General features: G+C 44.3%; 1 protein-coding gene across 2 annotated transcripts; it reads right to left on the bottom strand.

Moving 5' to 3' along the window:
• Window positions 1-22,599: 22,599 nt before the first annotated feature.
• prpf18 (PRP18 pre-mRNA processing factor 18 homolog (yeast)) lies at window positions 22,600-67,878 on the bottom strand. 2 transcript variants are annotated; one of them, XM_060923611.1, is made up of 10 exons: window positions 67,715-67,878; window positions 49,993-50,070; window positions 42,166-42,279; window positions 41,972-42,085; window positions 41,742-41,888; window positions 29,690-29,758; window positions 29,043-29,183; window positions 28,891-28,962; window positions 22,886-23,041; window positions 22,600-22,774 (listed from the first exon to the last, which is right to left on the bottom strand). In XM_060923611.1, the coding sequence occupies exons 1-10, from the start codon at window positions 67,778-67,780 to the stop codon at window positions 22,694-22,696; spliced, it is 1,038 nt and encodes a 345-aa protein (XP_060779594.1). In that variant the 5' UTR covers window positions 67,781-67,878; the 3' UTR covers window positions 22,600-22,693. The 2 variants fall into 2 exon arrangements, with proteins under 2 accessions (XP_060779594.1, XP_060779595.1); XM_060923612.1 differs by having other exon boundaries at window positions 42,166-42,276.
• Between the last annotated feature and the right edge of the window lie 4,211 nt (window positions 67,879-72,089).

Below are 72,089 nucleotides of genomic sequence, written 5' to 3'. Positions count from 1 at the left end.
TCTTTATACAGTAAATAGCTGAATGGGCAAAAAGAAAGGGATAAAATGCTACCACCATCAGCTATCTCACACATGCAGCACACAAACACACACTATACTCTGACGCCCACGGCTGTAACAAAGAAAAGTACTTGTGTAGCGTGAATGAATGATCTGGATAAGTAATAGTTTTTAAGCACCAAATACAATAAACTGACGCTTATCTATGAGTTTGGATTCTGCAAACAGAAAAAAAAAGATCTCGGATTTTTAAGGACGCATGCATATTTTGCTGAGTTAATTATGCATACTCATTATGCATGCTGACATTTTTAGTATGCTTACTTACTGATGTATACATTTTTGAAATAATTAATCCTTATTTTGTGACTTATTTTGCTCTTTTTGGCTTCAGCAATAATCCTGCACTTGCTTCCAAACTACAGTCCGTGCCTCAGCACTCAGCAGAGTCCTGAAACACATCAGTAAGACTCGAAATAAATACTGCAGTCAACGTCAGAGAAACTAATCCACAAAACATGAGACAAATTAGATTCTTACAACATAATAAATAACTCAGAAACAAGCCAGGATCAGGAGGTGTACCGGTAGGACAGCACAAGGATGAAGCGGTTCCTGAAAGTGAGTGTCTGTGTGATAAATTCTTGATTGTGTATCCATAATAAAGTATAACTGTGGCAGTGGGGGCGTGGTCAAGCGCCGGTCTGTGACAGGAGGGCGGAGTCTGGTAAGGTAAGTGGCAGAATCACTACACCTGAGGTCAATTAACCTGCGTTTGTGTGTGTCTTCCCAGTGACCACGCCCTACTTAAGGAGGGAGAGCGAGAGCAGAGAGCTGATCCCCGAACCAGATGCCGGGTGTGTGTGTGTGTGTCTGTGTTAGTCACTGATGTTTCACTGAAAAGTGTGGCAATAAAAGCTTTGTTTACGAACCTGATCTCTGTCCTGCCGTCCTCTGTGCTCCACCCTTCGTTAGAACTGTTACAGTGGTGCTGAAACCCAGGACCTGGAGCGCAGCAGCCGATCAGCCCCATGGAGTCCTCCCTGTTCGCCGAACTGGTCCACGCCCTCGCCACGGCCCAGCAAAGCCAGCACCAGGCACTAGTCACCCTCCGAAAGGAACAGGAACAGCGCTTCGAGGCCCTGGTGCTGGCCCAGCAAGAAGATGGTGAGGTGTTTCGGCACCTCCTCGCGTCGGCGGGGTCCACCAGCGCTCCCACCGCGGGCCCGTCCCCCCTCACCCTAACCAAGATGGGCCCACAGGACGACCCTGAGGCATTTATCACGCTCTTCGAGCAAGTCGAGGAGACCTCGGGGTGGCCGATGGAGCAGCGTGCGGCGCGCCTCCTCCCCCTGCTAACGGGAGAGGCGCAGCTGGCCGCGCTACAGCTCCCCGCCGACCGCTGGCTGGCCTACGCGGACCTCCGCCAGGCCGTCCTCCAGCATGTGGGGCGCACCCCTGAGCAGGAGCGTCAGCGCTTCCGCGCTTTGCGCTTGGAGGAAGTCGGCTGGCCGTTCGCGTTTGGCCAGCAACTCCGGGACGCCTGCTGGCGGTGGTTGAGGGCCGACAACCGCGACGCCGAGGGGATCATCGACCAGGTGGTACTGGAGCAATTCGTCGCTCACTTGCCAGCAGGAACCGCGGAGTGGGTCCAGTGCCACCGCCCGGTGTCGCTGGATCAGGCAATCGAGCTGGCAGAGGACCATATGGCGGCTGTCCCGGTGGCAGGACAGCAGACAGCCTCTTCTCTCCTCTCCTCTTCTCTCTCTCCCTCTCCTCCTGTGTCTCGTTCTCGCCCCATTCCCCCGCCATGGAGGCGGGGGCCAGCGCCACCTGTGCCGGCCCACCACACCCGCGGTGCCGGCCCGCCACACCCGCGGTGCCCTCCCGTTTCTCCCTTCTGTGTCTGTCTCTCCCCCCCCTCAGGTGAGTGAGCCCCAGAACACAGGTGCAGAGAGGAAGACCGGGCCAGTTTGCTGGCGCTGCGGGGAGCCGGGCCACCTCCAACAACAGTGCACGGTAATGGAGGTGGGCGCGGTGGTTCAGATCCCCAACGTGCCAGGAGCCGCCCTCGATCGGGCCGGAGCGTATCGCATACCGGTGAGTATTCAAGGGGATACATATCAGGCGTTGGTGGATTCTGGTTGTAATCAGACCTCAATTCACCAAAGCCTGGTGCAAAATGAGGCATTGGGGGGAGCACAGGGGGTGAAGGTGTTGTGTGTGCACGGGGACGTTCACAGCTACCCTTTGGTGTCGGTCCACATTTTTTTCCGAGGGGAAAAATTTATAGTGAAGGCGGCGGTTAATCCTTGCCTTGCCCGCTCTATAATTTTGAGGACTGATTGGCTGGGATTTCGGGATTTAATGACACACTTAGTGAAGAGTGGGTCCTGCCATTTAACAGGGGGAGGTCCCGGTGTCGCTTTGGTGGGAGCAGCTGTCGCAGAGCCGTCTACATCATCTCCGCGTCAGAATGAGGAGCCGCTGGCCCCTCCTCTCTCTGTTGGGGAATCCCTCACGGATTTCCCATTAAAGCAGTCGCGAGACGAGACTCTGCGGCATGCGTTTGACCAAGTGAGAGTAATCGATGGTCAAATGCTCCAGCCGAGTGCCACCCCGTCCTTCCCCTACTTCGCGATTATGAAGGATAGATTATACCGAGTGACGCAGGACACTCAAACTAAAGAGCAAGTCACGCAGCTTTTAATTCTGAAGAGCCGCCGGGAATTGGTATTCCAGGCGGCTCACTTTAATCCCATGGCTGGACACTTAGGGCAGGATAAGACACTAGCCCGAATAACGGCCCGATTCTATTGGCCGGGGATTCACGGCGATGTCCGTAAGTGGTGTACGGCGTGCTGCGAATGCCAGTTAGTAAATCCAGCGGCCATTCCAAAAGCGCCTTTGCGCCCTCTACCGTTAATCGAGACCCCGTTCGAAAGAATTGGGATGGATCTCGTCGGGCTATTAGATCGGTCAACATGAGGGTACCGCTTTACAGTATATTAGTTCTGGTGGACTATGCAACGCGATACCCGGAAGCCGTGCCTCTTCGCAATATCTCAGCACGCAGTATTGCGGAGGCACTCTTCCACGTCATCTCCCGAGTTGGAATCCCGAAAGAGATTCTGACTGATCAAGGCACCTCGTTTATGTCACGAACACTGAACGAACTGTATGGGTTGTTGGGTATTAAGCCGATCCGCACCAGCGTGTATCACCCACAAACGGACGGTTTAGTTGAACGGTTTAATCGTACACTCAAGAACATAATTAAAAAATTCGTAAGTGAGGACGCACGTAACTGGGATAAATGGCTCGAACCCTTGTTATTTGCAGTGCGAGAGGTCCCCCAAGCCTCCACGGGGTTCTCCCCGTTTGAATTATTATATGGGCGTAAGCCGCGCGGCATTTTAGATGTGCTGCGGGAAAATTGGGATGAGGGACCTTCACCAAGTAAAAACGAAATTCAATACGTTATTGACCTGCGTGCAAAACTCCACACACTCATGCACCAAACCCAGGAGAATTTGCGGCAGGCCCAAGAACGGCAAACCCGCCTGTATGACAAGGGTGCGCGCCTTAGAGAGTTCGCACCGGGAGATAAAGTACTCGTACTGTTGCCCACATCGAGCTCTAAATTAGTCGCCAAGTGGCAAGGACCCTTTGAGGTCACACGGCGAGTCAGGGACGTCGACTATGAGGTGAGGCGAACGGACAGGGGTGGGGCACTACAGGTTTACCACCTCAACCTACTCAAACTCTGGAACGAGGAGGTCCCCGTGGCGTTGGTGTCGGTGGTTCCGGAGAAGGCGGAGCTGGGGCCGGAGGTTCAAAAGGGAACATTGGCATCACGTACCTCTCCAGTCCCCTGTGGAGACCACCTCTCCCCGACCCAACTCGCGGAGGTTGCCCAGTTGCAGACTGAGTTTTCGGACGTGTTCTCGCCCCTGCCCAGCCGCACCAACCTCATAGAGCATCACATAGAGACGCCCCCAGGGGTGGTAGTGCGTAGCCGCCCTTACAAGCTACCTGAACACAAGAAAAAAGTGGTTCGGGAAGAACTCGAGGCCATGCTCGAAATGGGCATCGTCGAGGAGTCCCACAGTGACTGGAGCAGCCCGGTGGTCTTGGTACCCAAGGCCGACGGGTCGGTCCGGTTCTGTGTGGACTATAGAAAAGTCAACGCGGTGTCTAAATTCAACACGTACCCAATGCCTCGTATTGATGAGTTGCTCGATCGACGAGGCACTGCTCGTTTTTATTCGACGCTGGATTTAACAAAGGGATATTGGCAGATCCCCTTGACTCCACTATCCCGAGAAAAAATGGCCTTTTCCACACCGTTCGGTTTACACCAATTCGTCACACTTCCGTTCGGGCTGCTTGGGGCGCCTGCTACATTTCAGCGGCTGATGGACAGGGTCCTCCGCCCCCACGCCACCTATGCGGCCGCCTACCTCGATGGCATTATCATCTATAGTAATGACTGGCCAAGGCATCTCGAACATCTGAGGGCCGTCCTTAGGTCGCTGAGGCGAGCGGGTCTCACAGCCAACCCGAAGAAGTGTGCAATTGGGCGGGTGGAAGTACGGTATCTGGGCTTCCACTTGGGCAACGGACAGGTGCGTCCCCAAATTAACAAGACCGCAGCAATTACGGCCTGCCCGAGGCCCAAGACCAAAAAGGGGGTGAGACAGTTCCTGGGGCTGGCTGGCTATTATCGGAGGTTTATACCTAATTATTCGGACGTCACCAGCCCGCTGACTGATCTCACTAAAAAGGGGGCACCAGATCCGGTCCAGTGGATGGAGCAATGCCAGCGGGCTTTTTCTGAGGTAAAGGCCGCACTTTGTGGGGGGCCACTTTTACACTCCCCTGACTTTTCTCTCCCCTTTATATTACAGACGGATGCATTGTACAGAGGGCTGGGGGCTGTTTTGTCCCAGGAGGTGGAGGGGGAGGACCGCCCGGTCCTATACATCAGTAGGAAGCTGTCGGTGTGTGAGGGGCACTACAGCACAATAGAAAAAGAGTGTCTGGCAATCAAGTGGGTGGTCCTTGCCCTCCGTTACTACCTGCTGGGGCACCCTTTCACCCTCTGTTCAGACCATGCGCCCCTCCAGTGGCTCCACTGCATGAAGGATGCCAACGCGCGGATCACCCGTTGGTATCTGGCACTCCAACCCTTTAATTTCAAGGTGGTCCACAGGCCGGGGGCGCAGATGGTCGTGGTGGACTTCCTCTCCTGTCGGGGGGGGGGGGGAGTCGGCTACAGGCCGGACAGCCGCCCGGCCTGAGTCGGGTGGTGGGGGTATGTGGCAGTGGGGGCGTGGTCAAGCGCCGGTCTGTGACAGGAGGGCGGAGTCAGGGAAGGTAAGTGGCAGAATCACTAAACCTGATGTCAATTAACCTGTGTTTGTGTGTGTCTTCCCAGTGACCGCGCCCTACTTAAGGAGGGAGAGTGAGAGCAGAGAGCTGATCCCCGAACCAGACGCCGTGTGTGTGTGTGTGTGTCTGTGTTAGCCACTGATGTTTCACTGAAAAGTGTGGCAATAAAAGCCTTGTTTACGAACCTGATCTCTGTCCTGCCGTCCTCTGTGCTCCACCCTTCGTTAGAACTGTTACAATAACCTTTAAATGAGCAAAATGAACATATTTTGATTTAAGCATGAATTATACAACCCCGATTCCAAAAAAGTTGGGATAAAGTACAAATTGTAAATAAAAACGGAATGCAATGATGTGGAAGTTTCAAAATTCCATATTTTATTCAGAATAGAACATAGATGACATATCAAATGTTTAAACTGAGAAAATGTATCATTTAAAGAGAAAAATTAGGTGATTTTAAATTCCATGACAACAACACATCTCAAAAAAGTTGGGACAAGGCCATGTTTACCACTGTGAGGCATCCCCTTTTCTCTTTACAACAGTCTGTAAACGTCTGGGGACTGAGGAGACAAGTTGCTCAAATTTAGGGATAGGAATGTTAACCCATTCTTGTCTAATGTAGGATTCTAGTTGCTCAACTGTCTTAGGTCTTTTTTGTCGTATCTTCCGTTTTATGATGCGCCAAATGTTTTCTATGGGTGAAAGATCTGGACTGCAGACTGGCCAGTTCAGTACCCGGAACCTTCTTCTATGCAGCCATGATGCTGTAATTGATGCAGTATGTGGTTTGGCATTGTCATGTTGGAAAATGCAAGGTCTTCCCTGAAAGAGACGTCATCTGGATGGGAGCATATGTTGCTCTAGAACCTGGATATACCTTTCAGCATTGATGGTGCCTTTCCAGATGTGTAAGCTGCCCATGCCACATGCGCTAATGCAACCCCATACCATCAGAGATGCAGGCTTCTGAACTGAGCGCTGATAACAACTTGGGTCGTCCTTCTCCTCTTTAGTCCGAATGGCACGGCGTACTTGATTTCCATAAAGAACTTCAAATTTGGATTCGTCTGACCACAGAACAGTTTTCCACTTTGCCACAGTCCATTTTAAATGAGCCTTGGCCCAGAGAAGACGTCTGCGCTTCTGGATCGTGTTTAGATATGGCTTCTTCTTTGAACTATAGAGTTTTAGCTGGCAGCGGCTGATGGCACGGTGAATTGTGTTCACAGATAATGTTCTCTGGAAATATTCCTGAGCCCATTTTGTGATTTCCAATACAGAAGCATGCCTGTATGTGATGCAGTGCCGTCTAAGGGCCCGAAGATCACGGGCACCCAGGATGGTTTTCCGGCCTTGACCCTTACGCACAGAGATTCTTCCAGATTCTCTGAATCTTTTGATGATATTATGCACTGTAGATGATGATATGTTCAAACTCTTTGCAATTTTACACTGTCGAACTCCTTTCTGATATTGCTCCACTATTTGTCGGCACAGAATTAGGGGGATTGGTGATCCTCTTCCCATCTTTACTTCTGAGAGCCGCTGCCACTCCAAGATGCTCTTTTTATACCCGGTCATGTTAATGACCTATTGCCAGTTGACCTAATGAGTTGCAATTTGGTCCTCCAGCTGTTCCTTTTTTGTACCTTTAACTTTTCCAGCCTCTTATTGCCCCGTCCCAACTTTTTTGAGATGTGTTGCTGTCATGAAATTTGTAAATGTCTCACTTTCGACATTTGATATGTTGTCTATGTTCTATTGTGAATACAATATCAGTTTTTGAGATTTGTAAATTACTGCATTCCGTTTTTATTTACAATTTGTACTTTGTCCCAACATTTTTGGAATTGGGGTTGTATATTTATATATTATATGGACATGAGTGTTTTCCTGGGAAATACGCCGCTCGTATTTTTCATACGAGCTCCATCGAGGACATGGAGAACCAAAACCGTGACATAAATCTCTATATGTCACTCGTGAGGAAATCGATAAATTGTTTTGATAAATTTGTGTACTTTTTGTTTGTGAATGTGTCAATATAATAAAAAGAACATCACATGCTGGCTTGAAGATATGAAGTTTATCCTCTCATGTTGAAAAAAAATCATATTTTTCATACGAAATACATTGTGGATCTGAGTGACATATTTAAATAATATTGGCTGGTGTTGAGTGGTCTCTCAGATATATTCCATTCAGCTAGCATGATATTGAATGAGTCAAAGATGAGTAGCTGAATGGAATATATCTGATAGACCATGAAAAAAGCCAGCTAATATTATTATTATTATTATTATTATTATTATTATTATAATACATAGACATTCAATGGAACAATTATAGATTTTACAAAAAGTTAAGAACAAGGGGGTAACGTACCAATATTGAATGCTGATCGAATGTAATTCAATGTTCTGTCAATCCAATGTACTGTACAAAGTCAAAGTTCTAACAATAAAAATGGTACAAGTCCAAAAAGCCTGAACAACAACCCAACTTACATACAAGCGGTATCCAGGTTGACAGTTCAAGTTCAAAGTTACTTTTGGCTGTAGTTCATTGTTACATTGCAGTTGTTCAAAACAAAAGGGCTTTGCTGAGTGAAGTCCTCTTGTAAAAGTCTCCGTCACTTTTCCTCACCTCCAAGTAGAACTTTGACAATATTTCTGCTATTGCTCTCTTTTCCAGTTTTTCGATGTCCGTTGGTATGTTTTTCTCTTGTAAATATGCCTGAAGAATATCCAGTGAAGTTTTGGTAGCCTTTCAGGTGTTCAGCGCGTCTTTCTCTTTAAATCTTCCGCTTTTAATGAAGCAAACCTCACGGCCATGTTTGTGAACAAACTGTCAGTCACTCACTACTGTGGAAGTTTTACATCTCTGACGTGTCTCTTTTCCAGTTTTTCCATGTCCATTGGTATGTTTTTCTCTTGTAAATACAGTGTCTTGCAAAAGTATTCATCCCCCTTAGTGTTTGTCCTGTTTTGTCACATTACAAGCAGGAATTAAAATGGATTGTTGGAGGGTTAGCACCATTTGATTTACACAACATGCCTCCAACTTTATAGGTGCAAATTGTTGTTTTATTGTGACACAAACAATAATTAAGATGAAAAAACAGAAATCTGGAGTGTGCATAGGTATTCACCCCCTTTCATATGAAAGCCCTAAATAAGAGCTGGTCCAACCAATTCACTTCATAAGTCACATAATTAGTTGATTAAGATCCACCTGTGTGCAATCAAAATGTCGCATGATCTGTCACATGATCTCTGTATAAATCAACCTGTTCTGGAACGACTCTGACTCTGCAACACTACGAAGCAAGCGACATGAAAACCAAGGAGCCTCCAAACAGGTTAGAGACAAAGTTGTGGAGAAGTATAGATCAGGGTTGGGTTATAAAAAATATCCCAAACTTTGAATATCCCAGGGAGCACCATTAAATCCATTATAGCACAATGGAAAGACTAGGGCAGCACTACAAACCTGACAAGAGAAGGCCGCCCACCAAAACTCACAGACCGGGCAAGGAAGGCATTAATCAGAGATGCAACAAAGACACCAAAGATAACACTGAAGGAGCTGCACAGATCCACAGCGGAGATGGGAGTATCTGTCCATAGGACCACTTTAAGCCGTACACTCCACAGAGTGGGGCTTTATGGAAGAGTGGCCAGAAAAAAGCCATTGCTTCAGAAAACCTGTTTGGAGTTTGCCCAACAGCATGTGGCAGACTCCCCAAACACATGGAAGAAGATTCTCTGGTCAAATGAGACTAAAATTGACCTTTTTGGCCATCATGGTAAATGCCCTGTGTGGCGCAAACCCAACACCCTGAGAACATCATTCCTACAGTGAAGCGTGGTGGTGGCAGCATCATGCTGTGGGGATGTTTTTCCTCTGCAGGGACAGGAAAGCTGGTCAGGAGTGAAGGAAAGATGGATGGCATTTAATACAGGGTAATTCTGGAGGAAAACCTGTTTGAGTCAGCCAGAGGGTTGAGACTGGGACCAAGGTTCACGTTCCAGCAGGACAATGACCCTAAACATACTGCTAAAGCTACACTGGAGTGGTTTAAAGGGAAACATTTAAATGTCTTGGAATGGCCTAATCAAAGCCCAGACCTCAATCCAATTGAGAATCTGTGGCATAACTTGGAAGATTGCTGTACACCATCGCAACTCATTTAACTTGAAGGAGTTGAAGCAGTTTTGCCTTGAGGAATGGGCAAAAATCCCACTGGCTAGATGTGCTAAGCTAATAGAGACATACCCCAAGAGACTTGCAGCTGTAATTGCAGCAAAAGGTGGCTCAACAACGTATTGACTTTGGGGGGTGAATACCTATGCACACTCCAGATTTCTGTTTTTTTTTCATCTTATTGTTTGTGTCACAATAAAACAATTTTCACCTTTAAAGTGGTAGGCATGTTGTGTAAATCAAATGGTGCTAACCCCCCAAAAATCCATTTTAATTCCAGCTTGTAATGCAACAAAACAGGACAAACACCAAGGGGGATGAATACTTTTGCAAGACACTATATGTGTGAAGAATATATAACGAAGTTTTGGTAGCCTTTCGGATGTTCAGCATGTCTTTAGTTTCAGTTTATTTATTTAGTGCTTAAACCTAGCACTGAATTAACCCCGTCTTCTCTCTCTCCCAGCTGACAAAGAAATGATTGTGTGCATGCGCAACAGAAAAGTTTTGTCATTGGATCTTTGCGTGTGACATCGTGTTGTCTTGACAACGTGCAATATTATAACAATACTGCATGCTCATTCTCCATTGGGGAGAGTGACGTAATACATGGAGGATAAGTGATATGATAATATTGCATGCCATCAATAAACCCACTAGAAGGGAATAGAATACACGCTTTTATTCCATGGAAAAAGTTACTCGTATGTATAATATTTCCTGGTATCTCACTCCGATGACATCACTCCTAGTGTTTTCCTGCTGATTTGATGTGCGTTGCCAAAATGGCAAACCAGTTCAAAGTCTTTTGATTAACTTGCATTTTTTTTTTGTAAATGTGTCCATATAATATAAAGTTTAAAAGGAAGTTTATCTTCTCGTGTTGAAAATATTTTCACTCATTCACGAGTATGTTCACCACTCGAAGATAAACTTAATATCTTTGAGCAAACATGTAATTTCCTCTCTCTATTATATATAGACATATGCCCATATCTATCAGCAGATGCTCTTGTCCAGAGCGACATACAACATACCCAGAGAAGCGAACTGGGGAACAGTTGGGGATTAGATGCCTTGCTCAAAGGTACTTCAGCCATTCCTGCTAGTCCAGGGAATTGAACCAGCGACCTTTTAGTCCCAAAGCTGCTTCTCTACCTTTAGGCCGTGGCTTATTGCATTGCTGAAGGAATACATTACAAAATCTACATGAACCTTTTTCACGTCTAATCTCAGTGATTTACCCAGTTTTACTAGGTTTATTCTGAAGTTTATGTCCATTTTAACAACAGTTATATCACTTGATATTGCTTGGTTGATTGAGGTCAGTGTACTTTACTGGAGGTTTTTAGGACCCTGTGGCCTCGTGATAATAGCTCTAAGTTCTTGGTTCGTCATTTAGATGAGTGTGCGTGTGTGTTTGCACCAGCTGTTGAGACATTGCCAACATCCACAATTTTGTCATCATACACATATCGGCTCATTTAAACCAAATTTTCACCGTTTTATTGGTTTTCAGGTCGATTTACTGTATTTGCCTGCTCATTGTTACCAATTGACCAATCAAGCATCCAATTCATCATCAGGTCATTCTTAAAAAAAAAAAGAAAGAAAAATCTGTCCTCAGTGTAAAAATAAAGCTGCTGAATATTAAAGTTTTTACACACACTCAGCCCGGTTCCCTTTAAAACTTGAGGTTTCCAAACCTTTGGGGTAAACAACCTCAAATGGGCATTATGAAGTTTCAGTGACCCCAAGCCTTGGCCACGCTACATTAAAAAAAAAAAAAAAATGCTAGATTTAATATCGGACTACTATAATACTTAAATGTATTAGATCAGTAGCATACATATGCATAAAAACCAAAGGAATATCCTTCATCCTACATGAAGCAGAAGGAGTCTGGTTTATACTTGGCACATGAACAGAGAAGCGGTGGTGGTGACGGCTTTCCATTATTCACACACTGATTATCTTAGGGGCGGCACGGTGGTGTAGTGGTTAGCGCTGTCGCCTCACAGCAAGAAGGTCCGGGTTCGAGCCCCGTGGCCGGCGAGGGCCTTTCTGTGTGGAGTTTGCATGTTCTCCCCGTGTCCGCGTGGGTTTCCTCCGGGTGCTCCGGTTTCCCCCACAGTCCAAAGACATGCAGGTTAGGTTAACTGGTGACTCTAAATTGACCGTGAGTGTGAATGGTTGTCTGTGTCTATGTGTCAGCCCTGTGATGACCTGGCGACTTGTCCAGGGTGTACCCCGCCTTTCGCCCGTAGTCAGCTGGGATAGGCTCCAGCTTGCCTGCGACCCTGTAGAACAGGATAAAGCGGCTAGAGATAATGAGATGAGATGAGATTAACTAGATGGCATATTAGAGTCAAAAGATCCCTTCTGATCAGATTTCCAAGTCAAACTATAAACTGTTTATTGATTTTATACACAATGATGTTAAAAACACTGACAAGCTCCGTCTGTCTAAAAACTTTCTACTGTCGTCATGATTATTATCATGAGCTGAGGCTCAAATCAAAAACACTGTCCTTACATTCAAAAGAATCTAGTAATCTAGAAAAAACAGAAGGCTGGTACACAAAACAGTGCCGAGTTTCCCAAAAGCATCGTAGTAAAAAGATCATCATTAAATGGTAGAGCGAGCAGCACAATGAACACTCTCTCTCCTAGTTAAGGATGCTCTTAGCGTTAAGAGGCTTTTGGGAAACGCACCACAGATCTTTTGGTAGGAATGAAGGTGACGTGAGAGGATTTTAAAAGACTAAAATAACATGGACCTTATTTCGTCTGAATGTGACTCCCAGTAACATTTTAAAATATTAGCACCCATAATCTGTCTACAATATTTCTCATATTAATTTGTAAAATAAATGAAGCAAAAGAAGGAGATTTTGTGTCAGCACCGTCTGTAAATCACGACCCCTAGTTCGGGAGCCGCCTGATTTAAATCTTTATCAGTTCACTTGGAACGAACTTGAATCTTTTTGCATTCTCAATGGCTCTCTCATTTCCTGAAGTTGCAGTGTCACTATGAGGACAATAGCATTCTGGGTGACTCAGAGGAATTTCACTGTAACCATCACCACTCAGAGGACTCGGCGTGGTCATTGTCTTTCTCTGCTTCTTTCTTCCTGTTTGTGTGATCAGCTTCCAGAAGAATATTTACAATACTCTTTATACAATAGCTGAGGCTTTCCTCTGTCATGAGGTCCATGTGGAAAAGTAAACGCTGCACCTGGGAAATGCTGGTTTGGTCATTGGCTCAATCTGTGCTGTTTGAGTCAACAGTGAAGCTTTCATCATGAGTATTTATCTCATATCGCAATTATCTCTTAAAAACATATTGTCTGCAAATTGGTTTTCACATCTTGGGTTTGTTTTACAGTTTATATGGAATTCTGCATGTTCTCTCCGTGCCCATGTGGGTTTTCTCAAGGTTCTTTGGTTTCCATCCACCTCCCCAAAACATGCAGCTGGGTGGATTGGCGACATTAAAGCAGAACTTGCTTACTTGCTGCCCGTTATGCCTCCAGGCATTTAGGGCAGCAACAAAGGATTTCCATTCCTGGCGAAATGCCTGGTAGTGTTGATTCCTTCTGTTGCTGTTTCCGTAACATATTTGTTTTGCGGGACAGGGTTGTTAGCCCTGTGCCTAACCCCCAACCTGGAGGACCAGTGGATTGCTTTTCATCTCGCCTCTACACTTTGACCTGTCTGGCATGGCGGGCCCTACCAGGAGATAAATCTCCCACTGGCATAGCTCTAGGGGTCACTGAGACACACAAGCTCCTTGACCACGACAAGGTTGCAATCCAGTGGGGAGATTAAAGAAGAAGCCAAGCCTTTATTTGTCACATGTACACTCAAGCACACAGTGAAATTTAACCTCTGCATTTAACCCATCTGAAGCAGTGAACACACACAAGTGAGGAATGAGCACACACACATACCTAGAGCAGTTGGGGGTTAGGTGCCCTTGCTCAAGGGCACTTCAGCCCAACCTCAGGCCATGGCTGCCCCATGTTAACCTAACCACATGTCTTTGGACTGTGGGGGAAACCAGAGGAAACCCACACAGACACAGGGAGAACATGCAAACTCCACACAGAAAGGCCCTCATCGGCCACTGGGCTTGAGCCCAGAGCCTTCTTGCTGTGAGGCAACAGTGCTAACCACTGTGCCACCCGTGTGAATGATTTATGACCTACACTGCAATTAGACTGATGTCCCATCCAGGATATATTCCCATTCCACATCCAGTGTTCTGGGATCTCCTCCAGATCCACTCCAACCCTGACCAGGATAAAGCGTTCACTAAAATAACTAAATGCAAATTATACATTAAAGTTTTCTTTTCTGACTGTGATGGGTGACATATGTTTGAGTAACACCATGGGATCATACTAATACAGCCCTGATTCAAAAAAAAAAAAGTAGGGACACTACAATGTACATAAAAACTGATGTTTTAAGTCTTTTTCAACCTATATTCAATTGAATACAATACAGACAATATATTTAATGCTCAAATGGATAAACTTAACTTTTTTTTTTGTAAATATACACTCATTCTAAATTTGATGCCTGCACAACATTCCAAAAAAGTTGGGACAGGGGCATGTTTACTACTGTGTTACATCACCTTTTCTTTAAACAACACTCAGTGAGCATTTGAGGCCTGAGGACACTAATTGTTGAAGTTTTTAATGTGAAATTCTTTCCCATTCTTGCTTGATAACAGTCTAGGGTTTCTGTTGTCATAGTTAGCATTTCATAATGCACCACACATTTTCAACAGGAGACAGTTCTGAACTGGGGGCGGTGCGGTGGTTAGCACTGTTGCCTCACAGTGAGAAGGTCCTGGGTTCGAGCCCAGTGGCTGGTGAGGGCCTTTCTGTGTGGAGTTTCTCCCCGTGTCTGTGTGGGTTTCCTCCGGGTGCTCCGGTTTCCCCCACAGTCCAAAGACATGCAGGTTAGGTTAACTGGTGGCTCTAAATTGACCGTAGGTGTGAATGTGAGTGTGAATGGTTGTTTGTCTCTGTGTCAGCCCTGCGATGACCTGGTGACTTGTCCAGGGTGTACCCCGCCTCTCGCCCATAGTCAGCTGGGATAGGCTCCAGCTTGCCTGTGACCCTGTAGAACAGGATAAGTGGCTACAGATAATGGATGGATGGATGGATGAACAGTTCTGAACTGCAGGCAAGCCAGTTTAACACCTGTACTCTTTCTAAAGCCACGCTGTTGTAACACATGTAGAATGTGGCTTGGCACTGTCCTGCTGGAATAAGTAGGGACGCCTTGAAAAAGACATCATCTGGACAGCAGTATCCAAAGAATGCTCCAAAATCTGTATATAACTTTCAGCATTAATGGAGCCTTCACATATGTGTAAGTTACCCATGCCATGGGGACTAAGCCCCCCATACCATTACAGGTGCTGGGTTTTGAACTTTGTGCTGGGAACAATTTGGATAGTCCTTTTCCTTTTCAGCCTGGAGGACACAACGTCCAGAATTTCCAAAAACAGTTCGAACTGTGGACTCATCAGACCACAGCACGCTTTTCCACTTTGCATCAGTCCAGCCCAGACGAGCTCCAGATGAAGGGGGCAGGACATAGCCCGTGCAAAGGATTTGTTGTTGACGGTGATGAAGAGGGTGCGCAGTCCTTGTCCACACCACTTCACTCCCTGCCAGGGATCCAGGTGGCAAGCAAGGGAGCAGAACAACCAGGGCCGACGGGGGGCTCATCTCAGATGATGGTTTCCCAGGAGGATAAGGGTCCAGATGATGTGTTTACTGAGAACAGTTTTCTGAAGTGTTCTTGAGTCCATGTTGTAATATCCTTTATAAAATCATGTTGGTTCTTAATACAGTGCCGCCTGAGGGATTAAAGGTCATGGGTGTTCAGTGTTGGTTTTTAGCCTTGCCCCTTACATGCAGAGATTTCTCTGGATTCTCTGAATCCTTTGATGATAGGATGGTGAAATCCCTAAACTCCTTGCATTTGTATATTGAGAAACATTGCTCTTAAACTGTTGGACTATTTGTCCACATAGTTTTTCACAAACTGGTGAACCTCACGCCATCCTTGCTTGTGAATAATTGAGTCTTTCCAATTACCAGTTAACCTGTTGAATGTTCCCAACAGGTGTTTTTTTTTCTTTTAAACATTTCTCAACTTTCCCAGTCTTTTGTTGCCCCATCCCAACTTTTTTTGGAACGAGTTGCAGGCATCAAATTCAGAATGAGTGTATTTTACAAAAAAAAACTATCAGTTTGACCATGAAATATCTTGTTTTTTTATTGTATTCAATTGAATATAGGTTGAAAAGGATTTGGAAATTGTTGCTTTTATTCATGTTTTACGCAGCATCCCAAGTTTTTGGAAGCAGGATTATAAAACGACTACAGTGTATAGCAAGTTAAAAGAAAAAAAAAGAGAACTTGATGCATAAATTTTTTTTTCACATCCTGGCGCTGTGTAAATAAATCAAATTGAATGACTAACATTACTACTTGTTTCATTAAAGGGATTTAGTGCCAGAAACAAAAATTTCCAAGGAGCAGAAAGTCAAGAAAACCAAAGAAGCATGACTCACAGCAAGCTTCCAAAATCCTGCAATTCACAGCAATTGATAACTCGCACACAAACCACACACACGCTAATAAAGTCCAGCTCTTTCTGAACAGCGTTGCCATAGCAACAGTCTAAGCCACTGCAGAATGTTTCCTTTTGGCCGTTCACAGCAGCTGGAAGTTCTTCTCTCATGCAGCGAAAGTGTGTGTATGTATGTTCTCCCACATGCCGTGAGAACGCAGTGCTGGAGTGTAATGAGGCTTTTTCAGGCAGTGTGTGTGTGCGCGCATGTGTTTGTGTGTGTTTTCCCTGTTGCTGTGCGAGTGCTTTGGTGTAGCCTCTAGTAATTGGGAGTCTGGGCTTTCTCTCTGTCTCTGCTACATCTCAGTCAGGAGGAAGGTCAACAAATCTGGCCTTCTGTGAATATTTTACATGCATCCGGCTGGAAGAGTGAAGCTGATAGAAAATGTTTGATGGGGAACAGACGGAGTGAAAACAAGTCCATTCCTAAAGACATGGTGATAAAGAAAGGATGTTGTTTCTTTAAGGGATTAGGGTGAAACAAATCAAGACTATAAATGATAGGAATTCTGTGTCTTTTCAGCAAGTCAGATCATTTGGTAAAGCCTGCAGAAAAGGACTCGACTCTTTTGGCTTCCAAATGACTCCTCCAAAGTTCTTGGCATTGATCAATGCAAATCTCCAAATAGGTGTTTTTGTACTCCCGCTTCGAAGGAGGAGGGGTATACTTGGTTTACCTCTGCCCGTCCGTCCGAAACACCCTTTTTCTCAGCAACCACAAATCATAGCCAACTTGGTACAGAGCTTCAGCTTGGGGTTCTATACCGTGAATACCGTTTTCAGGTCTGTCGCACATCGACTTCCTGTTTACCGACTGAATGTATTTACAAGACATATAGGGTGGATTTACAAAAATTTCATCATACTTTTCTCAGCAACTACAAATCACAACCGCTTGATATTTGGTACCAAACTTCAGCTTGGGGCTCTATACCGTTTTCAGGTCTGTTGCACATCAACTTCCTGTTTACCGAGTGAATGTATTTACAAAACATATAGTGTGGATTTACGAAAAGTGAGAGTGGGGGTATACGCAAGTGAGCAGGAGCTCACAGCTGATCTTGTTTTGCTCTGGATTTGTGACAAAATTTGTCCTTACTAACTTAATACACCAATCATTCCTGCTTTAATATTATTGTTCTGCAGCGTGAGTGCTTAACTTCCATTACAATAGAAATTAAAAGTCTTCTCCATTTATTCTGAACTTTACATTACACTATATACAACAAGCAGCTGTGCGTACATTTGAATTAATGACTTTATAGTAAAGCCTCATGTTGTCTCAGTCACACAGAAATGAGAATCAAACTCGTGTTTTGCTCTTGTGAGAACTCGGATGTTGATACACAGGATGCTTTTGACCACAGTGGCCTTGCATGCGATTGAAATCTATAAGGATAGGATTGATCCATTTTTTCCTCATGAGAAAAAAAAAAAAAACCCTCAGCCCTTCAGAAATGCGAGTCGGTTCCCAGTGTTCACTTAAAAGATTTGACTCAAGTCAATTTCCAATAGATCTCTCACTCACACACACACACACACACACACTGAATGAAGATCATATATCCACAAAATGTAAAGTCTGAAAAACAAACAATATAATAGTATAATATTAAAAACAAATCTAAATGCTGGAGATAATGTTTGATACATATTTCTTTCACATGTACACTTTTACTGCTGGGCAGCACGGTGGTGTAGTGGTTAGCGCTGTCGCCTCACAGCAAGAAGGTCCTGGGTTTGAGCCCCGGGGCCGGCGAGGGCCTTTCTGTGTGGAGTTTGCATGTTCTCCCCGTGTCCGCGTGGGTTTCCTCCGGGTGCTCCGGTTTCCCCCACAGTCCAAAGACATGCAGGTTAGGTTAACTGGTGACTCTAAATTGACCGTAGGTGTGAATGTGAGTGTGAATGGTTGTCTGTGTCTATGTGTCAGCCCTGTGATGACCTGGCGACTTGTCCAGGGTGTACCCCGCCTTTCGCCCGTAGTCAGCTGGGATAGGCTTTAGCTTGCCTGCAACCCTGTAGAAGGATAAAGCGGCTAGAGATAATGAGATGAGATGAGACTTTTACTGCTGTCTACAGGGCAACATCAGAAGCTACCAGAACATTTCTGACTCAACTCTTTTTAATGGTTCACATGGTGTGTAATAGTCGGCAAGGTCACAAAGGACCCCAGGGTAACTTCTAAGCAACTGAAGGCCTCTCTCACATTGGCTAATGTTAATGTTCATGATTCTACCATCAGGAGAACACTGAACAACAATGGTGTGCATGACAGGGTTGCAAGGAGAAAGCCACTGCTCTCCAAAAAGAACATTGCTACTCGTCTGCAGTTTGCTAAAGATCATGTGGACAAGCCAGAAGGCTATTGGAAAAATGTTTTGTGGACGGATGAGACCAAAATAGAACGTTTTGGTTTAAATGAGAAGTGTTATGTTTGGAGAAAGGAAAACACTGCATTCCAGCATAAGAACCTTATCCCATCTGTGAAACATGGTGGTGGTAGTATCATGGTTTGGGCCTGTTTTGCTGCATCTGGGCCAGGACGGCTTGCCATCATTGATGGAACAATGAATTCTGAATTATACCAGTGAATTCTAAAGGAAAATGTCAGGACATCTGTCCATGAACTGAATCTCAAGAGAAGGTGGGTCATGCAGCAAGACAACGACCCTAAGCACACAAGTCGTTCTACCAAAGAATGGTTAAAGAAGAATAAAGTTAATGTTTTGGAATGGCCAAGTCAAAGTCCTGACCTTAATCCAATCGAAATGTTGTGGAAGGACCTGAAGCGAGCAGTTCATGTGAGGAAACCCACCAACATCCCAGAGTTGAAGCTGTTCTGTATGGAGGAATGGGCTAAAATTCCTCCAAGCCGGTGTGCAGGACTGATCAACAGTTACCGGAAATGTTTAGTTGCAGTTATTGCTGCACAAGGGGGTCACACCAGATACTGAAAGCAAAGGTTCACATACTTTTGCCACTCACAGATATGTAATATTGGATCATTTTCCTCAATAAATAAATGGCCAAGTATAATATTTTTTGTCTCATTTATTTAACTGGGTTCTCTTTATCCACTTTTAGGACTTGTGTGAAAATCTGATGTTGTTTTAGGTCATATTTATGCAGAAATATAGAAAATTCTAAAGGGTTCACAAACTTTCAAGTACCACTGTATATTACCCAGAAATAAATGTAGAAAACTGAGCATACATATTAAAAAACGTGAATTTTAAAAGAAAAAAACAACAACTTTCCTCTGATAAGTTACCAGTGCTATTTCCAATATCTCATCTGGAATCGTTCTGTACTACTAGACAAGTAGTACACAAAATGAATAAGTGTGCATTATAAATAAATTTGTAAAAGTGAAAAAAAAGCACTTTAAAACGTAACCCTCACCTTGTGTAATTATTGCCTTTAATATCACTGCTGTGTACAGAAGCCATTTATTTGACTTTCAGTGATAAAATAATCAAGTGACCAATTAAAGGAAAACCAGTGGCTCTGCTGTACATGATTTGGGTCTTCATATCTGCCCCAGAGGGAAGAATCACTAAAACTCAATACATAGTTCTTCTCATGAATCAACTTTATTCTATAATAAAACATGCCCATCATGATGGGTGTGATCTCTTCCAGGATGACTCCGCCTCCATTCATTACATTACATGGCATTTAGCAGACGCTCTTATCCAGAGCAACACACAACAAATGCAAAAGTCAGGTACTCGAAGTGCTGAACTTCTAGACAAAGTTCTAGTGCCGACTGCACAAGTGACAGCACAATACTAGTGTAATATTCTGCTGAAACAGCCAAGGAAACAAACCAACCATCTCAGCTCATTATCTCTAGCCGCTTTATCCTGTTCTCCAGGGTCGCAGGCAAGCTGGAGCCTATCCTAGCTGACTACGGGCGAAATACAAAGTACAATTAAATAGAGAAAAATAAAACTCAAACGGCTAACCCAAGGATAGACAGAACACAGCCTGGGTTGGTCAAGACCGATATGCAGTTATACAATGGTCAGGGAAGCAGTGGAGTGGTGCAGCGTGAAGACGTGAGTCTTCAGTCTGCACTTGAAGGTGTTTGGAAGTTCTGATCTCAATGGGAAAGTCATTCCACCAACGGGGACCCAGGACAGACAGCAGTTTTTAATGGACTGGGCAGGAACAGAGAGGAGGAGGAGGAACCAGGCAACCAGTAGTAGCTGAGCATAGGGATCTAGCTGGCATGTAGGGGTGGATCATCTCTGGAGGTATGTTGAACCTTAACAACCTGGTAAGCTAGCACCAGTGTCTTAAATGTGATACGAGCTGCGATAGGTAGACTAAGTTGGCCTAGCAGTCAGTGAGTCTGCCTCTCGATTGGGAGATCTACTCACGGTCAGGTCATACCATAGACCGTCATAAAAATGGTAGTTACTGCCATCTGGCAAGGCACGCTGCAAATACAGATGCAAGTGGGGAATCAAACTCTCACGATTACCAGAGGACTAACCCCCCCACTGTAACCTTAGCTGCATCAGCGAGAAGCCAAGGGCTATAGAAGCAGAGATCGGCGCCACCCAATGCACCTTAATGGCCTGGTTAGTCCTGGGACAGAAGACTGTCCAGGAAACCCAGGTCCTCGCACAGGCAGGACTAGACCCCGAAGCCGCCGCCAGGCGCCGCTAAAACCGCCATTTAGAATTTGAGCCGCCGCCAGCCAATAATTTTGTAAGCCAATTTGAGCCGCTATCTAATAAAATTTGACTGAGCCACTAAGAATTGTGTACATCAAATAATGGGTTTATCCACATCATGAGCTACAAGAAAAGTGACACAAACATGATCAACTGTACACACTAGTAGTAACACAATAGAGACGTATAGGCATACACTGTAGAGATTTAGAACTGATATCACAGCACAGAGAGCCACCACAAGCTTGCCGTTGTGACTACCTGTCTGGCTTCCCGCCCCTCACACCGTTACCACGATACACTGGGGAACCCGGGAACCCACCCAGAGCATCAATCGACTCCGATATCGATGAGATGGCTGCATTCTTTGCCGCTGCTGAGGGAAAGTGTAAAGGTATTTTTTTTTTGTTTGTTTCACATACCTCGAGATTGATAAAAAAAAGTACTCCACCACTCTACTTTCATCATAGTAAGATAGCTGCCAGTCCTTCACTGGTCATTGCTAGTGAGAGTAGATAGCTAGATGCCTTCCTCGAACAATCCAGATTAGCTTATTATTAGCATTGAACTACAATCTTGCTAGATTTATATTTACAATGAAGTAAGAGACCAGGGGACCTGTGGTAATTTGCTATTTATTCCCCCCATTTGTTTGATCCGTTCGCCCGGATATATGCCACACAGTGACGTCCAGTATCAGCCATTTGTAGCCATAAACATTTTGGTGGCTGCAGCAGCCATTAAGGTTTTGGCTGAGTCAGCTAGCCAGCCAATAATTTCATCAGCCAGCCATTATCCTGAAAACAAACGGCTTCGGGGTCTAGGCAGGACGATAGGTAGCCAGCACAATTTGACACAGTGACTGAATGAGTTGATGAGGATGATGTAAATCATACGCTACGGTCTCCACACTCTTCACATCCCAACCCAATGAACCCAGGACATTTCCGCTTTAGTGAGACGCTGGCAGGACGACACCTTACTACATTTGTCCATTCGCTAAGCTTTGCTTTTATGGATTTCGAGTAACCGCTGAAGGGAGGAGCTGTATTTGTTTTAATGTCGAGTTTCAAAAACAGCCAAGTCCTGCACAAAAAAAAAAAAAAAAAAAAAACACTGCCAATAGCTTTATAGATAGTATACAGTTGTCCTGGAAGCAGGAAATCACTCACTCACCCTCCGATTCAGCACTTCCTGCCAGCTATTATGGCAAATGAGCTCGAAACTCAAAAAGACTTTATCATAGTTGGGGTTTGAATGAGTCAGCAAATACCTGTGGTGTCTAAAGGCCATAAATGGACCATTACACCACTCTTCAAGCTCGGGACTCACATCCTGAACACTGACGCACGTATGATCCCCTGACAAACACAAATATAATGTTCCATCCAAAGGGTTGTACATGGAGCATGGGGGGAAAAAACTGGGTGCAGTGTATTACATATCTAGTTTAAAAAAAAAAAAAAAAAGAAAGAAACACACAAGAAACACCAAAAAACCCCGCAAACTATAGTCTACTGCGAATAAAAAAAGAAAGTAACACACACACACACACACACACACACACACACACACAATCTCTCAAGGGTCAAAAAAAGTGCCATTTAAAAAAAAAAAACAAAAAACACCACCTACTTCCATAAGCTCTTATTAAAAACCATTTATTTATTCAGCCTGGTGCTCTGATAATATTTACAATTTATTTACAATAGAAATGGCAGCACGTGTGCGCGCGTCAGTCACAGAGCATTGTATTCCACACATTTTGAAGGATCTGTGGGGAAATGCTTCTGACAGATTGTCATTAACCTCTTCAGACCCTGAACAGACAGAGACATCCAGTTAGCATCATATAACCTTCATCCTTCACAACACACACACGTTAAAACATTTACACACCGACTACAAACACATTTCCATCGATAACCAACCTGGATGTATTTTCTTTGCGTTTCGTCGTTGAGAACGTGAGCGACGTGCTTGGAGAAGATCTTCTCTCGGCCGGTACGAGCGTGGATTCCCACCATGGTGACGCCGATGGGCCATGGGGCGTTCCCTATCGCCATCTGCAGGTATGCATCGTTCGCCTGCACGCAAACATGACATCATCGGAATGCTGCCTTGCATCATCGAGACGGATCGATCTCTTCAAGACGTGCACGCTGGGTAGGATTTTATGCGTTAACGTGACATGCTCTTCGGTCAGTTTCGTGATGTATTTATTTCACACAGATGCATGATAAAGATAGATAAAAGAGAGAGACTCAAGAAAATGCAGCGACTGCATTTCGAATCAGGAGGAGCTAAATGAATGTTAAAGCTGTTAGTTACCTAGAGTTATGCTAGCTGTCAGTTTGTAGCTTGCACTATTTTAGTTTAATGCTTGAAAGCATTACAGACTTCGTAAGCCATCTGGCACAAATTATAACTGTCAAGACTTCTTTCTTGCAGAACCTGCAATGTGTTTCCCATGTGGTTGGCTCTTTATAGAACAACATCCTGTACGTTTCATTTTCTAGCCAGATTAAGCTGAATGATGAAGAGCAGGTAATATTTAACACGTGGAGAAGGCACCTGCAAGCTGCCAAGACCAGATTTAAAGTCTCTAAACGCCAACATTACAGGACAGATCTGGCACTGCAGGTTCTGCATATTCAAGGAAATCTGGAGCTCCGTATCAGATCGAATCTACTGTGTTTACCATTCTCCTAAAGACTTCTGATACAAAGCATAATTCATGATTCTCATTCAAGTTGTAAAGCAGCGATGCACCCCTATAGTAATAATTTAAAGGGGTACCAAATATAATATATACAGTTGCTGATGTGACAAAGTAACGTATTCTTAAGTATTCTATCAAATTTATATACTAGAAAACAACGAAATATCTTGGTAATTGTAAATATAATACTTTATACGCTAAACCGCACAAGAGTTGCCATTTTTAAAAGACCATGACGTCAGCGCTACCCACTGCACTAGGAGATAAGCGTGTAATCATGGCGTCGGGCGCATCAAGTGAAAGCGACAGCTCTGTCGAATCATACGAAGAGATCCCGCAAGACACACTGCAAGCAGGCTATGGCTTAGAAGGGTACCAGTTTGAACCTAGGAGAGGTACTATGTAGTGGAAGTTCATTATGTCTAACTATTAAAGCTATTTTAAGTTCGTTTCTTAAGACAAGGATTTTTTAAGATGTTACCTTGTTGACAGTTTCGGCGAGAATCTTCCGCCTTCTTCAAAACAGTCACCAGATGTCGAGTGGTGACGTGCCTTATCAGCTGATGTTATGCTACGGAGGCGTGAACGTCCCGCCCAATTTGACAGGTAGTTCACGCCTCCTGCTGTCAGGTCGCTCCCCCAGGACACATCTGGTGATTGTTTTGAAGAAGGCGGACGATTCTCGCCGAAACAGTCAACAAGGTAACATCTTAAAAAATCCTTGTCTTAAGAAACGAACTTAAAATAGCTAGGAGAGGTACTCTCGACTCCGGTGATGAAATAAGAGAAGAAAGCTCGGATGACGGCGAGGATGAGACTGATGCTGACCATGGGCATGGCGAGCGTGGGGCAGAGCGTCTGCGTGCAGGTGACACGGCGTGGTGCTCGTGCGGAAAATGTAACGTGGAGTTGCTCACGAGTCCAGCAGATTTATTTGCTGCAATGAGAGAGGCGCCACCCGTGGACTTGCGAAATCGTCGCAAAAGGCAGAAACAGGTATTTCACACGTGCTATTCCCAACCTCAATGAGCCAACACAACTGGGCACATACATACGTCATGAGTGTTACGCAGAGAAAATGAACGTGCATTCTGATTGGATAAAATTAATATCATGGCGGGCTGTTCAAACTGCGGAAATAGTTTGCTCGATCTACTTTCAAAACACTATAACTTTCCAACCTTAAAACAAAAAACTTTTGTAAGTCTTGAATAAGGTTCGTTAATGTGTGTTTTATTGTTATATTTACTCTATATATTGTCCTCTGTTCCCCTTTAAAGGAGAACGGAAGGCAAATTTATCATCAAAATTCTATTTCTCATTTTATTAAATATAGGAATGCCTTTTTGATCGCTATTTTGTCGCTGCTATAGCAAGTTATGAGTGTTTGAAATACGCTCTGTAATATATTAGTCCATTTGTCAAAGCAATGGCTGTAAACGAGATTTGTTGAGACCTGTACGAGACATCGTAGGACGGAAGTAAAACGTACAGCGCAAATCAAAGTGACCGTCCCTGTATCTGAAATCGCTCACTCGTTCACTACTCCCTATATAGGGAATTACTATATAGAGGACTATATAGTGAGCTCATTGGTAAAATTGGGGGGGCGCTTTTGAACACTAGTCCGTCGCGCTGGTATTTACGTCATTACTGTCGCACAATTAAAACGTGCCAGGTCAGTCAGCTGGTGGGTTTTCAAAATAATAAATACATGCATGTATTTTTGTGATAAATCCATATTACACTGAGCGCATTTCCCACATTGATCAATACAAAGTACCTGCAGCTTTCAGTTCTTTTAAATCAAGGCTGAATACTTTATTCTTTCCTGCTGCCTTTTATTAAATCAGATTTGAGACTTTTAATTTGATTTCTTTCAGCGCAACCGCAATGCATGATGGGATATATTGCTTTGGTTAGTGACCATCGGTTGTACACTACTTTTCACGATGCATTGTGGGATGCTTTGAGCGCACAATATAGGGTGTAATAATTCTCACTATATATTCGGACAGCACGACAAAATGGCATCCTCACTATACAGTCCACTATATAGTGAGTAGGGAGCGATTTCAGACATGGAAAAACTCTACTTGGGGGGGGGGGGGGGGGGGGGGGGGGACCAGGAATAGCTAAAAAGAATATCCCCCTCCAGCAATATCTCCTGTTCCACACTCTAGCCCAGTTGGTGGCGGTAATGCACCTTTAAGTTGGTTTGCCAACCGCCAAAAAACTTAAAGAAGAAGAAGAAAATCCGAAAAAAAAAAAATCAACAAAATATGGAATCAAAGTATTTGATGGTAAGAACATCTTTTTTTTTTTTTCCAAGAATTATCATTAAAGCATTTTTCACAAATTGCTCCTGTCATTTCACCGGTTTGTTACATTCTAAAAAATAAACAAACAAACAAACAAACAAATAAATAAATAAATAAATAAATAAAAATAATAGGTTCAATTTATATAGCGCCTTTCTAAAAACCCAAGGACGCTTTACAATTATAGACAATTTTCTAAGCGGAAATGATTTTGTCGGACGTTTCGTACAAAGATTTTATCAAATTTGCAAAAAATAAAAATTAAAATGCTCTATTTCTTAAAATCCAGTGAATGAGTGGAATAACCGTTTTATTCTATCCACAATCTCGTCGTACATGGCTTATAACCAACTCGGTGCTACGCACCTCGTCGGCTATCAGCTCATGTACGACTCAATTTTGTGGAATAACATTTTTTTCGCGGTCCGGTTTCCATCAAATTCTGCGCTCTGACTGGCTGGCGAGCGGGTCTGTATCGTAGGATACGGACCCCAGTTACAGACCCCGGATACGGACTCTGGCGACTCGCTCGTTCACAACAACAAAGTAGCAATTTTTGGTTACATTTATTTTCGCATTTCTCAGGAGAATAGCATTAATTTTACAGCATGGATAGCGATAACGACAGTCTTCACAGCGAAAGCGGGTTTTACTACCCTGAGGAAGAAGAAATAAAAGAAAACATTTCAGGAGAAAGCTAAAAACCTGTAACTGTTGCTAACGCCGAGCAAAAACATGGCTGAATCCTGAATGACTCAATTTTGTATAAATAGGGGACTACATAGGTGGCAAAATGTAGGTTTTTTTCCTGCCATGGAAGTGCACTTGTATACCGAGGAGGAAGCCATTTGCATTACAGCCGTGAATGAGGATTCAAAATGGCGCCTCGGCTCGCTTTTCCCTTTCAGGCACTCTCGTTTTCTGTTAGAATTTGGTAAAGAAAAAAATAAATATATTATTTACCAGGGCTTTGAACCGGTTCAAGGAACGAAAACCGGGAACTTTTTCTATTTCACATGGAACAGAAACGAAACCAGAAACTTTATTATTTTTTATGTTCCGGAACAGAAACGCTTATTAAAAATAATGGTAACCGGTTAATACCGGTTTTTATTTCGTTCCTCAAAGTTTCCGTAGCCTACAAATAAAAAAGCCATTCTTCTCCTGCGCAAGTTTCTATGACCCGCTGGGGTTCACTTCCTGTGTGACGTTCGCTGACTGAATGGAGAGAGCGGGAAGGTGGACTACTATCACGTCTCCATGTGATAAGTGAATTACTGAGCGTCTAAGCAAAGAAGAGCCTGAACGATGCAACCTCCCTACTGGCTGTTTGTAAAAATGTATCAGTTGTTGCCCTTCCCACGGGAATCATCGCGGGCTCGAGAGACGAGACCTACATTTCAGGTGTAGTTTGTTTTATGTATGTATGTACTTGCATAGATGTGTACTTGGTCTTCCAATATGGCGCCTAACAAAATCTCACGGCGCGGTGACGTCATGCGGTAGCCCTCCATAGGGCCTGACTAGCCTTTGGTAACACACTAAACGAATTCTCTTTCATTTTTGGCACTTTTTCTGTTTGTGTAGATGGGAAGACATACTGAGAATCCAAATCGCCAACATTTGAAATAATAATTGTTTTGAATTATTTCTTGTCTTATTTAATGAAGGTTGTAATAGAATTAGCCTACATTTGGCTTAAGCTGGATGAGACAGAGACATAACTTTATAGCCATTTGTTAAACAGCTGACAGGGAACGTAATTAACCGTTCCGCGAACGAATTTTTTTTGTTCTAACCGGTTCGGGAACGTCTATTTAATGGTGGAACCCAAAATCGGAAACGTTAAAATTCCGTTTCTGTTCGGAACGAACCAATAGGAAAAAAATTCTGGTTCAAAGCCCTGTTATTTACCAGCTTAAGGTCGGTCCGTATGGTGAAATAACCGTGACCTCAGCCTTGAATACTGACCCAGAGGGCCTCGGTCACGGTATTTCACCATAAGGACCTCCCAGCTGGTAAATAACATATGTATATTTTAGATATTTTGTTAGTAACTGGTTTAATTTTGATATTGCAAAGTGCTTTTGATCACAGTATGCAAATGGTGCTATAAGTTTTTTTATTATTATTATTATTAAAGCATCCCCGTTTCACGATCAGTATGATGTTCTTTTCAGTAGAACACTTTCGAGTTTTGCTCTATGCCAGATAGTCATCCAAAAAATTCTTCTCTTAATTCATTTGGCCACAACACGCCTTGGAAATCATCCAGGCACCTCTTGGCAAGTTTGTGTTCTTGGTTAGTGGAAGTTTCTGCCTTACTATTCTCCCATGAAGCACGATCTCTTTCTGATTGCCGAGTCACAGACCCTGACCGTAACCGAAGCAGCAGAAGCCTGTGTTTCTTTGGATGTTGTTTCAGGATCCGTTGTGACTTCCTGGTTGATTTGGGGAGATTTTGGCAGGTCAGCTACTACTGGGCAGATTCACTACTGTTCTGAAACGTACAGCTTATGACTCGCGCTGTGGTTGGCTACGTGCAGCAGAAATGACTTCTCAACTCCTTTCGACACTGATAAAAATCCATGTTTTTTTCCTAATATCTACAGAAATGTTCTTTTATCATGGTGTAAGAAGCTGACCGAATCTCTGCACTGAAATTTGATGGTAAGGGTTTTCATATCTATTCAGCAGAGAGAGCTCTAATGAAGCCCGTCTGTGATCAATCAGCTGAGTCACATACAATATATATAACAAGCTAAGCATGATGTGGGTTCAGTTTTATTCTGTACTCAGAGCTGATTAAATCCGAAACGAGGAAGCAGCACTTCAATCGAGCCCTTTTTCCCCCTTTACGCTACGTTCACAAAACCGATTATTACATACTCACCTTTACGTATTCCCTCTGTAGCATGAACTTAATGATGTCTGTGATGGATTCTTTAATGTCTGCAGACAAAGTCTACGGCAGAAGAGGTGCAGAAAATTACACTCCGTGACCTCCCATCATCCCACAGAGACCAGTCTAGAGATGATGTGTACCTTCTTGCGCAGTTTTCTGAACAGAGGCTTGAGATAAGACTCTGTCTGTTTCTGTGTTGCGCTGGCCAGCTTTCCCTGTACGCTCCGCTTAATATGGTCCTCTCTGCTATTCAGGTCTTTAGCCCAAACACCCAGCAAGAACTGCAAACCCAAACACACACACACACAAACAAACAAACAAACAAACAGTCAAATGTAAATGATTTTTAAGCCTGTTCGAGAAATTTCAAGGCATACTGCAAGTACCACATAAACATATTACCGCACTGTAAATATTTGCCTCAAAGCACGGACGAGCCAAAGCAGTTAAGAATAAAGTACAAATTACTACTGCTATCTGTAAACATGAACGCTGCTATAAGATCACTGCATGTTGAACAAACAAACCCTTTTTTTCCTGCTCTTTATCATATTTGGCATCGTTATAGTCCTTAAACCCAAACTCTCCAAGTTTAAGGCAGGAAAGCTCGAGATGATGGCTCAATTTTGAAATTACACACAAATCATCCATTTAAATAACTTTATGGAACAAGTTCAGCTAAAATCTATGAGGATCAAGACATTTAGTTCTGGGCTATTCCTATTCTTTCTCCAACTACATAAAGGAAATCTTGTACAAACGACATTTTTCTCAAAGCAGGACTCACCCGCATCACTTTGTCTATCACGTCCATATCTTTCACATCGTTGCCGGTACCCAGAGATTCACCCAGAGCCTAAAAATTAGAACACATAACATAAAAGGCAAACTTTTTATCATCAAAATTCTACTTCTCGTTTTATTAAATACAGTGCCTTGCAAAAGTATTCATACCCCTTGAACTTTTTCCACATTTTTCCACCTTACAACCACGAACTTAAACGTTTTTTATTGAGATTTTATGATAGACCAACACAGAGTAGCACATAATTGTGAAGTGAAACGAAAATGATAAATAGTCTTCAAAATTTTAAACAAATAAAAATCTGAAAAATCTGATGTGCATTAGTATTCAGCCCCCCTGCGTCAATACTTTGTAGAGCCACCTTTTGCTGCAATTACAGCTGCAAGTCTTTTGTGGTATGTCTCTACCAGCTTTGCACATCTAGACACTGGAAATTTTTGCCCATTCTTCTTTGCAAAATAGCTCAAGCTCAGCCAGATTGGATGGAGAGCGTCTGTGAACAGCAATTTTCAAGTCTTGCTCAATGGGATTTAGGTCTGGACTTTGACTGGGCCATTCTAACACATGAATATTCTTTGATCTAAACCATTCCATTGTAGCTCTGGCTGTATATTTAGGGTCATTGTCTTGCTGGAAGGTGAATCTCCTTCCCCGTCTCAAGTCTTTTGCAGCCTCCAACAGGTTTTCTTCCAGGATTGCCCTGTATTTAGCTCCATCCATCTTCCCATCAACTCTGACCAGCTTCCCTGTCCCTGCTGAAGAAAAGCATCCCCATAGCATGATGCTGCCACCACCATGTTTCACAGTGGGGATGGTGTGTGCAGGGTGATGAGCAGTGTTAGTTTTCCGCCACACATAGCGCTTTGCATTTAGGCCAAAAAGTTCAACTTTGGTCTCATCTGACCAAAGCACCTTCTTCCACATGTTTGCTGTGTCCCCTACATTTCTTATGCCTGTCTTTCAACAATGGCTTTCTTCTTGCCACTCTTCCAAAAAGGCCAGATTTGTGGAGTGTACGACTTATAGTTGTCCTGTGCACAGATTCTCCCACCTCATTCTCATCTCATTATCTCTAGCCGCTTTATCCTTCTACAGGGTCGCAGGCAAGCTGGAGCCTATCCCAGCTGACTACGGGCGAAAGGCGGGGTACACCCTGGACAAGTCGCCAGGTCGATTCTCCCACCTGAGCTGTGGATTTCTGCAGCTCCTCCAGAGTGATCATGGGCCTCTTGGCTGCTTCTCTGACCAGTGCTCTCCTTGCTCGCTCTGTCAGTTTAGGTGGACGGCCATGTCTTGGTAGGTTTGCAGTTGTGCCATACTTTTTCCATTTTTGAATGATGGATTGAACAGTGCTTCTTGAGATGTTCAGAGCTTGGGATATTTTTTTATAACCTAACCCTGCTTTAAACTTCTCCAGAACTTTATCCCTGACCTGTCTGGGGAGTTCTTTGGTCTTCATGATGCTGTTTGTTCTTCAGTGTTCTCTAACAAACCACTGAGGCCTTCACAGAACAAGTGTATTTATGCTGAGAGTAAATTACACACAGTAGGACTCTATTAACTAATTAGATGACTTCTGAAGGCAATTGATTGCACTGGATTGTATTTAGAGGTATCAGAGTGCAGGGGGCTGAATACTAATGCACACCACATTTTTCAGATTGTTGTTTGTTTCAAATTTTGAAGACCATTTATCATTTTCGTTTCACTTCACAATTATGTGCTGCTCTGTGTTGGTCTATCACAAAATCTCAATAAAAAACTTTTAAGTTCGTGGTTGTAAGGTGGAAAAATGTGAAAAAGTTCAAGGGGTATGAATAATTTTGCAAGGCACTGTATAGGAATGCATTTTTGATCGCTATTTTGTCACTGCTAGAGCAAGTTATGAGTGTTTGAAATATGCTATGTAATATATAATCGGTCCATATGTCAAAGCAATGGCCGTAAACGAGATTTGCTGAGACCTGTGCGAGACATCGTCTTTTCTTACTTCTTATAGTCCCCGTCAATACATTGACGATGGGGGACCCTCCCAGCCCTTTCTCCTGTGCCTTCTTTCCTCTGCCCTGCTGTTCGGTTTCGCCTCGCAGAGACGTTTCCCCATCTTGAACTTCAACACGCCAGTTTGAGCGGTTCAGCGCAGCTTGGTACCATGATTTGATGTCGATACCAAAGATTTTCAGGTCTTCTTTAACACAGTCCCTTCCACCATTTATGGGGTCTGCCCCTACAGTGCTTACCACACTTAAGCTCTCCAAACAGTAGCTGTTTGGGGATTCTGGTGTCATCCATTCTAGTGATATGACCGAGCCAGTAGAGTCTGTTGTTACGGAGGATGGCTTCTATGGAAGTTGATTTCGCCCGCTCCAGGACCACTTGATTTGTCACACATTGCCACCATTTGACATTCAAGATCTGTCTAAGAGATCTCAGGTGGAAAACTTCGAGGTGGTGAATGTGGCGAGCTAGAGTTGGCCATGTTTCTGACCCGGAGAGGAGAGAAGGTAAAACTCTAGGACAGAAGTAAAACGTACAGCGGAAATCAAAGTGACCAACATCTGCCAACGCTGTCAAAAGACGCGCGCGCCCTCCTTCGAATGCAGACGTAATCAAGCCGGAAGTTTTCCGTGTCCGAAATCGCTCCCTACTCACTATAATAGGGCACTAATATAGTGTGGACGCCATTTTGTAGTGCTGTCTGAAACCTTAGTGAGGATTATGTGGGAAATGCGCCCAGTATAATATGTATTTATCACAGAAATACATGCGTGTATTTATTATTTTGAAAACCCACCAACCGCCTAATCTGGCACGTTTGAACGGTGCGACAGTAATGACGTAAATACCACTGCGACGGACTTGTCCTTATTCTGTCGTCTTTCTGACTCTTCTCTACTCCACGTTGGTTCGAAGCCGTATGGAATAATCTCCATCACTGATGAAGCTGGCAAATCTCAAAATTAATCTAAATTGGAACGATCTGGCCGCTGTGTAAACAGTTTTCAAAATGGCGGCGTTGACACTTCACGTTTCGAAGTCTTGCACAAGTCTCGTGAAGATCGCACGGATAAGCGACGCCTGCCGTGGACCAAACGAACTACATTCAGCATGGCTAAAAAACGAAAAGGCCGATAAGTGTAATATAATCTGCCAATACGAGTCACGATATACGGTTAATAAAACCGAATTAACCGAAAATTAAGAAATAAAGCAAGTTTTAAAATGACTTCAGTTCCCCTTTAAATAAAACATTTCAATAATGAGACTACTTAAAAAAAAAAATTCCCAAACATACAACATAAATCAAGAAATATAAACAAATCATGCACACAGCATCACATATTAACAAAGGAACCCAGTTTGTGCTGAATTATAATAACTATTAATGATAATGTGTGTTTGAGGAGTTAAACCACAGCACCGCCTGCAGGCTCAGAGGTGAAACTGAGACTCATCCCATTACAAATCACTTCACGATTCAGGGCCCTTTCATGACCGCAGGTGAGAATATTCAGGCGTAGACCAAAACAATAGTGTGTCTCTGAGTGAAGTGGTGTTGGCCCGCTTCCAAGCAAACTCCAGTGCAGTTCGACTGCAGTGAGAAAACGACTGAATCGACTGAATCAAGGGCAGGAAGTGTCATGTACATATGCAGTGTATTTTGGGTTGCTGTATTTTTGTAGATGTGAGCTGCTAAACTGAGTCGCAAACTGAGCCAAAGGACAGAGCTGAAGAGCTGCAGAAACATTTGGCCCAATGAACAAAAAGAGAGAGAAAAACTGCTGGATGATACACAGCAAGTTTCAAACCAGAAATTTATACCGTATAACTTATTTCGTGTCAGCTCAGTGTTCTCTGCCCTCATGTGATTTCTACACACACTTGGTAATGTGCTAGGCTTGTAATGATTCACTCAATTCACAATTCGATTCACAATATCAGGTTCAAGATTCATTTTCCACCCCTGATGTTTTTGAAAGAAATTAAACGAAGAAAATTTTGTTACCAAAAACAAATCACACATTTATTTTCCTATCATCAACTTAAATATTACCTTTGTTTAAAAAAAACAAAAACAAAAAAGTTGTTTCATTTTCTTAACAACCAACAATAATTATTTACCCACATTTGTAAAGGTTTGGGTAAAATATACATGTTATTTACCAGCTGGGAGGTCCGTATTGTGAAATACCGTGACCGAGGTCTTGAAAGTACTGAGCGAGGCCCTCTGGGCCGAGGTCAGTATTTAAGGCCGAGGTCACAGTATTTCACCATACAGATCGACCTTAAGCTGGTAAATAACATTTATTTTTTTCTTTACCAAATTCTAACAGAAAACGAGAGCGCCCGAAAGGGAAAAGCGAGCCAAGCTGCCATTTTGAATCCTCATGCACGGCTGTAATGCAAATGGCTTCCTCCTCGGTATACAAGTGCACTACCATGGCAGAAAAAAATATATATATATTTTTTTTTTTTGACACCTATGTAGTCACCTATTTAAATAAAATTGAGTCATTCAGGATTTAGCCATGTTTTTGCTCAGCATTAGCAACAGTTACAGGTTTTTAGCTTTCTCCTGAAATGTTTTCTTTTATTTTGTCTTCCTCAGGGTAGTAAGACCCGCTTTCGCTGTGAACACTGTAGTTATCGCTATCCATGATGTAAAATTAATGCTATTCTCCTGAGAAATGCGAAAATAAATCTCATCTCATCTCTAGCCGCTTTATCCTGTTCTACAGGGTTGCAGGCAAGCTGGAGCCTATCCCAGCTGACTACGGGCGAAAGGCGGGGTACACCATGGACAAGTCGCCAGGTCATCACAGGGCTGACACATAGACACAGACAACCATTCACATTCACACTTACGGTCAATTTAGGGTCACCAGTTAACCTAACCCGCATGTCTTTGGACTGTGGGGGAAACCGGAGCACCCGGAGGAAACCCACGCGGACACGGGGAGAACATGCAAACTCCGCACAGAAAGGCCCTCGCTGGCCACGGGGCTCAAACCCGGACCTTCTTGCTGTGAGGCGACAGTGCTAACCACTACACCACCATGCCGCCCGCGAAAATAAATGTTGACAAAAAATGCTACTATGTTTGTTGTTGTGAACGAGCGAGTCGCCAGAGGTCCGTAACCGGGGTTCGTACCGTAGGATACGGACCCGCTCGCCAGCCAATCAGAGCGCAGGATTTGATGGAAACCGGACCACGAAAAAAAATAAATTGACCCATTCTCTTCAGGCTATTTTCTAGGGCTGTTCTTAATAACCACTTTGTGGCAGCGGGGGCGTGGTCAAGCGTCAGTCTGTGAATGGAGGGCGGAGTTAGGGAAGGTAAGTGGTAGAATCACTTCACCTGATGGGAATTAACCTGTGCTTGTGTGTCTACCCCAGTGACCGTGCCCTATAAAGAGGGTAGGGAGAGCAAAGGAAGGGAGTTCTCCCCCAATCTGAACGCTTGTGAGCGTGCGTGTATGTATGTGAGAGAGTGAATATAAAAGCTGAAAAGCTAAAATAAAAGAGTTTTTGAGAACTCAGTTCTGGCCTGCCGTGTTTCTGTGCTCCACCCACCTAGAACTCTTGCTACAGTGGTGCCGAAACCCGGGACTCGGAGTACGGAAGAGAACAGCCCCATGGAGCCCTCCCCCTTCAAGGACCTGGTCCATGCCCTCGCCACGGCCCAACAGAGCCAGGACCAGGCGCTGGTTGCCCTCCGGAAGGAGCAAGAACAACAGTTCGAAGCCCTGGTGCTGGCGCAGCAGGAAGATCGCCAGGCATTCCGGCACCTGCTCACGTCGGCGGGGTCCGCCATCACCACCGGCGCGGACCCTCCCCACCTTACCCTAACGAAGATGGGTCCGCAGGACAACCCTGGAGCTTTTCTCGCTCTTTTTGAGCAGGCAGCAGAGGCGTGGGGTTGGCCGGTGGAACAGCGTGCAGTGCACCTCCTCCCCCTGCTAACGGGCGAGGCGCAGCTGGCCGCGCTACAGCTCCCCGCCAACAGTCGGCTGGTCTACGACGACCTCCGCAGGGCCGTCGTCCAACATGTGGGGCGCACATTGGAGCAGCAGCAGCTGCGCTTGGAGGAGGTCAGCCGGCCGTTCGCGTTTGGCCAGCAGCTCCGGGACACCTGCCGGCGGTGGCTGAGGGCCGACAACCATGACGCCAAGGGAATCAATCATCGACCTGGTGGCGCTGGAACAATTCGTCGCCCGACTTCCGGAAGGAACCGCGGAGTGGGTCCAGTGCCATCGCCCGGCATCGCTGGATCGGGCCATCGAGCTGGCGGAGGACCATATGGCGGCTGTTCCGACGGCAGGACGGCATGTCCCCTCTTCTCCCCTCTCTTCTCTTTCTCCCTCTGTTCCTCGTCTCATTCCCCCACCGCGGAGGCGGGGGCCGGCTCCACCCTAGCCAGCCCACCGCACCCACGGTGCCCTACTGTTTCCTACTTCCATGTCTGTTTCTTCCCCCCTTCAGGGGAGTGAACTCCGGAACACCGGTGCAGAGGGAGAGCCTGGGCCGGTATGCTGACGCTGCGGGGAGCTGGGGCACCTCCAGCATCAGTGCTAGGCAATGGAGGTGAACAGAGTGGTCCGGATCCCTGACGTGCCGGGGACCGCCCTCGATCGGGCCGGAGCGTATCGCATACCGGTGAGTAGCCAAGGGGATATGTATCAGGCTTTGGTGGACTCCGGCTGTAATCAGACCTCAATCCACCAAAGCCTGGTGCAAGACGAGGCATTAGGGAGAGCACAATTGGTGAAGGTGTTGTGTATGCATGGGGATGTTCACAACTACCCTTTAGTGTTGGTCCACATTCTATTTCGAGGGGAGAAATTTAGAGTAAAGGCGGCGGTTAATCCTCGCCTTACCCACTCGATAATTTTGGGGACTGATTGGCCGGGATTTCGGGAATTAATGACTCATTTAGAGAAGAGTGGGGCCTGCCATAGTTTGGCAGGGGGAGGTCCCGGTGTGGCATTAGCGGGAGCAGCTGTCACAGAGCCATCTACGTCATCACCGCATCAGAGTCAAGAGCAGCCTGCTCCTCCTCCCTCTCTCGGGGATTCCCTCGCGGATTTCCCGTTAGAGCAGTCACGGGATGGGACTCTGCGGCATGTGTTTGACCAAGTGAGAGTAATCGATGGTCAAACGCTCCAGCCAAACGCCACGCCATCCTTCCCTTATTTCTCCATTATGAAGGATAAGTTATACCGAGTGACGCAGGACACTCAGACTAAAGAACCGATAACTCAGCTTTTAATCCCAAAGAGCCGCCGGGAACTTATATTCCAGGCGGCTCACTTTAATCCCATGGCCGGACACTTGGGGCAGGATAAGACACTAGCCCGAATAATGGCCCGGTTCTATTGGCCAGGGATTCGCGGCGATGTCCGTAGGTGGTATACGGTGTGCCGTGAATGCCAGTTAGTAAATCCCGCAGCCATTCCAAAAGTGCCTTTGTGCCCTCTGCCATTAATCAAGACCCCATTCGAAAGAATTGGGATGAATCTCATTGGGCCATTAGATCGGTCAACACGTGGATATCGCTTTATTTTAGTTCTGGTGGACTATGCAACGCGATATCCGGAAGCAGTGCCTCTTCGCAATATCTCAGCACATAGTATTGCAGAAGCGCTGTTCCGCATCATCTCCCGAGTTGGAATTCCCAAAGAGATTCTGACTGATCAAGGCACTACGTTTATGTCACGCACACTGCGCGAACTGTATGGGTTACTGGGAATTAAGCCTATCCACACCAGCGTTTATCACCCACAAGCGGATGGCTTAGTCAAACGGTTCAATCGCACCCTCAAAAACATAATTAAAAAATTTGTAAGCGAGGACGCACGCAACTGGGATAAATGGCTCAAGCCCCTGTTCCTCACAGTGTGAGAGGTCCCACAAGCCTCCACAGGGTTCTCCCTGTTCGAATTATTATACAGGCGTAAGCCACATGGCATTCTAGATGTGCTGCCTGAAAACTGGGAGGAGGGACTTTCAGCAAATAAAAATCAAATTCAGTATGTTATCGACCTGCACGCCAAACTTCACACCCTCACGCACTTAACCCAGGAGAATTTGCGGCAGGCCCAAGAATGTCAAGTCCGTCTGTACGACAGGGGCACACGCCTTAGGGAGTTCACACCGGGAGATAAAGTACTCATGTTGTTGCCCACGTCAAGCTCCAAATTAATCGCCAGGTGGCAAGGACCCTTTGAGGTCACACGGCGAGTCGGGGACGTCGACTATGAGGTGAGGCGAATGGACAGGGGTGGGGCGTTACAGATTTACCACCTTAATCTGTTAAAACTTTGGAGCAAGGAGGTCCCCGTGGCATTGGTGTCAGTGGTTCCAGAGAAGGCGGAGCTGGGGCCGGAGGTTCAAAAAGGAAAACTGACATCGCCCGCCGCTCCAGTCCCCTGTGGAGCCCACCTCTCCTCGACCCAACTCACGGAGGTCGCCCAGTTGCAAACAGAATTTTCTGACATGTTCTCGCCCCTGCCCGGCCGCACCCACTTCATAGAACACCACACTGAGACGCCCCCGGTGGTGATAGCGCACAGCCACCCTTACAGACTGCCCAAACACAAAAAAAAAAAAAAAGGTGGTTCGGGAAGAACTCGAGGCCATGCTCGAAATGGGCATCGTCAAGGAGTCCCACAGTGACTGGAGCAGCCCGGTGGTCTTGGTGCCCAAGGCCGACGGATCGGTCCGGTTCTGTGTGGACTATAGAAAAGTCAACGCGGTGTCTAAATTCGATGCATACCCAATGCCTCGTACTGACAAGTTGCTCGATTGACTAGGCACGGCTTGTTTTTATTCGACACTGGATTTGACAAAGGGATATTGGCAGATCCCCTTGACTCCGCTATCCCGAGAGAAAACGGCCTTTTCCACACTGTTTGGCTTACACCAGTTCGTCACACTTCCTTTGGGGCTGTTTGGGGCGCCCGCTACATTCCAGCAGCTTATGGATAGGGTCCTCCGCCCCCACGCCACCTACGCAGCCGCATACCTAGATGACATCATTATTTACAATAATGACTGGCCACGGCACCTAAAACACCTGAGGGCCGTCCTTGAGTCGCTGAGGCGAGCGGGTCTCACAGCCAACCCGAAGAAGTGTGCAATTGGGCGGGTGGAAGTACAGTATCTGGGCTTCCACTTGGGCAATGGGCAGGTGCGTCCCCAAATCAACAAGACAGCAGCGATTGTGGCCTGCCCGAGGCCCAGGACCAAAAAGGGGGTGAGACAGTTCCTGGAGCTGGCTGGCTATCATCGTAGGTTTATACTAGGGAGGTTAACTGATGACCGTTTGACCGGTGGTTGACCGAATCAACGTTAACCGGTTAATTTTTTTTGGTTGTCGGTGAAAAAAAAAAAAAAATCATTCGTTTTGAAGCTGCCGATTTTGGAGCGGAGAACCTGGAATTCTGTGTTTGTAAACGCTTGGGGCATGCCATGCGGTGTAAGGACGACAGCTGACAAATCAGAAACACTCATTCAGTCATGTCCCGCCCTCCCGCCCCAGTTAAAGACAGCTGACAAATCAGAAACACCCATTCAGTCATGTCCCGCCCCAGTTAAAGAGAGCTGACAAATCAGAAACACCCATTCAGTCATGTCCCGCCCCAGTTGAACACAGCCGCCACCAGTGTTGCCAGATTGGGCGGTTTTAAGTGGATTTTGGCGGGTTTTGAACATATTTTGGGCTGGAAAACGTCAGCAATATCTGGCAACATTGGCTGCCACTCGGTGAGAGAAAAGTGTAGACACATGCTTTTTAGCTTACAAATTACTATTCTGTTTTTTTTTTTTTATTTATTATTATTAGAAGGCACATCGAGTTTAGTCCTGCCTTGGCCAGTGCATTCTGAAAGTATGTTTCGGTCTGTAGCCAACAATGCATGTTATTGCAGATCATATCTCTCCACACAAACTAAAGGCGCAGATGTCGACTTTTTCACGGCTTTTTCATGGACTGTAATGGCATTTGCTTATGTAGTAATTTTAATACAGAATTTACTGTGATGAAATTATTCAGACACTCCAACGCCCCCCCCCCTCAAAAAAAAATTGGATCTGCACGAGCCGTGAAAAAGGCGCGCCGTTTGCATCCCTGTTTAAACTCATAGGTTAACCAACTTTAACCGGCTAATGAGGCTCGGTGGTCGGTCAAGATTTTTTTTAGTTTTCGCCATCCCTAGTTTATACCCAATTATTCGGACGTCACCAGCCCGCTGACTGATCTCACTAAAACGGGGGCACCAGATCCGGTCCAGTGGACGGAGCAGTGCCAGGGGGCTTTCTCGGAGGTAAAGGCTGCACTGTGTGGGAGGCCACTATTGCACTCCCCTGACTTCTCTCTCCCCTTTGTTTTGCAGACGGACACATCGGCCAGGGGGCTGGGGGCTGTTCTGTCCCAGGAGGTGGAGGGGGAGGACCGTCCAGTGCTGTACATCAGCCGGAAGCTGTCGGTGCGTGAGGACCGCTACAGCACAATAGAAAAGGAGTGCCTCGCCATCAAGTGGGCGGTCCTCGCCCTCCGCTACTACCTGCTGGGGCGCCCTTTCACCCTCTGTTCAGACCACGCACTCCTGCAGTGGCTCCACCACATGAAGGATGCCAACGCGCGGATCACCCGTTGGTATCTGGCACTCCAGCCATTTAATTTCGAGGTGGTCCACAGGCCGGGGGTGCAGATGGTCGTGGCGGACTTCCTCTCCCGTCGGGGGGGGGTTGAGTCGGCTTCAGGCCAGACGGCTCCCCGGCCTGAGTCGGGCGGTGGGGGTATGTGGCAGCGGGGGCGTGGTCAAGCATCAGTCTGTGAATGGAGTTAGGGAAGGTAAGTGGCAGAATCACTACACCTGATGGGAATTAACCTGTGTTTGTGTGTCTTCCCCAGTGACCATGCCCTATAAAGAGGATAGAGAGAGCAGAGGAAGGGAGTTCTCCCCCAACCTGGATGCTTGTGTGCGTGCGTGTGTGTATGTGAGAGAGTGAATATAAAAGGTGAAAAGCTAAAATAAAAGAGTTTTTGAGAACTCAGTTCTGGCCTGCCGTGCTTCTGTGCTCCACCCACCTAGAACTCTTGCTACACCACTTATGAACATTTGTGAAAGCTGTGGTTGGGATGAAACGGAATACAACTACCTCCATTTTCCCCCCTTTTCTTTAGTTTTCAGCAGTCTGTAAAAAGAAAGCTCAGATTTCTTATTAAATCTATTTGTCCAGTCGATCGCACAACATCTCTTTTCCATCTTAGACCTGATTTTTGTGCATTTTTACAGCTGTGTTACTTCCGCCTAGGGTGAAGTCTCATGCATTCATGCTACTGTACATTACTATGCCCTCTGCTGTCTAAACAATGCAATTACAGTTAGGATAAAGAAGAAGAACTTTATTTATTACACATACACTTAAGCACAGTTAACCCATCTGAAGCAGTGAACACACACACACACACGGGCACTTCACCCCAAGGCCACCCCATGTTAACCTAATCTGCATCTCTTTGGACTGTGGGGGAAACCGGAGCACCCGGAGGAAACCCATGCAAACACAGGGAGAACGTGCAAACTCCGCACAGAAAGGCCCTCACCAGTCGTTTGGCTCGAACCCAGAACCTTCATGCTGTGAGGTGACCATTCTAAACACTACACCACCGTGCCACCCAAAACTAAGAGATTATGCAGCCTGATAATAATCACAATTTTTTTCCCCAACAATTCAAATCGTCATAAATTTATACCAAGGTTTATCGTCGCACGATATATCGTTACACGCCTATAAATTTCCATCACTATATATTCACTGACAAGTGTGAAAGAATTTTACGAGCACGTTTTAACCCGGTGCACTCCTCAGTGCTCAAGGTTTCTTTTACCTTTTTAGCTCGTTAATTAAGTGCAGTGGGAAATCAAACCAAATATTAAATAAACAAAGTGTAAATATTCATTTCCCTCAAACAAACAAACCCTTAAAGGTGTAACATGATGCGGGTTAATATTTGAGCTGTTCCCACCTCCAGCTCCTCGATGGTAGTGTTTTCCTCGTGCACTTTAAGATCATCCTGTGTGTCTGGATCTCCAGCTTCCTGTCCTCCAACAATCTCATTCAAATACTGCTGATCGATCTTATCCATCGCGGCCTTCAGATCGTTCCTCAAACCCTGAACACAGCCATTATTCAGTCACAGCACACACCAACACTGACTGTGAGGAGCTGGTAAAAAGTTAACACACGATGTCTTGCCTTGTTCACTTCCGGTGCGAGGATCTCAATCTTGCGGAGCCTCTGAAAGGCGTCGTAATCGGTCTCTCCAAACAGACGCACCGGCTCTCCACGCTCCCTCAGACGCCGGATCACCTGCACACACACACACTCATTAGACCATTTCATAGCACGCAATGAAGAGCAAAGCGGAACGAGTAACTGTTCACACGTACTTCCTGCCGAGAGAGGGTCATGGGTAACTTCTCCTCCGTGAGCTCCAGCTCTAGTACAGGGTTGGATGATGTGGACGTCTCCGTCTCCTCCTGCTGCTGCTGCTTCTTCTCCTGCTTTGGATAATGAACAGAAGAAAGATGCGCAAATGACTGACCGCTCAGACTTTTTCGTTTTGCTGAAGAAAACAAAGCCTGGTTTATGCTTCATCATGAACCTTTAATGACCCTGGGTGTTAATAAGCTTTCAGAACAGTAGAAAGATCTTCGCTGTCCATCTAACAAAGGGGCGGGGAGTTAAAAACCAAGGGATGATGCGTGAATCACTTATTGTTAAAATAAGACATGGAACGTCTTCAAAAATTCTTCAAATGAGATGCTGTGCCTTCATCGTCAAATTTATACCGAATCACTGTCGAATAGGAAACAGGAACTCTTCCCTCCCCAGAGGAGCATTTCTCCACCTACTTTTTAAACAGTACTTAGTGATGAAGATATAAATTAATCAAAATCCCTCAACGTTAAAGCATATACGCAGAGCCATGGCCTCACTTTCGTTTATAAACGCCTTGAGACCTCAAGAACGGCACAGGAATAGTTTCAAGCATTAACAATAAATCGAATATAGTAATTTTTAACGATTAAAGTGATTTATATAGGTAGCGGTCTGAGTGAATGACCTTGACGTCCGTAACGTCACAGCAGGAAGTCTATCGGTCTCATCGCCATTTCCGCTATACTAAAACGCAGAGCTGACTGCAACTCCGATCCTCCATTTTGAGCTAATTTATCACCATGCCACGTAGATGTGTTGCTGGTGGGTGCAGCGACACGACAGAAGGCGGACTTACATTGCATTCATGGCCCAAAAATGTTCAAACTGCAAAGATTTGGACGCGTTTTGCGAGTTGTTCACGGGCACATTGGGCGGCTAAGAAGCGGTCTCTCCTCTGCTCTGCACATTTTACTGAAGACTCGTACGAGACCTCTGATCTGTTGAGGCGCGTTGGCTATAAGCCCGTATTGAAAGAGGGTGCAGGACCAACAATTAAAGAAAACTACAAGAAAAGGAAAGTATGCATCTTGTTTTTTTTTTTAAAGGAAAGTGCGTTTAGTTGCACCAGTTCTCCCGGAGCATGAGCCGAGGGTTGTTGCTAAAACCCGGGACGGAACGGGACAGGACATATCGCTCAAGCAGTGACCTCCCCGCGGTTGTTGCTAAAACCAGTGACATCCCGTTCCATCCCGGGTTTTAGTAATCACCTGAGCCCAGCAGTAATGGCGGAGTACTCAGTATGGAGAGAATGAGTGGAGCAGCCGTCTGATTTCTAAACTGGATATTGCTGCCAACTCGACCTTACGCGGAAGAAGTGAATGAATGGAGAACTGAACGAACAACTGAAAGTCAGATTGTTTCAAAAACAAAACAATCAGCCACAAGGTCGGCCTTCAAGAAGCGAGAACACAGACGGGTAAGCTCCGACTCTTATTGGATTAAAAAAAACAACAACACGTTGTTTACCTGCATTTAGATTAATGCATGTAATTTGTATTGTGTGTTTAAGTTACCGGTATAAGATTATTTAATTTGCTTCAGAATGTGATTGTCTCAGTTCATCTGATTATTTAATTAGCCTTTTACGTTTTATCAGTGAAAATGCATGCATGTACATGTCTGTTGCATAAGTTAGAACACCTATCCTGTTTTAATGAGAGTCAACTCACAATCAGTGAAGTCAAATCAGTCTTAGTTGAGCGAGTCGGTTACGGTATTTCTTACTTTCACCATAAATTTTTATTTATATATGACTTTGGTCTATAGCTGTAAAAGGCCTCGGCCTTAAAACCGGTTACCGCTGTGACGTCACGCACTCAGGGCTGGCTGGCTCAGCGGGGCGGCTCGAATGCCAACTTTGCGGTCGATTTTAACTCTCAAAAATATATATATTCTTATTCCCATTTATGCAGCATACAAGAGTCAAGGATGGAAAGGTTCTGAGTATCTCCTTTAATTCCACTGTGCTGACCTGAAAGAGAACAGTGGCTCCAACAGACCACTACATTTCCTCCATTAGTTCAAAAAACATCCAAAGCTGCATCCAAAGTTGCGAGCTACACGGTTTAAAAGCAGTGATGCGTTTACCTCGACAGGAAGTTCAGTCCAATTCATAGATTTACTACAACCAAGACTGCGATAAATGTATTTGATATCGGTGTTATCCGGTCTCTGTTTATTCACACACCGACACTGGTCAGTCACGAAAGCGGTCATCACCACTTCAGACGCATCAGGTTCAGAGAGCAACGTTTTCAAGCTGCTGTGCTTTGCCACATCTGAAGCACTTTCTGCATGGAAGTATAAATCAGGCTTAAATAATCCTCTTCTCCGTGCTCTAATGAGAACGTCCTGTAGCAACGCCGGATTGTTGAAGTCTGCCAGATCAGACACATTTCTAACACATGCAGCTGCTTAAGACAGGACAAAGCAAATTAAAAAGAACTGCATCACACAACACAGCCTTTCGACACACATGAATATATGCTACAGTGGTGCTTGAAAGTTTGTGAACCCTTTAGAATTTTCTATATTTCGGCATAAATACGACATCAAAATTTCCTAAAAATAGATAAGAACACAAATAAACAAATGAGACAAAAAAAATATTATACTTGCGTCATTTATTGAGGAAAACGATCCATTACATAATCATCTTCACGTTCCTTCCTCTGGTCGAGGGTGGGATGTGATGAAACGCCATTCTTTCCAGTTTTGTGCTTTTCGTACTGCCTCTGTCTAAGTCGAGCGAGTCCATTCCATGGATATTCATAACCCGTGATATTCTGGGCCAGCCTCGACCTCACCTGCTGTTCATCTGGCCTTCCAGTAGAGTACGATGGAGGCTGTCATGTCTAACTATATGACCACAGTACGTGAGTTTTACATATTCGCACATTACATTACATATTAGTGAGTGGCAAAAGTATGTGAACCTCCAGGATTAGTAGTGAATTTGAAGGTGAATTTCAAGTCTGGTGTTTTCAATCAGTGGCATAACGATCAAGTGTGAGCCTTTGTCTTGTTTTATTTCAAAACCAGTGATCTATCAAAAGTCTGATCTTCACAACACATTTTTGAATTTGGAAGTGCATCATTGCAAGGAGAACAAAGGAGATTTATTGGGGACCTCAGAAAAAGTGTTGCGGATACTCAATAAGCTGGAAAAGTTACAAAACCATCTCGAAACTCCACCAATCCACAGTCAGAAAAATACAGGAAACTGATCACAGCTACCCTTCCCAGGAGTGATCAACCAACAAAGATCACTCTAAGAGTAAGGAGTGTAACAGTCCGTGAGGTCACAAAGGAACCCAAGGTAACATTCATTCATCTCATTATCTCTAGCCGCTTTATCCTGTTCTACAGGGTCGCAGGCAAGCTGGAGCCTATCCCAGCTGACTACGGGCGAGAGGCGGGGTACACCCTGGACAAGTCACCAGGTCATCACAGGGCTGACACATAGACACAGACAACCATTCACACTCACATTCACACCTACGCTCAATTTAGAGTCACCAGTTAACCTAACCTGCATGTCTTTGGACTGTGGGGGAAACCGGAGCACCCGGAGGAAACCCACGCAGACACGGGGAGAACATGCAAACTCCACACAGAAAGGCCCTCGCCGGCCACGGGGCTCGAACCCGGACCTTCTTGCTGTGAGGCGACAGCGCTAACCACTACACCACCATGCCGCCACCTAAGGTAACTTTGAAGCAATTAAAGGTCTTTCTTACATTGGCTAATGTTCATGTGCCCACCATCAGGAGAACACTGAATAATTCTGTGCATGGCAGGGTTATGAAGGGAAAGCTACTCCTCTCCAAAAAGAACATTGCTGCCTGTCTACAGGTTGCTAAAGATCACATGGACAAGTCAGAATGCTACTGGAAAAAAAAAATCAGAGGTGGACAAAAGTACCCAACTTCATTACTTAAGTCAAAGTCCAGATCCCACTGGTCAAATGTTACTCCAATACAAATGAAAAGTTGTCCAGTCAATTTTTTACTTAAGTTAAAGTACTAAAGTACTTGCTTTTAAAAATACTTCAGTATTAAAAGTACATTTTCTGTCAACACATCGTTGTATTATTGTCACAACGCTTACAAAACCTAATGCCTCTGATGCCCCTTTTCCACCAAATCAGTTCCAGGGCTGGTTCGGGGCCGGTGCTGGTTCACAACTCGTTGAACTTGCGAGCCAGCTGAGAACCAGTTTGCTTTTCCATAGCTCGCGGTGCTAAGGGAAGCCACGTCATTACGTCGCTGTATACGTCAGTTACGTCGCTACGTTTACATAAACCTTGGCGAGAATATCAAAGCAAAAACAACACGGAAGAAGCAGCAGCAGCAGCAACAACAATAATAATAATGGATGACTTCGCGTTTGTACAGCTGCTACTTCTCGTCGCTTAAAAATGGTGATCTTTCGCGGTCTTGTTATTGTTGTTGGTCTTCACAACTCCGCCCCCCCCCGCTGACGCAAGCGGTTCTTTCCTCTGGCCCAGCAGAGAGTTGGTGCTAGCCTGGAACCGGTTTTTCTGGCCCCAGAGCCAGTTCTTTGTCAGTGGAAACAGAAAACCCGGTTCCAAACTAAGCACTGGCCCCGAACCAGCCCTGGAACTGCTTTGGTGGAAAAGGGGCATGAAGCAACCAACGGGATTTACAAAATGAACGCATGCTGTGCCATCAAGGTGGTTTAACGTTAAGCTAGCTAGTCAGTGAAGCGCCACCTGACATGCTAGCAAACTCTTTTCAAACTCGAAATCATATTGGGTAGCTAACGCTACTAGAAAAGAAAGATTTCTACATTGTTTATTTGGCAAGATTATGCTAAAACATATTTCTGAAAGGACTTCAGACAAGTTAACACTATTCATGTTAGCATAACACTTTTTACATGCTAACTAAGAGTGTCCAAGTTAACTAGCTATGTGTTAACGTTAGCCGTGGACAGGGCGAGGGCAACTTGGTGGGCAAATCCATAGAAAGTCAATGACTAACCAGACTACATAGCTATTGCAACGTTATTGCTAGCTCTAAAAGCACAGACAACTTCGTTGCAAGCTTTCTCTTGCAATAAAACGTTTATATCCCTCAATATGCTTCCGCAGGTTGGACGGCAAGTTTTTGTCGACCACGATGTGGTTCGTTTTCAGCAAACAAAGCAAACATTTAAAGCGAAACAAATCTTTAATCCTTTCAGAAAACTGAAACATGGGTTCTCGGTAAAGCCATGGGTGTGTGCGCGTTCCCCAGAAGAACCGCCTCCTTCCATTCTGCCATCAACTAATCGTGTTCAAATAATTCTGCTGAGGAATCACTGAACTTGATTTTATACAGTTTATGGACGTGATGTCTCAGTGTCACCTGCAAAAAAACCAATCATGTCTTAGAAAAGAAAAGAACATCCACTTTCAAAGCTGCTTCATAGTAACGAGGACCTTGACAGAAATGTAGTGGAGTGAAAAGTACGATATTTGTCTTTCAAACGTAGTGAAGTCAGAAGTTTCCAAAAAAAAAAATAAAGGAAAATACAGATACTCAAAGTGTACTTGAGTACAAGACTCAAGTAAATGTACTTCGTTACTGTCCACCTCTGGAAAAAATATAACTTTTTGGTTTAAATGAGCAGCGTTATGTTTGGAGAAAGGAAAAACACTGCATTCCAGCATAAGAACCTTATCCCATCTGTGAAACATGGTGGTGGTAGTATCATGGTTTGGGCCTGTTTTGCTGCATTTGGGCCAGGACGGCTTGCCATCATTGATGGAACAATGAATTGTGAATCATTCCAGTGAATTCTAAAGGGAAAATGTCAGAACATTTGTCTGTGACCTGAAGCGAGCAGTTCATGTCAGGAAACCCATCAACATCCCAGAGTTGCAGCTGGTCTGTCCAGAGGAACGGGCTAAACATCCTCCAAGCTGATGTGCAGAACTGATCAACAGTAACCACAAACGTTTAGTTGGAGTTATTTCTGCACAAAGGGGTCACGAGAAATACTGAAAAACTAAGGTTCACATACTTTTGCCACTCTAATATGCAATATTGGATCATTTTCCTCAATAAATAAACGGCCAGGTATAATATTTTTGTCTCATTTGTTTCTCTTTATTACTTTTAGGACTTCCATGAAAACATATGTTTTCAGTCATATTTATGCAAAAATATAGACAATTCGAAAGGATTCACAAACAGTCAAGCATCACAGCTATATAGCCAAAAGTTTATGGACACCTGGCCTTCACACTCATGTGTTTGTAGAACATCCCATTCCAGACTTAGCCCCTCTTTGCTGTTTAATAACCTCCACACTTTGGGGAATTTTGGAGTGTGGCTGTGGGGATGCGTGTTCATTTAGCCACAAGAGCATTAATGAGATCAGGCACTGATGTTGGAGGAGCTGGACTGAGTGAGGAGGTCTGGGGTGCAGTCGGTGTTCCAGTTCATCCCAAAGGTGTTCAGTGTGGGCTTGAGGTCAGGGTTCTGTGTAGGACACTCGATTTCTTCCACACCAAACTTTGGCAAACCATGTCTTCCTGGAGCTTGCTTTACGCACAGGTGCATGGTCATGCTGGAACAGGTTTGGGTCTCTTATACCCCTTTTCCACCAAATCAGTTCCAGGGCTGGTTCGGGGCCAGTGCTGGTGCAGGGTCACAACTCGTTCAACTTGCGAGCCAGCTGAGAACCAGTTTGCTTTTCCATAGCTCGTGGTGCTAAGCGGAGCCACGTCATTACGTCGCTGTATACGTCAGTTACGTCGCTGTATACGTCAGTTATGGCGCTACATTTACATAAACCTTGGCGCGAATATCGAAGCAAAAACAACACGGAAGAAGCAGCAGCAGCAACAATAATAATAATAATAATAATAATAATAATAATAAATGACTTCGCGTTTGTACAGCTGCTGCTTCTCGTCGCTTAAAAATGGCGAACTTTCGCGGTCTTGTTATTGTTGTTGGTCTTAACAACTCCGCCCCCCCGCTGACATAAGCGGTTCTTTCCTCTGGCCCAGCAGAGAGTTGGTGCTAGCCTGGAACCGGTTTTTCTGGCCCCAGAGCCAGTTCTTTGTCAGTGGAAACAGAAAACCTGGTTCCAAACTAAGCACTGGCCCCGAACCAGCCCTGGAACTGCTTTGATGGAAAAGGGGCATTAGTCCCAGTGAAGGGAAATTATACCGTTGCAGCATACAAAACCTTTCTATACGATTGTGTTTTTCCAACTTTAGTGCAACAGTTTGGGGGAAGAACCGCATACAGATGTAATGGTCAGGCGTCCACAAACTTTTGACCACATAGTGCGGCACACGCCGAGGCACGGCTGTACTTATTTCCACGGATGACTTAAAGTGAAATAAATACACAAAATCAGAGGAAGGTAGATTTCAAGCAAATGCTGCTGTGGGTTTCATGCAACACTGAAAGCAATGGCAACTGAAAGAAACAAATTAATTTAATCATTCTTTCTAATGCATAAATTTCAAACAAGTCATGCATACTGGTGCATTCCGCCTGTGTGCACCATACCTGTGTCACAGGCTGTTCATGAGCAACCTGCACACGCGCAGAGGGAGACGGAAGAGACAGAAGAAGAGACATTTCAAGAGAAAGAGGTTTGGAAGAGAATGAGAAATGTACAATGTGTTATCAAGGATAAGCTGAAAATGTCAACAAAAAAAGTCGATGCCACAGTATCTGACTGATATCCAGTTAATCAAAGGGATTTTGGTTTTAGTGAGCGAGTTCACACGACGGTAATTAACTTACGCTGTATCCACTTCTTTTGTAGTACTCTTCTTCCTCCTTCCTGGCGAGGTCAGCCCGCTTGAAGAACTTCTTCGTGTCCTGGAAAATTACGATGGTAAACATCACTAAAGCACATGCATAGATTGTATTATGGTGTTGAAAACGTAGAGTATTAGCTCTATAAGTGTGCTCCGAGAACACAATATCCCCCACTGGCAACTAGGCCATAACTCCGGTAAAATGCAGCTGAATTGAATGAAATTGCAAGATGCGTATTACTGACATATAACAAAGAATCCTGCCGAGTTTCGTGAAATCCCTCCAAAAATTGTGAGGGAAGTTGATTTCAGAAAGCAAGCACACCTTGATGAAATTGCCAAAGTACAAGTTTGTTAATAATCAAGGCCATAACTCTGGTAAAATTTGCCCAAATTAAACAAAATATGTAGAACTGTCAGATAAAGCCTTTTGCCAAGTTTGGTGAAATTCCTCCACAAATTGTGAGAGGAGTTGATTTCTGAAGAACGTACTAGGGGTCGACCGATAATCGGCCTGGCCGATATATCGGGCCGATATTCTGCATTTTTAGGCTTATCGGTATCGGCCATAATTTCCGCCGATAACATGCCTTTTTGCAGCCATTTCGTTCCTAACGCGACTGTCCCTGCACGTCCTTTCCTGCACTCGCCTCTCTGAGTTCAAGAACACGGTCCCGCCCACCACAACATCTGATTTGTTTGGCACAAGCGATATAGCCAATCAACACGCGTAGCTAACCGCTGTGAACTGTTTCAAGCCGACCCCTCACTCCGACTTCCGTTCTCTGAACAGACTCTTAAAGGAGCAGCCGCTCCTTTTAACATGCAGAGCAACTGTGCTTCCTTCACTACAATATAATCCTCCTAAATTGGGAATATTAGGCTTGGGCATTAAAAGCATTAGAATGTAGATGGGTACTTGTTGTTACATAATAGGGAGTGATAGCCGACTTTATGGTTGATTTTACTTTTTAAAAAATGCTACAGGCAGCTCCCTACACTTGATTTGTTATTTAAAAACTACTTGAAGTTGGTAAGTCTTACTTAGTTCTTAGTGTAAAAGAATCCAGAGTGTATTTTCATTTATTTTCCACTGAAAATGGTGAGCTGTAATATAGTAGAGAGTGATTTTTTTTTTATCGGTGAATATTTATTTTATTATTTTCTCATTTTATTCTAACTAATGTTTGACTTTATTGTACAAATGCTGCTGGCATCTCCCTGCACAAAATTGCATGTTCAATTTTACAATTAAACATACATTTCATGGATATGAAGGTCTTTGTCAGTGTGTGCTATGTTTAATTTCATGTGAATTATAATGTTTACATTTATCAGTTGCACATATCGGTTATCGGCATCCCAATTCCATAATAATCGGTATCGGCCCTGAAAGAAACATATCGGTCTATCCCTAGAACGTACACCCTCATGAAACTGTCAAAGTTATTTAATCAAGGGTCAAAACTCTGGGAAATTTTTCACAAAAGAAATTAAATTGCAATATGCGTGTTACCGTCATCTAACAAGGCCTTTTGCCAAGCTTCGAGAAATTCATCCAAAAATTGTGAGAGGAGTTGATGTCAGAAGGCAAACACACCTTCATGAAATTGTGAAAGTACAAGGTTGTTAATCAAGGGCCACAACTCTGGTAAAATGCAACTGAATTGAATAAAATAACAATATGCTGACATATGACAAGACATTTTACCAAGTTTGGTGGCCTTTCTGTGTGGAGTTTGCATGTTCTCCCCGTGTCCGCGTGGGTTTCCTCCGGGTGCTCCGGTTTCCCCCACAGTCCAAAGACATGCAGGTTAGGTTAACTGGTGACTCTAAATTGACCGTAGGTGTGAATGTGAGTGTGAATGGTTGTCTGTGTCTATTGGCCCTTTCCCACTACCCTTTTTCAGCTCGCTTCAGCCCAACACGGCTCGCTTCAGCCCAACACGGCTCGCTTCAGGTCGTGAGACTACCGCTTAAAAGATCACTGATGTCACTGTTTGCGCCGCCTAACGACATCACGTGACGTCCACCCACTTTCACTAACTCCACCCAATGTGTCCACCCACTTCCAGCCAGCACGGTTCAGCGCGGGTGTAGTCGAAACGCAACTCCAACAGCCCCACTCAGCCCAACTCGGCACGGCACGGCTCAGCCCAACTCAGCCGCGTTGGTAGTGGAAAAGCGGCATATGTGTCAGCCCTGTGATGACCTGGCGACTTGTCCAGGGTGTACCCCGCCTTTCGCCTGTAGTCAGCTGGGATAGGCTCCAGCTTGCCTGTGACCCTGTAGAACAGGATAAAGCGGCTAGAGATAATAGCAGCTAGAGATGATGGATGGATGGATGGATGGATGGATGGATATTCCCATCATACCTCAGGAACATGTTTACCTGAAATTCTGAAGTACACAACTACAACACTAGAAACAAATCTTACATTCACATGGTCGAAATAGCATCCAAGTCTGGTTATAGATCCTTCAAATATTCTGCTGCTAAATTATTCAACAGTCTGGATTCTATAGCTATAAACTCCAAGTGTGTTTAATCATTTTCGCTCAAACTACTGGTTATAATGTTCTAGATCAATTCTAAATTGTCCAATGTACTCAAAGTTATGATAAATTTCACACTACTGAAGGCAAATTTTTTTATCATCAAAATTCTATTTCTCTCATTTTATTAAATATCGGAATGCACTTTTGATCGCTATTTTGTCTCTGCTATAGCAAGTTATGAGTGTTTGAAATACGCTCTGTAATACATCAGTCCATATATCAGAGATGGGACCAAGTCACACATGTGCAAGTCTCAAGTAAGTCTCAAGTCTTAACCTTCAAGTCCCAAGTAAGTCCCAAGTCTTTTTTGTCTTGGGCAAGTCAAGTCAAGTCACAGGCTATGTCAAGTCAAGTCAAGTCCTATAATAAGTCAAGTCACCTTAGGCGTATTGGCGTAATTTTAGCAGCAGAATATGAATTTAATACATTGAAAAGGCAATACATAAGTAAATGTCAGTAAACATCCCTGGCACATGTGCCCAACCTGTTAAATATTTGCATTTTAAATACTCATGTTCTGTAAAATACATAAAACAAAACAGTAATAATGTCACAAAGTTATTTATTGATGGCAAAATTGATTGCAAGATTGAAAGCCAACTAAGTTTCTCACATTGTCATCAGCCAACAAGAAAAATAAACAGAGAATTGGCATTCTGTTATGTGCGTAGTTAAAAGAGGGTAGGACGACACCTTGGGTTAACAGGGGCATGAGCTCCTCCAATCTCTAATCACGTCAGATGAGATGACTATTATTAATAAGATACACGTGGAGAAACCTGAAGTGACTTCGATGTATGTTTGCGCCAATAAAAAAACAAAGGATAGAGAAATGTGTCAGACATAATTTAGGTCTCAAAAAGAAGACCTGTTCGCCCGTGCAAAAGTGACATCATCTTACCCCATATGACAAGCTACAGAGGTGTGTGCAAAAGCGCTCTCTCTCTCGCTCTCTCGCTCTCCGAGGCTGCCTCAGCCTGTGCGGAGCGGGGACATATAGAACGACTTTGGCGCGGGAGTCTTGGTTCCCGCTATAATAGATTGTTACGAAAATAAATGTTAAATGAAATACGCATCCCGCGCATTCCTTTCCACAGGAACTTTGCTCACAACGTTTCGGTCGTGGCTAACGCACTGTCCTCCTTACCACAAGTGCAACGTTTCGGGAACAATACGGAAAGGACAGTGCGCGGGATTCATCTTTCCTTGAACAATTACCCAGAGACTTTTTAAATTACCTCACTGGGAAATATCCAATGCACCTGTTCAGTTACAGAGTTGTGCTCTCTAAATTGTAGTCATTCAAACCATTGTTTTGGTGGCCTGGTAGCCTGACATGATATGATGTGAAATCTGTGAACACATCGTGGCATGGGGCGTACCGGTATATATAGCCCACGCAGAGAGCGTGCCTGATGGACAGGGCGGTGACAACGCAACGGCAGTGCAATCAAAATTACTGAAGTATGTGCATATTACATTTTATTTTCACAATAAAAACATGATGGAAATAACACTCAAGTCACTCAAGTCATCGTGTGTCAAGTCCCGAGTCTTAAACTTCCAAGTCCGAGTCAAGTATTTTCATGTTTTGTCAAGTCAAGTCACAAGTCATGAAAACAGTGACTCGAGTCGACTCGAGTCCAAGTCCCCACCTCTGCCATATGTCAAAGCAATGGGCGTAAACGAGATTCGTTGAGACCTGTGCGAGACATCGTAGGACGGAAGTAAAACGTACAGCGGAAATCAAAGTGACCGACATCTGCCAACGTTGTCAAAAGATGCACGCGTCCTCTTTCGAATGCTGACGTAATCAAGCTGGAAGTTTTGCTTGTTTTGATAGCAATCAGGAAAGTTTGAAAAAAGTAGGCAGTAATCGTCATTTAAACTTGTTTTTGTGCAATATTTCGTTTGGAAAACCGTTTTCAAAATGGCGGCACTGACACTTCACGTTTCAAAGTCTCACACAAGTCTCGTGAAGATCGCGCGGATAAGCGACGCCTGCCTTGGACCAAACAAACAACATGGCTAAAAACCGAAGAGACCCATAAGTATAATATTTAAATCGCAATTAGTTGCCAATACGGGTCATGATATAAGGTTACTAAAACTGAATTGAAGAACATGTTAATTAAGAAATAAAGCAAGTTTAAAAATGACTTCAGGTCCCCTTTAAAGTTTCAATTATCAATACAAATTGCTGTAAGTTTTTATATTATCCACATTATTATATATTTGGGGCGGCACGGTGGTGTAGTGGTTAGCGCTGTCGCCTCACAGCAAGAAGGTCCGGGTTCGAGCCCGTGTCCGCGTGGGTTTCCTCCGGGTGCTCCGGTTTCCCCCACAGTCCAAAGACATGCAGGTTAGGTTAACTGGTGACTCTAAATTGACCGTAGGTGTGAATGTGAGTGTGAATGGTTGTCTGTGTCTATGTGTCAGCCCTGTGATGACCTGGCGACTTGTCCAGGGTGTACCCCGCCTTTCGCCCGTAGTCAGCTGGGATAGGCTCCAGCTTGCCTGCGACCCTGTAGAAGGATAAAGCGGCTACAGATAATGAGATGAGATTATATAATTTGCCATTGATTTATATTATGCACAGCTTTCATGTAAATAAGTGTCAGCTTTTGAAACCCTGTGCCTAATAAAGTTTATTTTTTTTATATGGTGTGAACTATATTTTTTAAATTATACATGGTCTCTCTGCACCTTATCTTACATCCGATATTGCTTGAGTGGCTGATGTACATTCTTTCAAGAGTTTCAAGAGTCATGGTCAAAAATCCTTCCTGTTCAATGCTGTGAAACAGTGGAATAGTCCGCCACCTCAGATACAATCAATTCAGAGCTTTCAGTGTTTTAAAAGGACTGTTAAAAGGCACTTTTTTTTCCGTAATCCGTAATTCTTTTTATGCTATTTTTTTATTTTTTTGCTGATGTCCTAGTCATTATGCTCATGAGCGATTTCCAGTGTCGGTATTTCTAGTCTGTTTTTTGCCTTGTTCCTGCCATCTTGTAACTTTACTGTGGGACTACAATGGAAATAAGTGTATTTTACACTTTTGTGTAATCTTGGGTTTAGTTTCTTGTTTTCTAGTTGTGGTGTACATGTGTACAGTATAGCTGATTGAATTTATTTTGGTAAAATAACATGCAAATCAATTCAATGAGATTATTGAGGGGTTTTTTTTTTTTGGGGGGGGGGGGGGGGGGGGGGGTCTCTCTCCCCCAAAATGTTTTGATTTATTTTACACTTGATTTTATGGTTGCTATACCTAGCACATTAAAGATGGGAAAATATCAGACATACACTACCGTTCAAAAGTTTGGGGTCACCCAGACAATTTTGTGTTTTCCATGAAAAGTCACACTTTTATTTACCACCATAAGTTGTAAAATGAATAGAAAATATAGTCGAGACATTTTTCTGGCCATTTTGAGCATTTAATCGACCCCACAAATGTGATGCTCCAGAAACTCAATCTGCTCAAAGGAAGGTCAGTTTTATAGCTTCTCTAAAGAGCTCAACTGTTTTCAGCTGTGCTAACATGATTGTACAAGGGTTTTCTAATCATCCATTAGCCTTCTGAGGCAATGAGCAAACACATTGTACCATTAGAACACTGGAGTGAGAGTTGCTGGAAATGGGCCTCTATACACCTATGGAGATATTGCACCAAAAACCACACATTTGCAGCTAGAATAGTCATTTACCACATTAGCAATGTATAGAGTGGATTTCTGATTAGTTTAAAGTGATCTTCATTGAAAAGAACAGTGCTTTTCTTTCAAAAATAAGGACATTTCAAAGTGACCCCAAACTTTTGAACGGTAGTGTAATTCATCTTGGTTTAGTCTTTTAATATTAAAAATGCCAGCAATTTTACCAGGAGTGTGTAGACTGTTTATATCCACATGTAGCTTAAGTGGCTAAATGGATATTTAAAAGAGCCTGATATAATGTTATATATACACACACAATTGCAATCAGAAATATTCAACCCCCCAATTATTTTAAGGATTTATCAATTAAAGTTTCTTCAAAGAGCAAGATTCTACTTTGGATGACGTCTTTATGAGTTAAGTGGTACATAAAATCAACACAGAAAATGCATGATGTAGTATTTGTGTGTAACAGTATATTTTGCTAAGATAGCCATGTCACAATTATTCAACCCCTATATAAATGTTGTTTTTAAAGCTTTGACAGTTTTTATGGCCTAAAGTGGAGTTGAAACATAATTAAGCCTTTGGGAACTCTACAATGATCTTTCATATGCTTCCAATGTGTTGCATATACAGTGGTGCTTGAAAGTTTGTGAACCCTTTAGAAGTTTCTATATTTCTGCATAAATATGACCTAAAACATCATCAGATTTTCACACAAGTCCTAAAAGTAGATAAAGAGAACCCAGTTAAAGAAATGAGACAAAAATATTATACTTGGTCATTTATTTATTGAGGAAAATGATCCAATATTACATATCTGTGAGTGGCAAAAGTATGTGAACCTCTAGGATTAGCAGTTAATTTGAAGGTGAAATTAGAGTCAGGTGTTTTCAATCAATGGGATGACAATCAGGTGTGAGTGGGCACCCTGTTTTATTTAAAGAACAGGGATCTATCAAAGTCTGATCTTCACAACACATGTTTGTGGAAGTGTATCATGGCACAAACAAAGGAGATTTCTGAGGACCTCAGAAAAAGCGTTGTTGATGCTCATCAGGCTGGAAAAGGTTACAAAACCATCTCTAAAGAGTTTGGACTCCACCAATCCACAGTCAGACAGATTGTGTACAAATGGAGGAAATTCAAGACCATTGTTCCCCTCCCCAGGAGTGGTCGACCAACAAAGATCACTCCAACAGCAAGGCATGTAATAGTCAGCGAGGTTACAAAGGACTCCAGGGTAACTTCTAAGCAACTGAAGGCCTCTCTCACATTGGCTAATGTTAATGCTCATGAGTCCACCATCAGGAGAACACTGAACAACAATGGTGTGCATGGCAGGGTTGCAAGGAGAAAGCCACTGCTCTCCAAAAAGAACATTGCTGCTCGTCTGCAGTTTGCTAAAGCTCATGTGGGCAAGCCAGAAGGCTATTGGAAAAATGTTTTGTGGACGGATGAGACCAAAATAGAACTTTTTGGTTTAAATGAGAAGTGTCATGTTTGGAGAAAGGAAAACACTGCATTCCAGCAGAAGAACCTTATCCCATCTGTCAAACATGGTGGTGGTAGTATCATGGTTTGGGCCTGTTTTGCTGCATCTGGGCCAGGATGGCTTGCCATCATTGATGGAACAATGAATTCTGAATTATACCAGCAAATTCTAAAGGAAAATGTCAGGACATCTGTCCATGAACTGAATCTCAAGAGAAGGTGGGTCATGTAGCAAGACAACGACCCTAAGAACACAAGTTGTTCTACCAAAGAATGGTTAAAGAAGAATAAAGTTAATGTTTTGGAATGGCCAACTCAATGTTCTGACCTTAATCCAATTAAAATGTTGTGGAAGGACCTGAAGCGAGCAGTTCATGTGAGGAGACCCACCAACATCCCAGAGTTGAAGCTGTTCTGTACGGAGGAATGGGCTAAAATTCCTCCAAGCCGGTGTGCAGGACTGATCAACAGTTACCGGAAACGTTTAGTTGCAGTTATTGCTGCACAAGGGGGTCACACCAGATACTGAAAGCAAAGGTTCACATACTTTTGCCACTCGCAGATATGTAATATTGGATCATTTTCCTCAATAAATAAATGACCAAGTATCATATCTTTGTCTCATTTTTAACTGGGTTCTCTTTATCTGCTTTTAGGACTTGTATGAAAATCTGATGTTTTAGGTCATATTTATGAAGAAATATAGAAATTTCTAAAGGATTCACAAACTTTCAAGCACCACTGTATAAACCCCACCCATGAAAGTATTACGGTCAGTTGCAATCATGGAAAAGACAAAGGAGCTTCCACAAAAGCTGAGGGAGAGGAGATTATTTCATCACACCTAAAGGGCCTAGGATATAAGATTTCCAAAAAATGTAACATTCCAAGAGACACCACTGGGAGCATTATAAGGAAGTTTAAAACTTATGGAACAGCTGCAAACCTGCCTGGCCATAGAAGAAAGCCCAAAATTTCATCAAGAGCCCTTAGCCACTTAGTCTAAACAACTAAGAAAAAAACCCCATGTGAGTGCAAGACACCTACAGGATGACATGATGAAGGCTGGTACAAGTGCTTCCGTGGCAACTATAAGATGTGCACTGAATAAACAAGGATTTCATGGCTGGACTCCAAGACGCACTCCACTCTTGACCACAAGGAACATCAAAAGTCGACTAGAATATGCCAGGAGGAATTTGGATAAGACTACAGAGTTTTGGGAGACAGTTCTATGGACTGATGAAACCAAACTGGAACTGTTTGGACATATGGACCAGCGGTATGTCTGGCGTGCGAAAGGCCAGGCTTAAAGGGCACATCTTGGGTAAATTCAGGAGCAAGATCAATGTAATTATCTTATTTTATATTAAACTTTGGTCAAATATCTGTCACATTTTGCATTTTGTGCAATTTTTTTTTTTACCTTGCGCAATACCAGAAAAATTCAGTTGAAATCAAGCCATATGAGGCGAATTGGTCCGTCTCTGAAAAAACCTGGCATTTGGATTTGCCGGCAAACATTGATTTTCGTGACGTCGCGTGCGGGACGCCTCCCTCTGAATCCCATGTCAGCGTTGGTTTGTTTATGAGAAGACGACCTGGTGGTTTTCTGCAAATTTCTTCAACATTATCACGTAATTATTAAAATGGTTAACAGATGTATCGTAGGAGGGTGTAGCAACACCAATCTTGATGGGATTAGTACTCATCGTTTTCCAAAAGACCAGACAATGAGAGAGAAATGGGAGCGCTTCGTGCGAGGCACCCAGAAAAACTGGCAACATGCAACAGACCACAGCATCATATGCGGGGCTCACTTCATAAACCCTGACGACTTTGAGAACTATTTGCAGTGGGAAATGGGCTTCAAGAAGCAACTTGATCTGAAAAAAGACGCAGTTCCATCTGTTAAAATGCCCAAAGCAACACCGTCTCCATTTGTGTCAGCGTCACCAAAGGAGCCAGCCGTGTTCGTCTCCCCTGACAGAAGGCAAAGTACCGCATCCACTGAGGCCCTCGAAGCCAAGGACCAAGCAGAGCCGAGAAAAAGACCAAGAAAATCGGCAATTCGCAAGTTGACTGTTGCTAGGGTAAGAAATGAGAGAGACTATACTCTAAATTAGGTGTTCCTGTGTTTGTCTCTCAGCCTGCTGGCGCTTCTGCAGGTGATGTCACGAATCTGGCTCCAGACTCCCTTGGGATTTTTCCAGACGCGTTTTGTTATTTTATTTTTTTCTGCTGTAGACAGATGGCCTTGTGCAAAATTACCCTTCTGGATGAGTGTGTAAAGGGACATTCTTTCATATAAAAAAAAGCCACTAAATTGGTCCAGGATATGCCCTTTAAGACCAGAAGAATACCATCCCCACAGTCAAGCATGGAGGTGGGTCACTGATGATGTGGGGCTGTTTTTCTGCAGCAGGAACTGGCACTCTTGATCGTGTACACGGCCTCATGAATTCCCAGAAATACCAGGCCATTTTAAAGAAGAAAGTGATGCCTTCTGTTGACAAATTAAATCTTGGTGATCAATGGACTTTCAAGGAAGACAATGATCCCAAGCACACCTCCAAGTCAACCAAAGCTTGGTTGAGAAAAAGATCCTGGAACATCCTGGAGTGGCCTTCTCAGTCACCAGATTTAAATCCGATTGAAAGTCTTTGGTGGGATTTAAAGAAGGCAGTTGCAGCACAGAAGCCATCAAACTTCACTGAGCTAGAGGCTTTTGCACGTGAAGAATGGGCAAAGATTCTAATCGAGAGGCGTAAGAAGCTTGTCAGCACTTACTGAAAACGTTTGCTAGAAGTTATGAAAGCTAAAGGATGCTCCACAAAGTACTGAAGCTGGGAATTGAATAATAGCACGAGTTACATTTTCATTTGAACTTCAAAGTTAAGTCAACTTCTGTTGTCAAAATAACTTTTTCGCGGTCCGGTTTCCATCAAATCGTGCGCTCTGATTGGCTCGCAAGCGGTCCGGAATCCTACGATCCGGACCCCGGTTACGGACCTTTGGCGACTCGCTCGTTCACAACAACAACAAACATAGTAGCAATTTTTTGTCAGCATTTATTTTCGCAATTCTCAGTATAATAGCATTAATTTTACAGCATGGATAGCGATAACGACAGTCTTCACAGTGAAAGCGAGTTTTACTCCCCCGATGAAGACGAAATAAAGGAAAAAACATTTCAGGAAAAAGCCGAAAACAAGCTTGGAGCAGGTTTGTTCGAAATATGGTTTCCCTTTCGGGCGCTCTCATTTTCTGTTAGAATTTGGGGAAAGAAAAAAAAAAATTTATCAGCTTAAGGTCGGTCCGTATCGTGAAATACCGTGACCGAGGTCTTGAAAATACTGACCTCGGCCCAGACTGGGCCGAGGTCAGTATTTTCAAGACCTCGGTCACGGTATTTCACGATACGGACCGACCTTCAGCTGGTAAATTTTATATATGTTTCAGAAACTGGTCTCTCATTTGGGACATTATGGTCAAAAAATTAATTTTCTAATTTTACTTTTTTTTTTGCATTTACCTAACACTCAATGTTTCTTTTGTCATGTTTAATAAGAATAAAGATAGTATCTTGCTTTATCGGGCCTCCACTGTGGAAAATTTTTTTGATTACAATTCAAATGCTTTTGTAAAAGTGGTTTTCATATAAAATAACGACATCATGAAGAGTTAAAGCCCCTCCTTCACAGATGAGTGAAAATATTGAATAAATTTCCTCTTTTTGATTGCTTGGGTTAAAAATGACAAGTTATGATGCCTGAATTGATTATTCACTTAAATATGAATAATATGATACATTTTGGGTATTTGATATGGCGAAATAGGACACAATAGAAAATTCAAGACCACACCGGAAAGCTGAGAATAACGGCGGTGGTAAAAGAACAGCGACTGTACCGGCTGAAGGTCGCGCGGGTCTCTGCTGCGGCGCGCGAGCAACGGGACATCACTACCGCACCAGACGGAGCGCGAGGCGGGGGCGGGGCAAAATGACTGGCTGTAGATTCTATCAAAAGTTCGATCTAAATTGACCATGGTTGCAAAATATTGGCCAAAAATACGCAAACACTACGAAATATAAAAGTAAGATGAAAAAGAAACATTCTATTGCCTTATACTGCAAGACTACAACAAAATAAAACTGTCAAAACTCACCTTTTCAGTGATAACATCCGAACAGATCACCCGCGTAACAGAAGCACGATCAACTTCTAACTGCTGGAGTGGAAAATTCCATTCTACACATGCAAATTGTTAATGTGTGTCCTTCCCCGCACACAAATAACACGCTACGGTAAAAAATAGACCACAACTCATTTTATAGCTCAGAAATTCATACAAGACCAGCTACCATCGTAACATATTCTGTAAGAAACATATTCTATACCTAACTTTCAGCTTTCGTTTTAAAAAACAAAATCGCAGATTTATAACTAAATTTTTATCTGGCGTAGTGATTTTAAGTTACTACTTTTGGTGAGGTCGTGACCTTGACCCTGAGGCTTTCCGTTTAGATCAAAGCACACGATCGTATTGGTTTTGGGTCTGCGGAACATGGAGTTACAACGGTGATCAAATATTTCGCATGATGTTTTATTACGGTTATGATTATTCTGTGAGCGCACCAATCCTTAGGTGTATAAAGTTACAACTTAAAATACAATTAGTGATAACTGTAGACTTTTCAGTGGACTACAGCCTTTTTAAGGGAATGCGATGTAGTCAACCATTTATCATGTCCCAGATCAAGCCGCCACTTTTCCACAAATTTGTAGAATTTTTGCCAAATTCTGAATAGAGTATTCACATCAAAGATTTACTTTTGTCTGTATTGATTTCTTTCATCATTTTATTTCAAATTAAAACCAACATCACCATTCAAAACCGTATAGTTTATTGACTGTGAGTATATTTAGTGGGGTACCCCCACAGTACCCAGTTTCTGAGATTTTATATATACAGTGGGGCAAAAAAGTATTTAGTCAGCCACCAATTGTGCAAGTTCTCCCACTTAAAAAGATGAGAGTGGCCTGTAATTTTCATCATAGGTACACTTCAACTATGAGAGACCGAGTAGGGAGAAAGAATCCAGGAAATCACATTGTAGGATTTTTAATGAATTAATTGGTAAATTCCTTGGTAAAATAAGTATTTGGTCACCTACAAACAAGCAAGATTTCTGGCTCTCACAGACCTGTAACTTCTTCTTTAAGAGGCTCCTCTGTCCTCCACTCATTACCTGTATTAATGGCACCTGTTTGAACTCGTTATCAGTATAAAAGACACCTGTCCACAACCTCAAACAGTCACACTCCAAACTCCACTATGGCCAAGACCAAAGAGCTGTCAAAGGACACCAGAAACAAAATTGTAGACCTGCACCAGGCTGGAAAGACTGAATCTGCAATAGGTAAGCAGCTTGGTATGAAGAAATCAACTGTGGGAGCAATTATTAGAAAATGGAAGACATACAAGACCACTGATAATCTCCCTCGATCTGGGGCTCCACGCAAGATCTCACCCCGTGGGGTCAAAATGATCACAAGAACGGTGAGCAAAAATCCCAGAACCACACGGGGGGACCTAGTAAATGACCTGCAGAGAGCTGGGACCAAAGTAACAAAGGCTACCATCAGTAACACACTACGCCGCCAGGGACTCAAATCCTGCAGTGCCAGACGTGTCCCCCTGCTTAAGCCAGTACATGTCCAGGCCCGTCTGAAGTTTGCTAGAGAGCATTTGGATGATCCAGAAGAGGATTGGGAGAATGTCATATGGTCAGATGAAACCAAAATAGAACTTTTTGGTAAAAACTCAACTTGTCGTGTTTGGAGGAGAAAGAATGCCGAGTTGCATCCAAAGAACACCATACCTACTGTGAAGCATGGGGGTGGAAACATCATGCTTTGGGGCTGTTTTTCTGCAAAGGGACCAGGACGACTGATCCGTGTAAAGGAAAGAATGAATGGGGCCATGTATCGTGAGATTTTGAGTGAAAACCTCCTTCCATCAGCAAGGGCATTGAAGATGAAACGTGGCTGGGTCTTTCAGCATGACAATGATCCCAAACACACCGCCCGGGGCAACGAAGGAGTGGCTTCGTAAGAAGCATTTCAAGGTCCTGGAGTGGGCTAGCCAGTCTCCAGATCTCAACCCCATAGAAAATCTTTGGAGGGAGTTGAAAGTCCGTGTTGCCCAGCGACAGCCCCAAAACATCACTGCTCTAGAGGAGATCTGCATGGAGGAATGGGCCAAAATACCAGCAACAGTGTGTGAAAACCTTGTGAAGACTTACAGAAAACGTTTGACCTCTGTCATTGCCAACAAAGGGTATATAACAAAGTATTGAGATGAACTTTTGCTATTGACCAAATACTTATTTTCCACCATAATTTGCAAATAAATTATTTAAAAATCAGACAATGCGATTTTCTGGATTTTTTTTCCTCATTCTGTCTCTCATAGTTGAAGTGTACCTATGATGAAAATTACAGGCCTCTCTCATCTTTTTAAGTGGGAGAACTTGCACAATTGGTGACTGACTAAATACTTTTTTGCCCCACTGTGTGTGTGTGTGTATATATATATATATATATATATATATATATATATATATATATATTAGTGCTGTCAAAGTTAACGCGATAATAACGCGTTAACGCGATCTCAATTTAACACGATTAAAAAAAATAGTGCCGTTAACGCAAATTCTAATTTGGCCCTGCGAGTCACCCGTAGTTCCTGTTGAGGCTTGTCGCGCGCTGCTTCAATAAGAGTACGTGTGAGTGATGGAGAAAGGCATAGACATATAAACATCCTCGCCGCCATATTGGATGGGGCAAAGTGGAGATTCTTCAACCGTCTCTGGTATAGCGTCTAGACAGTAGCCGAGAATAAAGATGCCTCATTCATGTGCTGCGTTTAACTGTACCAACAGGTTTACCGTCCAAACGAGATCACATGGGATTACCTTTCACAGGTGAGACTGGAAAAATACTTTTCAATACTGTTCCTTCAGTTTCCCAGCTCATCTCCACCGGGTAGGTGTAGAGTTATAAGCAGTGAGAATTACATAATACAGTGCCACACTATGATGAACGTTTCTGAACGTATGATGAATGTTTTTATTTTTGTTATCTGTTTTTTTCTTCTTTTATGGCAAATACTTCTCTTCAAAAGAAACTAATGAAGAGTAAAATAAAACTTTTTTATTTTCACAGTGATATGCACTTTATTTTTCATCCCTTGGTTTTCTCATCTAATATGGAAGTTATGGACGTCAGTGGCTGTGACAAGACGTGTTATGCTCTGCAATAAAAAAAAAAACATTGGTACAAAGCAAGCCCATTCACTTTTTTATGCTGATAAGAGAATTACAATGTTTTTTCATGTGACAAAAAAATTGCGAGTTAACTATGACATCGCGACATTAATCGCGATTAAATATTTTAATCGCTTGACAGCACTAATTATATATATGAGTGATTCCACGCTTATGGGTACTGAAATGGGGACATGAACTTATTCACCTAAAACCATTTCTTTTTTTACCATCAGGTCACAAAACATGTAATCTTTAATGAATGATATGTTAAAAGATAACTTTAATTTTCTGAGATGTAATAAAAACATATTTATATGCCAAAGTCAAGCCTATGAGTTCCAAAATGATGTCTGTTACATTACTTCTGCTACGATTGTCCATCTCGCGTCTGTTACAAATTAATTACAATCTAGCTATATACCATGTTAATCTTATTGAAAGAATGTGTATGTTTATTCTACTACACATGTTTATTAATTATACAGTGGGGCAAAAAAGTATTTAGTCAGTCACCAATTGTGCAAGTTCTCCCACTTAAAAAGATGAGAGAGGCCTGTAATTTTCATCATAGGTACACTTCAACTATGAGAGACAAAATGAGAAAAAAAAATCCAGAAAATCACATTGCCTGATTTTTAAAGAATTTATTTACAAATTATGGTGGAAAATAAGTATTTGGTCAATAACAAAAGTTCATCTCAATACTTTGTTATATACCCTTTGTTGGCAATGACAGAGGTCAAACGTTTTCTGTAAGTCTTCACAAGGTTTTCACACACTGTTGCTGGTATTTTGGCCCATTCCTCCATGCAGATCTCCTCTAGAGCAGTGATGTTTTGGGGCTGTCGCTGGGCAACACGGACTTTCAACTCCCTCCAAAGATTTTCTATGGGGTTGAGATCTGGAGACTGGCTAGGCCACTCCAGGACCTTGAAATGCTTCTTATGAAGCCACTCCTTCGTTGCCCGGGCGGTGTGTTTGGGATCATTGTCATGCTGAAAGACCCAGCCATGTTTCATCTTCAATGCCCTTGCTGATGGAAGGAGGTTTTCACTCAAAATCTCACGATACATGGCCCCATTCATTCTTTCCTTTACACAGATCAGTTGTCCTGGTCCCTTTGCAGAAAAACAGCCCCAAAGCATGATGTTTCCACCCCCATGCTTCACAGTAGGTATGGTGTTCTTTGGATGCAACTCAGCATTCTTTCTCCTCCAAACACGACAAGTTGAGTTTTTACCAAAAAGTTCTATTTTGGTTTCATCTGACCATATGACATTCTCCCAATCCTCTTCTGGATCATCCAAATGCTCTCTAGCAAACTTCAGACGGGCCTGGACATGTACTGGCTTAAGCAGGGGGACACGTCTGGCACTGCAGGATTTGAGTCCCTGGCGGCGTAGTGTGTTACTGATGGTAGCCTTTGTTACTTTGGTCCCAGCTCTCTGCAGGTCATTCACTAGGTCCCCCCGTGTGGTTCTGGGATTTTTGCTCACCGTTCTTGTGATCATTTTGACCCCACGGGGTGAGATCTTGCGTGGAGCCCCAGATTGAGGGAGATTATCAGTGGTCTTGTATGTCTTCCATTTTCTAATAATTGCTCCCACAGTTGATTTCTTCATACCAAGCTGCTTACCTATTGCAGATTCAGTCTTCCCAGCCTGGTGCAGGGCTACAGTTTTGTTTCTGGTGTCCTTTGACAGCTCTTTGGTCTTGGCCATAGTGGAGTTTGGTGTGTGACTGTTTGAGGTTGTGGACAGGTGTCTTTTATACTGATAACGAGTTCAAACAGGTGCCATTAATACAGGTAACGAGTGGAGGACAGAGGAGCCTCTTAAAGAAGTTGTTACAGGTCTGTGAGAGCCAGAAATCTTGCTTGTTTGTAGGTGACCAAATACTTATTTTACCGAGGAATTTACCAATTAATTCATTAAAAATCCTACAATGTGATTTCCTGGATTCTTTCTCCCCATTCTGTCTCTCATAGTTGAAGTGTACCTATGATGAAAATTACAGGCCTCTCTCATCTTTTTAAGTGGGAGAACTTGCACAATTGGTGGCTGACTAAATACTTTTTTGCCCCACTGTATTTGCTAAAACATCACCTTCCTATGTTTCAAAAAGTAATTCTACATTGTTAAAATTGAGAATATACATGTCCACAACACTTCTGTTACGTTCTGACTTTGGCATATAAATATGTTTTTATTACATCTCAGAAAATTAAAGTTATATTTTAACATATCATTCATTAAAGATTACATGTTTTGTGACCTGATGGTAAAAAAAAGAAATGGCTTTAGGTGAATTTTTAAAAATAAGTTCATGTCCCCATTTCAGTACCCATAAGCATGGAATCACTCATATATATATATAGAAAGAGAGAGAGAGAATTATATTTACAACATGGAGCCATGTCAGTTGTTACTCAGTTCTGTACAGTTAATGTTTCTCTGCTCTAATAAAATTATACACCACATAAGACTCGTAAATTGACTCATTATTGCTTAAAAAAAACCAACAAAACAGAGTTCATTGTAATTTAATGTCCACTGAACGAGCAGGCCACTAAACCTGACTGAGTGATTAGCTCACTAACTCAAACCTTCAGTCCAGCTAACAAAGCTAAACCGTTAAATCTCACACTCACATCCACGAGCTCTTTCTGTTCCAACAACTTCCGCTTCCGGGCAATTTCCGCTTTCAGGATGTCCATTATCTATAACTTACGATTCTCTAATTTATTTGTGAAACGTGAAAAATCGCTTCCTAGCACAAGAAAAAAAATACACACTGCTACTGCTGCTAGCCGGTCAACAGGAAGTTGTGATAAAAGGCTTCCGGTAAACGTTGTGTTGTTTGGCTTGCGCGTGCGCCCTCTCGTGGTTCAGCCATGTCGTGGCACGTGATGACGATAATGATAATAATAATAATAATAATAATAATAATAATAATAATAATAGGGGCGGCACGGTGAGAAGGTCCAGGTTCGAGCCCCGTGGCCGGCGAGGGCCTTTCTGTGTGGAGTTTGCATGTTCTCCCCGTGTCCGCGTGGGTTTCCTCCGGGTGCTCCGGTTTCCCCCACAGTCCAAAGACATGCAGGTTAGGTTAACTGGTGACTCTAAATTGACCGTAGGTGTGAATGAGAGTGTGAATGGTTGTCTGTGTCTATGTGTCAGCCCTGTGATGACCTGGTGACTTGTCCAGGGTGTACCCCGCCTTTCGCCCGTAGTCAGCTGGGATAGGCTCCAGCTTGCCTGCGACCCTGTAGAAGGATAAAGCGGCTACGAGATGAGATGAGATAATAATAATAATCCCCTCCTAGAACTGCCACCTTAGTGTGGTGGAGGGGTTTGTGTGCTTGAATGATCCTAGGAGCTATGTTGTCGGGGCATTGTACGTCCCTGTTAGGGTCTCCCAAGGCAAACAGGTCCGAGGTGGCAGGCCAGACCAAGAGCAGTCCACCAAACCCCTTATGGAAATTTATAAAACAAGGACCGTGATGTCGCCCGGTATGGCGCAGCCAGGGTCCCACCCTGGAGCCAGGCCCGGGGTTGGGGCTCATATGCGAGTGCCTGGTGACCAGGCCTTTGCCCACGGGGCCTGGCTGGGCTCAGCCCGAAGCAGTGACGTGGGTCCGACCTCGTGTGGGTTCACCACCCACAGAGGTAGTAGTAGGGGGCCGGTGCACTGTGGATTGGGCGGCAGTCGAAGGCAGGGGCCTCGACGACCTGATCCCCGAACACAGCGGCTAGCTGTTGGGACATGGAATGTCACTTCGCTGGGGGGGAAAGAGCCTGAGCTTGTGCGGGAGGTTGAGAGGTACCGGCTAGAGATAGTTGGGCTCACCTCCATGCACAGCTTGGGCTCCGGAACCCAGCTCCTCGAGAGAGGCTGGACTCTCCACTTCTCTGGAGTCGCCCACAGTGAGCGGCAGCGGGCTAGTGTGTGCTTGCTTATAGCTCCACAGCTCAGCTACCATGTGTTGGAGTTTACCCCAGTGAACGAGAGGGTCGCCTCTCTGCGCCTTCGGGTCGGGGAGAGGGCTCTTGCTGTTGTTTGTGCCTACGGGCGGAATAGCAGTATAGAGTATTGGGCTTTCTTGGAGTCCCTGGGAGAGGTACTGAGAGGTGCTCAGACTGGGGACTCCATTGTTCTACTGGGGGACTTCAACACTCATGTGGGCGACAACAGTGACACCTGGAGGGGCGTGATTGGGAGGAACGGCCTCCCCGATCTGAACCTGAGTGGTGCTTTGTTATTAGACTTCTGTGCTAGTCACAGTTTGTCCATAATGAACATCATGTTCGAGCATAGGGGTGTCCATAAGTACACATGGCACCAGGACACCTTAGGTCAGAGTTCGATGATTGATTGACTTTGTTGTCATTTCATCTGATCTCCAGCCCTAGGTCTTGGACACTCGGGTGAAGAGAGGGGCTGAGCTGTCAACTGATCACCACCTGGTGGTGAGTTGGATGCGCTGGCAGAGGAGGAAGCCAGACAGACCTGGCAGGCCCAAACGTATGGTGAGGGTCTGCTGGGAACGTCTGGCCGAGCACTCTGTTGGGGAGGTCTTTAACTCCCACCTCCAGGAGAGCTTCTCCCAGCTCCCGAGGGAGGGGGGGAACATTGAGTCTGAGTGGACTATGTTCTCTGCCTCCATTGTTGACACAGCTGTTCGGAGCTGTGGCCACAAGGTCTCCGGTGCCTGTTGTGGCGGCAATCCTCGAACCCAGTGGTGGACACCAGAAGTAAGGGATGCCGTCAAGCTGAAGAAGGAGTCCTATCGGGCCATGTTGGCCTCCGGGACTCCTGAGGCAGCTGACGGGTATCGGCAGGCCAGGCGTGCCACAGCTCGGGCAGTTGCGGAGGCAAAAACTCAGAACTGGGAGGAGTTCGGTGAGGCCATGGAGGAGGACTATCGGTTGGCCTCGAAGAAATTCTGGCAAACCGTCCGGCGCCTCAGGAGGGGGAAGCAGTACTCTGCCAACACTGTTTACAATGCAGGTGGGGAGCGGTTGACCTTGACTGGGGATAATGTTGGGCAGTGGAAGGAATACTTCAAGGATCTCCTCAATCCCACCATCACGTCTTCCACTGAGGAAACGGAGGTTGATGACTCAGAGGTGGACTCATCTATTACCCAAGCCGAAGTCACTGAGGTGGTTTGCAAGCTCCTCGGTGGCAAGGTACCGGGGGTGAATGAGATCCGCCCTGAGTATCTCATGTCTCTGGATGTTGTGGGGCTGTCTTGGCTGACACGCCTCTGCAACATCGTGTGGCGGTTGGGGACAGTGCCTCTGGAGTGGCAGACCGGGGTGGTGGTCCCACATTCACACCTACGGTCAATTTAGAGTCACCAGTTAACCTAACCTGCATGTCTTTGGACTGTGGGGGAAACCGGAGCACCCGGAGGAAACCCACGCGGACACGGGGAGAACATGCAAACTCTGCACAGAAAGGCCCTCGCCAGCCACGGGGCTCAAACCTGGACCTTCTTGTTGTGAGGCGATAGCGCTAACCACTACACCACAGTGCCGCCATGAGATGAGATGAGATAATAATAATAACAACAAGTGTTGCCAGGCAAAACAAACCTCGCCCGGTAGCACTTATGATGAATATGAAGGAAGATATTGCGAAAAAAATAGGTACCCGTACATGTGGCTACTGCTTATAAATAAAATTGTTTTCTGATACCATGTCCGGAGAGGGGCGGCATGGTGGTGTAGTGGTTAGCGCTGTTGCCTCACAGCAAGAAGGTCCGGGTTCGAGCCCCGTGGCCGGTGAAGGGCCTTTCTGTGCAGAGTTTGCATGTTCTCCCCATGTCCGCGTGGGTTTCCTCCGGGTGCTCCGGTTTCCCCCACAGTCCAAAGACATGCAGGTTAGGTTAACTGGTGGCTCTAAATTGACCATAGGTGTGAATGTGAGTGTGAATGGTTGTCTGTGTCTATGTGTCAGCCCTGTGATGACCTGGCGACTTGTCCAGGGTGTACCCCGCCTTTCACCTGTAGTCAGCTGGGATAGGCTCCAGCTTGCCTGCGACCCTGTAGAAGGATAAAGCGGCTAGAGATAATGAGATGAGATGAGATGAGATGTCCGGAGAGTACCGTAAATACAGCATCTGTATTTACTCTATGAGGTCCTAAAAAAAAGCCCTTCCTGTGCCATATGGCGGGGCTGATCTCCATTTCCATAGCCCTCGGCTTCTCACCTATTACATAGCTAGGGTTACAGTGGGGGGCTAGTCCTCTGGTAACCGCGAGAGTTTGACTCCCCACTCGCATCTGTATTGCAGCGTGCCTTGCGAGACAGCAGTAGGTACCATTTTTATGATGGTCTTCAGTATGACCCGACCATGAGTAGAACTCACGAATTTCTGATCGAGAGGTGGACACGCTAACCACTAGGCCATCTCGCTGTACTCTATGAGGTAATAGCCACAAAAATGAAGCGTAATACAAAAATGAACAATTTAAAAATCCATCCATCTATTATCTGTAGCCGCTTATCCTGTACAGGGTCGCAGACAAGCTGGAGCTTATCCCAGCTGACTATGGGTGAGAGGCGGGGTACACCCTGGACAAGTCGCCAGGTCATCGCAGGGCTGATACATAGAGACAAATAACCATTGACACTCACATTCACACCTACGGTCAATTTAGAGCCACCAATTAGCCTGACCTGCATGTTCAGAGGTTTCAGTTTCGAAAACTGTAAGAGGTAAGAGTAGAATAATATAAAGTACAGACACTTGGTATATTTTACTTCTGTGATTTGTAAAATGGGGCGGCACAGTGGTGTAGTGGTTAGCACTGTCGCCTCACAGCAAGAAGGTTCTGGGTTCAAGCCCAGTGGGCAACGAGGGCCTTTCTGTGCGGAGTTTGCATGTTCTCCCCGTGTCTGCGTGGGTTTCCTCCGAGTGCTCTGGTTTCCCCCACAGTCCAAAGACATGCAGGTTAAGCTAATTGGTGGCTCTAAATTGACCGTAGGTGTGAATGTGAGTGCGAATGGTTGTTTGT

This window comes from Neoarius graeffei, chromosome 6 (genome assembly GCF_027579695.1).
Source record: "Neoarius graeffei isolate fNeoGra1 chromosome 6, fNeoGra1.pri, whole genome shotgun sequence".
Taxonomy (NCBI): domain Eukaryota; kingdom Metazoa; phylum Chordata; class Actinopteri; order Siluriformes; family Ariidae; genus Neoarius; species Neoarius graeffei.
This window is presented reverse-complemented; position numbering and strand designations above follow the sequence as displayed.

Bases quoted from the DNA above. Each gene is read 5' to 3' on its own strand.
- prpf18 (XM_060923611.1), bottom strand. From the start codon at position 67,780: ATGGACATCCTGAAAGCGGAAATTGCCCGGAAGCGGAAGTTGTTGGAA. The intron at 42,086-42,165 runs GTACGTGTGAAC...GTGTGTGTGCAG, and splicing joins TGACCCTCTCTCGGCAGGAA to GTGATCCGGCGTCTGAGGGA. The intron at 22,775-22,885 runs GTTGGTTATCGA...CTGTCTGTTCAG, and splicing joins CGCAAAGAAAATACATCCAG to GGTCTGAAGAGGTTAATGAC.